Genomic DNA, 72,089 nt, shown 5'->3' on the forward strand with positions numbered 1-72,089 from the left:
TTTCAATATGATACCCTCTCATTCCTACGGTGGCGTGGTAGCTTGCGACCAGCACTGGGGGGTGGTTGTTTGTGCCAGTGTTAAGGTCAAAGTCCAGACTGCTGTCCATACCAAAATAGGTGTCATTTAACCCCAGCCAGCAACTAAGCACCACGCAGCTGCTTCCCCTCCCCCCTCCCCCTCCCCCTCCCAGTGGGGTGAGGAGGAGGAAAGGAAAAAAAAAGTAAAACTCGTGGTTGAGATAAGAACAGTTTAATAACTAAAGTAAAAATAAAAATACACTACTAACTAAATAATAATAATAATTGTAATGAAAAAGAATACAACAACAAAAAAAAAAGAAATAAGAAAAGACAAGTGATGCACAATGCAATTGCTCACACACCCACTGACTGATGCCAGAGCAGCGATCCACCCCCCCGGCCAACTCCCCCCTGTTTACATACTGGGCATGATGTTCTATGATATGGACTATCCCTTGACTAGTTCAGGTCAGCTGCCCCGGCTATGCTCCCTCCCAGCTTCTTGCACACCTGCTTGCTGGCAGAGCATGGGAAACTGAAAAGTCTTAACTTAGGATAAGCGCTACTTAGCAACAACTAAAACATCAGAGTGTTATCAACAGTATTCTCACACTAAAATCCAAAACCCAGCACTGTACCAGCTACTAAGAAGAGAGTTAACTCTGTTCCCAGCCGAAACCAGGACGATAGGGTTCATCTTCCTGTGTATAAATGAGGTTCACAGGGGGTTAATTACAGTCAGTGTGTGTGTAGGTACACATTTAATTTCTCTGTTTTGTAATATTACTCATGCTGTATGTCTCGGTCCATGTGCAAACACTACATACCCCCACCCCCATGTTTTCCCTTTCCCTAAGGGGGTGACAGCCCAAACAGTCATGTTTCCCATCCAATCGTGGCCTGTCACAATTGGAACCTTATCTCCAGCTACTGTTCTGACAGGCTGTGAGCAGGAGGTCCACTGGAATATTAGGCTTCAAAACTAGCTAAGGCCTCTGATGGGAACCAGAGGTGTGATGAAAACTCTTCAAGGGCAGAAGTATGGTGTGAGCACTAACTGGGTTATGTCATTTGCTCTGGTATGCAAAACTGCTTGTGCTTAATTAGGAGTAGGTACGGGGTATCAAGGCTAAAGATAATTCTGTCCAAAAAGCATATAATGGAAATGAAAATATAACCAGCATGGACCATAGAGTCAGAAGGGAGTTGTTGTGGGTTAATGCCGGTAGGCAGCTAAGCACCACATAGCCACTCGCTCACCCCCACACCCCAGTGGGATGGGGGAAGAGGAAAAGAAGAGTAAAAGCAAGAAAACTCATGGGTCGAGATAAAAATTAATAAGCAAAGGAGAAGTGGAAGAAGAGAAGGAAGAAAACAAATCAAAAACAAGTGATGCAAAAGGCAAATCACTCACCACCTCCCATGGGTAGACCAATGCCAGCCAATTCCTGAACAAAAGATGGCTAACCTACTGTCGTGGTTTAACCCTACTCAGCAACTAAGCACCACGCAGACCGTTTCCCCCTCCCCCTCCCCCTCCCGGTGGGGTGAGGAGGAGGAAAGGAAAAAAAAAAAGTAAAACTCGTGGGTTGAGATAAGAACAGTTTAATAACTAAAGTAAAATATAATACTAACAATAATAATAATGAAATAGAATAATAATAGTAATGAAAAGGAATATAACAAAAAAAAGAAGGGGGGGGGAGAAAAAAACCAGTGATGCACAATGCAATTGCTCACCACCCGCTGACCAATGCCCAGTTAGTTCCCGAGCTGCGATCCACGCCTCCCGGCCAACTCCCCCTGTTTAGATACTGGGCATGATGTTCTATGGTAATGGAATACCCCTTTGGCTAGTTTCAGGTCAGCTGCCCTGGCTATGCTCCCTCCCAGCTTCTTGCCCACCTGCTTGCTGGCAGAGCACAGGAAGCTGAAAAGTCCTTGGCTTAAGATAAGCGCTACTTAGCAACAACTAAAACATCAGAGTGTTATCAACATCATTCTCACACTAAATCCAAAACACAGCACTGTACCAGCTACTGAGAAGAGTTAACTCTGTCCCAGCCGAAACCAGGACACAAACTCACCACTATTATTAGTAATATTAGTACACAATTATAACACTGCAAGTGTATTATATTTTACTTTAGTTATTAAACTGTTCTTATCTCAACCCACGAGTTTTACTTTTTTTTTCCTTTGCTTTCCTCCTCCTCACCCCACTGGGAGGGGGAGGGGGAAATGGCTGCGTGGTGCTGAGTTGCTGACTGGGGTTAAAACCACGACAGTTTGTTAACCAACTAAGGTAGTACTAGCTTTTTAAAGGTGTGTCGCTTAATCAGTAAATATAACCATCTCGATCAGCTATGTCTCAAGCCTCCAATCTAAAAGGGGAGAGTCGGACTTAGGAAGGTAACGCAGGTCTAGCCTGGCCTGGGCCTGGTTGGGATGAATCCTCTCCAGTGTTTACAAGCCAAGTGGCTTCTGCCAAATGAACATCCCAATTTCTCATATCCCCTTTTCCTCGGGCTTGTAGCATGGTTTTCAGGAGTCCATTATGCCACTCTACCTTTCCCAAGGCCTGGGGATAATAGGGAATACGATATATCCAGTCAATTCCATGTTCAGCTGTTCCTAACTTTATCATTTCATTTTTGAAATGACAGCCATTGTCAGACTCAATTCTTTCAGGTGTACCATGTCTCCATAAAATTTGTTTTTCGAGACCTACTACTGTGCTTTTAGCAGTGACATGGGTCACTGGGTAAGTCTCCAGCCAGCCTATAGTCATTTCTACCATGACTAGGACCTATCAATGCCCCTAGTAGTCCCGCACAAAGGTCCAATGTAGTCTACTTGCCACGCATCTCCAAATTGGTGGTTTAAATGTCATCTTCCATGCCTCAATATTTTTGTTGTTTAGCTTTTTCACTAATGCACAAATTTTAGTCCTTTGTTATTTGTATAATAGAATCTTTAGACAAGTCCACCCCTTGGTCTCTTGGCCAGCTATAGGTGACATCTCATCTTATATGTCCTGACGTTTCATGAGCCCATCAAGCTACAAAGAGTTCCCCTTTATGTTCCCAGTCCAGGTCTTTGTCGATTGTGGCAATCTGAGCAGCTTGGTCCACCTGATGGTTGCTGATTTGTTCTTCAGTGGCACTTCCCTTTGGGACATGGGCACTGTGGGACATGGGCTCGAACTCCCTTCATATGCTGCTAGTATCTCTTTTTCAGTCGGGGCGTAGCAGGCCTCAGATCCTCTATATCCCCAGCTCCAAAACCCTAGAGGTCGACCTCAAGTCTCTCTGGGTGCTTTCCGCTGGAGGCTCCAGGTGGGGCCATGCTCCCCGGCTGTGCTGTAAAGTACGTTTCTCACAGCTTGTCCTGTCCGGACCGTCCCAAGGGCTACCACATGAACAATTTCCTGTTTAATCTGTTCAAAGGCTTGTCCCTGCTCAGGGCCCCATCCGAAACTGTTCTTCTTTCAGGTCACTCGATAGGGAGGGCTCACAATCTGACTGTAACCTGGAATATGCATTCTCCAGAAACCCACAATGCCTAGGAAAGCTTGTGTTTCTTTTTTTTATCTGGTGGGGACGTAGCTGTTATCTTATTGATCACATCCATTGGGATATGACGACGCCCATCTTGCCATTTTATTCCTAAAAACTGGATCTCCTGTGCAGGTCCTTTGACCTTGCTTTGTTTTACGGAAAAACCAGCTTTCAGAAGGAAACACAAACACTTCCTCTGTTGTGTTGCACCACACGATGATGTCATTGATGTATTGCAAGTGTTGAGTGGCTGCACCCTGTTCCAGTGCAGTCTGGATCAGTCCATGGCAAATGGTAGGGCTGTGCTTCCACCCCTGGGGCAGTCGATTCCAGGTGTACTGGACACCCCTCCATCACGTGAAAGCAAACTGTGGCCTGCACTCTGCTGCCAAAGGGATCGAGAAAAACGCATTGGCAATATCAGTTGAGGCATACCACTTGGCCACCTTTGACTCCAGTTCATATTGGAATTCTAGCATGTCCGGTACAGCAGCACTCAACGACAGCGTGACTTTGTTCAGGCCACTGTAGTCCACTGTCAGCCTTCATCCTCCGTCAGACTTTCGCACTGGCCATATGGGACTATTAAAGGGAGAGCAAGTCTTGCTGATCACTCCTTGGTTCTCCAGTCGATGGCAAAAAAACTCATGGATGGGAACCAGGGAGTCTCGGTTGGTGCGATATTGCTGCTGGTGCGCCGTCCTGGTAGCAATCGACACCTGCTGTTCTTCGACCCACAGCAAGCCCACAATGGAGGGATCCTCCAAGAGGCCAGGCAAGGTAGATACCTGTTTAATCTTCCCTGTACCCACGGCAGCTACACCAAAGGCCCACTGGTAACCTTTTGGGTCTTTGAAGTACCCACTCCTGAGGTAGTCTATGCCAAGGATGCATGGAGACTCCAGGCCGGTCACAATAGGATGCTTCTGCCACTTGTGCCCTGTTAGGCTCACCCCAGCCTCCAATACAGACAACTGTTGGGATCCCCCTGTCACTCCAGAAATCCAGATGGGTTCTGCCCCTTTGTACCCTGATGACATTAGGGTACGCTGTGCACTGGTGTCCATCAGAGCCTTATACTCCCATGGGTCCGATGTGCCAGGCCATCGAATCCATACAGGCCGATATAAACCCGATTGTCCCTTTCCTCCACCTGGCCAGAGGCAGGGCCCTTCTGTTCCTGGTCGGAGTATTCATTACCTGACTCCTGTAACTGCAAACCAGAAGTCCCTTCATTAGGATCAGAAGGAGGATCAGTCCTTCTACTCTGCCTGGGGAATTGCTCAACAGCAACCGGAGCAGTAATCTTCCTGGATGGACCCTTTTTGGCTGCTGTTTTTCCTCGCAAGCCACTTACCTGATCTTCTAGGTTTGAGGTAGGTGCACCGTCCCACTTCCTCATGTCCTCCCTGTGGCCACGCAGATAGAACCACAGAGTGGCATGAGGCGTGCGCCCACAGTACCCTTTCCCTTGAGAAGAGAAAGGCAGGCCAGTCTAGCCACAGTTGGTGCCTCGATGTCTGTCCAATCCATTATCACCAGGGTATTGGCATATGACATTGGTGCACTCCGTACAAACTTCTGCCACATGGACCACATGCACTGGACTTCATCCGGGTCTTTGGATCCCTGGTCGTTGTCCAGGTTGCTGTAGATCACCTCCACCGCTGCTTATTCCCTCAGATACTGGATACTTCCCTCAGTGGTGGTCCACTTGCCTCGGTAGTTTACAAGATCTTCCTTGAGGGGATACCTTGCCTTCACGCTCGACAGGAGCTGCCTCCAGAGGCTGTGGATTGTTGCCCCTCTTCCGATCCCTTTGTCGATACCCCGATCCCTAGCAAAGGATCCCAGCTGCTGGGCTTCCTTGCCCTCTAATTCCTGACTGTTGGCCCCAGTAACCCATCATCGGAGCAGCCAGGTGATAATTTGCTCGCCTGGATGATGGCCGAAATCTTTCTGCATATCTCACAGCTCACTCAGGGATAGGGACCGGGTGGTTTCTGACTCGTTTATGATTTCTGTCTCTTCCCCCTCCTGTTGTTGTGACTGCTCTGCTGCAGAACAGGCTGCCTCTTCTGATTCTTCCTCTCCTGCTCCCTCTTAGGAGAAGCTTCTTCCTCCCTTACCAACCGAGTTGACTTCCCTTTCCATTGTTTCTTCTTGACTATAGGAGCGACAGTTGAGGGTTGGGCTTCTGGTTTAGCCACAGTGTCCGTTTGTATGTCTTCAGATCCAGAGACCCTCTCGCCCCCTTGAGGGTGCTGTACAGTGGCTCGGTAGGCATAGGCCAGGCCCCAGCACAGTGCGAGAAGTTGTGTCTCTGGCATAGCCGGGGCATCCTTTTTTCAAGTGTTCTGTTACTTCATCAGGATTCTGCACTTGTTCGGGAGTGAAGTCCCAGACCATCGGAGCTGAAAACCACTCTAGCTACCTGCCCATATTCTCCCACGCACCTTGCCACCCATGATCAGACTGTGTCAGGGCACATCCCTGTGTGATATTCCTAAATAGTCGGTTAACTTTGCTTTTTCCAGAAAAGCCGGAAACAGATTCTTGACTGTACTGATTTTGGCTGGGATAGAGTTAATTTTCTTCATAATAGCTTGTATGGGGCTGTGCTTTGGATTTGTGCTGGAAACAGTGTTGATAATTCAGGGATGTTTCCGTTACTGCTGAGCAGTGCTTACGCAGAGTCAAGGCCTTTTCTGCCTCTCGCACCGCCCCACCAGTGAGTAGGCTGGGGGTGCACAAGAAGTTGGGAGGGGACACAGCTGGGACAGCTGACCCCAACTGACCAAAGGGATATTCCAGACCATATGACATCATGCTCAGCAATAAAAAGCTGGGGGAAGAAGAAGGAAGGGGGGAATGTTTGGAGTTATGGCATTTGTCTTCCCAAGTAACCGTTATGCATGATGGAGCCCTGCTTTCCTGGAGATGGCCCTAAACACCTGCCTGCCGATGGGAAGTGGTGAATGAATTCCTTATTTTGCTTTGCTTGCACGTGTGGCTTTTGCTTTCCCTATTAAACTGTCTTTATCTCAACCCATGAGTTTTCTTACTTTTACCCTTCTGATTCTCTCCCCCATCCCACTGGAGGGGGAGTGAGCAAGCAGCTGTGTGGTGCTTAGTTGCTGGCTGGGGTTAAACCACGACATTGACACGCACCAATATGAGCATTCTGATTACCCAAGGATGTTCAAGAAACTGAAGAGCCATTGTAACAAGGCAGAAAACATCTACCCCACAGGAGAAGAAGGGGAAGGTGCCATTTTTTTTGTTTCCTCCACAAATTGGCTCTCGGAGAAGAGGAAAAAGGTGTAATTGTTAATTCTCTCCACCAGATGGTTCCCGAAGTACTGGGACAGCAGCAGTGCAGGGCCCAAATACCTGATTAGGCTCAAGGCCAGTGCTTTTATCATAACTCTGCCAGGCAAAACACAACAAAGTGATAAACAGCACAGCAAACTGCAGAAGCCAAAACCAGCCTTTAACAAGCCCTCAAATTTGATGTACAGCAAGAGAGGAAGTATGCCATGGAGCAGGTAAGGGAACAAATAAACCAGTGTCGAGAACAATTAAGTCAACATTGTGACCAGCAACAGCGAGTAACAACTTGTCAAGCAACAGCTAAACAGGTATAACAACTGTAAATTCCATCTAGTGTGCTATGGTCAAATCTATTGTTATCTCAAACCCCTCAAGCCCCACGTTGGGTGCCAAAAAGGACTGTGGTGGGTTGACTCTGGGTGGCAGGTAAGCCCCTACCCAGTTGCTTGCTCACTTCCCCCCCCCTCAAGAGATGGGGGAGATAATTGGAAGGGCCAAAGTGAGAAAACTTGTGGGTTGAGATAAAGATAGTTTAATAAGGGGCGGGGGGAGAAAGTAAAAAAAAAAAAAGTGATGCAAAAGCAATCACTCACCACCAGCAGACCGATGCCCAGCCAGTTCCCAAGCAACAGCTACTTTGGAAAGACTCCCTCCCCCTCCCCCTCCCCCCCGCCTTTTATTGCTGAGCATGTCATTATATGGTATGGAATAACTCTTTCGTCAATTCAGGTCAGCTGTCCCGGCTGTGTCCCCTCCCAGCCTCTTGCCCACCCCCAGCCTACTCCCTGGGGAGGCCAGAGTGAGAAACAGAGAAGGCCTTGACACTGTGTAAGCACTGTTCAGCAATAGCTAAAACATTGGTGTGTTATCAACACTGTTTTGGTCACAAATGTAAAGTACAGCACCATAGGGGCTGCTATGAAGAAAATTAACTCCATCCCAGCCAGACCCAGTACACGCATCGATGTGTCACACTGGCACATGAAGTTTTTCCAAATCCTGTGCGATGTTTTCCCTCAAGTTAGCCATCCAAATAGGTTTTCCTTGTCTCTGCCACTTCCTCTATTTCCGCTGTGTGAACCAGCCCCAGAGGGCATTGGCCACCATCCAGGAGTCAGTATACAGGTATAACCTAGGCTATATTTCCTCTGTAATGCTACATCGATGGCCATTCTTATGGCTTGGACTTCAGCGAACTGACTCAATTGTCCTTCACCTTCATCCGTTTTTATCACCCATTGGACAGGATTCCAAATGGCAGGTTTCTGTCTTCTCTGATTGCCAATAATTCGTCAAGAGCTGTCAGTGAACAGGGCATATTGGCGCTCTTCTTCAGATAGCTTGTCATATCCTGAGGCTTCTTGAGCATGTGGTAATACCCTGGGCAAGACCCCAAAATCACGATTTTTCAGGCCATTCCATCAGCTCTTCTATCAGGCCCGGACATCTCTGAGCCCACTGGGTAATCAGGGCTGTCCATTTACTCCAGATAGCACTTGCCACATGATGAGTCGAGGGCATTTCTCCTTTCAGCATCCAGTGAAATACTGGTAGCCGAGGTGCCAGCAGCAGTTGTGATTCTGTCCCCACCACTTCAGATGCTGCCCACATTCCCTCATAGGCAGCTAATATTTCTTTTTCTGTCAGGATATAGTTTTTGTCAGCAGCTTGGTAGCCTCGGCTCCAGAATCCAAGGGGTCTTCCTCTGGTCTCTCCTAGTGCTTTCTGCCATAAACTCCACTGGCTTGTTTTGTCCCCTGCTGATGTGTATAGTACGTTTTGGACATTTGGACTGGTTCTGATGGGCCCCAGGGCAACCGCGTGTGCTGCTGCTTGTTTTACCTGGTCAAAGGCTTGTTGTTGCTCGGTTCCCCACTCAAATGAGTTCTCTTTTCAGGTGACTTGGTACAGTGGGTTCACAAGCTGACTGTATCTGCGGATGTGCATTTGCCAAAATACTACCATTCCAAGAAACATTTGTGTTTCCTTTTTATTGGTTGATGGTGCCATTGCCACAATCTTGTCAATCAAGTCAATAGGAATGAGATACCACCCATCTTGCCATTTGACACCTGCATTTAGTAAAATTTCAGTGATCTGTTTGCCTTTGCTATACACCTCTTGGGTGGTGTTTCCCCATACTATGATGTCATAAATGTACTGTAATGATCTGGGGCGTTGCCCTCTTTCAAAACCTTTTGTATAAGTCCATGACAGATGGTGGGGTGTATTGGGTTTACATGGCAAGGTTTTGGTAGTGGGGGGGCTGCAGGGGTGGTCTCTGTGAGAAGAGGCAAGGGGCTGCCCTGTGCTGGACACAGCCAGTTCCAGCCAGCTTGGCAACAGATCCACTGCAGGCCAAAGCTGAGCCAATCAGTGAAGCTGGTGGCGCCTCTGTGAAAACACATAAGAAAGGGTAAAACACCATATGGCAGTGTGAGAGTAGTGAGGAAAAAAAAGTGTGAGAAACAACACTGCAAATACCAAGGTCAGTGAAGAAAGAGGGGGAGGAGGTGCTCCGGGCACCAGAGAGGATATTCCCCAGCAGCCCGTGGAAGAGACCACAGTGGAGCAGATATATCCCTGCAGTGCATGGAGAGGACCACACCAGAGCAGGTGGATATATCCTGAAGGAACTGCGGCCCGTGGAGAGCCCACGCTGGAGCGGGTTTTCCTCACAGGACCTGCAGCCCATGGAGGACCCCATGCAGGATCAGGTTCTCCTGGCAGGAACTGTGGCCCATGGAGAATCCATGTCGGAGCAGATTTTTTTCCTGAAGGTCTGCAGCCCGTGGAGAGGACCCATGCTGGAGCAGGGGAAAAGTGTGAGGAGGAAGGAGCGGCAGAGAGGAACTGTTATGAACCTCCTGTTCCCCATCCCCCCTGCGCTGCTATGTGGGGCGGGGGGGGGGGAGGGAAGGGGAGGTAGAGGAGCTAGGAATGAAGGAGTGAAGTTGAGCCTGGGAAAAGGGGGGGAGAGAGGGAGGGAAGGTGTTGTTTTAATTTTTGTGTTTGTTTCTCACCATCCAAATCTATTTTAATTGGCAATAAATTAAATTGATTTTCCCCAAGTTGAGTCTGTTTTGCCCATGGGGGTGATTAGTAAGTGTCTTTGTCTCGATCCACAAGCTTTTTCATCTTGTTTTCTCCCCCCAGTCCTGTTGAGGAGGGGTAGTGAGAGAGCGGCTGGGTGGGCATCTGGCAGCCAGCCAAGGTCAACTTACCACATGGGGCTATGCTTCCATCCTTGTGGCAGACAGTTCCAGGTGTATTGTACTCCTTTCCCAGTATAGGCAAACTGTCATTTACACTCAGGTGTCAGGGAAATTGAGAAAAAACACATTAGCTACGTCAATGGTCTCATGCCAGGCAGCATTCTTCGCTTCGGGTTCATACTGTAGTTCTAGCATATCTGCTACTGCTGCACTCAAGGGTGGTGTTACTTCATTCAAACCTCAGTAGTCTATGGTTGATCTCCCTGTTGGGTTTTCACGCCGGCCAGATGGGGCTGTTGAAGGATGAATGGGTTCAAGTAACCACCCCTTGACTTTCAAGCTCTTTCTTTGATAAGACTGTATATGGGACCGAGCAAATCCCTTTTGGTCCAATATCGCTGTCGGTGTACCATTTGGGTTGCCACTGTGTTGTGGTTTAACCCCAGCCGGCAACTAAGCGCCACACAGCCACTCACTCACTCCCCCCAGTGGGATGGGGGAGAGAATCGGAAGAGTAAAAGTGAGAAAACTCGTGGGTTGAGATAAGAACAATTTAATAATTGAAATATAATAATAATAATAATAATAATAATGAAAACAATGTAATGAAAAGGAAAATAACAAAGAGAGAGAAATAAAACCCAAGAAAGAAAAGTGATGCAAATGAAAGCAATTGCTCACCACCAACCGACCGATGCCCAGCCAGTCCTCGAGCAGTGGCCCCCCCCGCCAACCTTCCCCTTAGTTTTATTGCTGAGCATGATGTCATATGGTATGGAATATCCCTTTGGTCAGTTGGGGTCAGCTGTCCCGACTGTGTCTCCTCCCAACTTTTTGTGCACCCCCAGCCTACTCGCTGGCGGGGCGGTATGAGGAGCAGAAAAGGCCTTGACTCTGTGTAAGCACTGCTCAGCAATAACGAAAACATCCCTGTATTATCAACACTGTTTTCAGCACAAATCCAAAACATAGTCCCATACAAGCTACTATGAAGAAAATTAACTCTATCCCAGCCAAAACCAGCACACACTGGCACCAACTGAGGTGATGCCTGTAGCAGTCCTACTACTGACTCTCCCTCTGAGAGACCAGGTAGTTGAGGTATCAAAGGTGTGTCTATAGGGGTATGTGGAAGGAGAGTGTCTGCTCCTTTAAGGGTATCTGGTCAAAGGAGCCATAAACAAGAATATACAGAGACAAACCTGACCAACTGTCCTGGTTTAACCCCAGCCGGCTAATTCCCTCAGGTACTGGATACCTCTTTCCATGGTGGTCCACTTGCCTGGTTGACATATAACATCTTCCTTGAAGGGATACCTTTCCTTCACACTTGACAGGAGTCGCCTCCAGAGGCTGAGGGCTTGTGTCCCTTTTCCAATCGCCTTGTCAATGCCCCCTTCCCTCGAAAGGGATCCCAGCTGCTTGGCTTCCCTACCCTCTAATTCCAGGCTACTAGCCCCATTGTCCCAGCATCAGAGCAGCCAGGTGATAATGTGCTTGCCTGGACGACGGCTGAAATCTTTTTGCATATCCCGCAGCTCACTCAGGGATAGAGATCGGGTGATTACCTCTGGTTCTGCCTCTTCCTCCTGTTCTCATGATGACCCTGGTTCATCTTCATCCTTTGCTAAGCGAACTGATTTTTTTGTATATTTCTTCTTCTGTATAGGGGCAACTGATACTGGCACAGGTTGGTTCTCTGGTTCAGCCGCAGTGCCTGTCGCAGGGGTTGGAGTAGCCGCCATGTCTGTTGTGGGGGTTGGAGTAGCCGCAGTGTCTGTCGCCAGCGTTGGAGTAGCCGCAGTATCTGTTGCCGGGGTTGCAGTAGCCGCTGTGCCTGTCGCAGGGGTTGGAGTAGCCGCAGTATCTGTCAGTCTCTTTTCCCTCCCTTCCCCCTGAGGGTGCTGCACAGTATCGAGCAGTGTTTGGTAGATACTGGCCAGGGCCCAGCACAGTGCGATAAGTTGTGCCTCTTTGGAATCGCCACAGCATTTTCCTTTCAGATAGTCTATCACTTTATCAGGGTCCTGTAGTTGTTCGGGAGTGAAGTTCCAAACCATTGGAGGTGAGAAGTTCTCTAGATACCTGCCCATATTCTCCCACATGCCATGCCACCCATGACTATTAAGCCTCGGGGCAGATCTCCAAGTGGTATTCTTAAATAGTTGTTTAATCTTAAACAAGACCTGGAACACATTCAGGAGACAAAGCAATAGGAACATGCTGGTTTGAACATCCCAAGGATATTCAAAGTTCTCAAGAGCTACTGTAATTTGCCTGGAGGAGAAGGGGAAGCTGAAGAAATGTGTCTCCCCCGTGGCTTGGCTCTCCGATGAGAAAAGGTACAAGGTGTAATTATTAATAGTTTCTGATAGATGGCTCCCAAAGTACGGAGGTGACGGCAATGCTGAGTACAAATACCAGATTAGTTTCACGACCAGCAATTCTATCGTATCATAAGCCAGTGTTACAAAGTAGAACAACATGATAACTCTGGCCCAGTTCCCACGGGTGATAAACAGCACAACAGGGAGCATATACTGCAAGTAAGGTGTTACATAACACACCTTTAAGAACAAGCGCACCAACTGTGAGAGCAAATACATCAACATTGTGACCAGTGACTATCGAACTAATATAATGAATGTTTATAACAAATTAGTTCTAACACATTCCAGTCAGATCTGTTGTTATCTCAACCCATCGTGCCCCATGTTGGGTGCTAAAAAGGACTGTCGTGGTTTAACCCCAGCCGGCAGCTAAGCACCACGCAGCCGCTCGCTCACTCCCCCCACCCAGTGGGATGGGGGAGAGAATCGGAAAAAAAACCCCAACCTCGTGGGTGGAGATAAAGACAGTTTAATAGGACAGAAAGGAAGGAAAAATAATTATAATGATAATAATAATAATAATATGACAATAGTAATACTAAAAGAATTAGACTATACAAAACAAGTGGTGCACAATGCAATTGCTCACCATTCGCCAACCGATGCCCAGTTAGTTCCCGAGCAGCGATCCGCCCCTCCCAGCCAACTCCCCCCACTTTATATACTGGGCATGACGTTCTATGGTATGGAATTTTCCTTTGGCCCGTTTGGGTCAGCTGTCCTGGCTGTGTCCCCTCCCAACTTCTTGTGCCCCCTCCAGCCTTCTTGCTGGCTGGGCATGAGAAGGTGAAAAATCCTTGACTTAGTATAAACACTACTTAGCAACAACTAAAAACATCAGTGTGTTATCAACATTATTTTCCTACTAAATCCAAAACACAGCACTATACCAGCTACTAGGAAAAAAATTAACTCTATCCTAGCCGAAACCAGGACACCAACACATGATAAGGGAGGTTCTGATAAGAACGAACCTGGTGTCCTGGTCTTTTCTTAACTCCCTCTCTGTGTAATCTCACTCTCTATCCCCTGTGTATGTGTGCTGCAAGGGCAAAGTGCCAGCTACTGGTGAGACCTCTGTGAGTGGATTTAGTGCTAGCTACTGGAGTCAGGCCAAGGGTGTGGACACCCTCCCCGGTCTGTGGTGTCAGCTACTGGAGCAAGTGAGGGTCCTAGCATCAGTAGTTGGAGGGGCCCTAGATCTCTGGATCTAGGGAGGGTCCTACAGACTTTGAGCCCGGAGTGCCAGTGTACTGGGCCTAGCTGGGATGCAGTTAACTTTCTTCATAGCACCCCATGTGGTGCTGTGTTTTGCATTTGTGGCCAAAACAGTGTTGATAACACACCAGTGTTTTGGCTATTGCTGAACAGTGCTTGCACAGCATCAAGGCTGTCTCTCCAAACCCCGCCCCCCCCCCCCCAAAGGCCAGTAGGCTGGAGGATGGGCAAGAGGTTGGGAGGGGACACAGTCAGGACAGCTGACCCCAACTGACCAAAGGGATATTCCATACCATATGACATCATGCTCAGCAATAAAAGCTCAGGGAAAGGGGGAGGATGGGGGGGGCAGTAAATCCTGTTATCCTCTGTAACACCTTCATCATCCCTTTTCCCAACCTGGCTGGGGGCAGGGCTTCCCTATGGGAGGTTTATTGGAGCCAGTTCTTCCAGGAGAAAGGTGTAGGAGGAGTCTTCCACTGGTGGAGCTGATGGCGTGAGGCCATTCTCAGCCTGCTGTGGCAGATGTCCTTTGTTGCTGTTGGAGTTCATGTACCTGGGTGGCCAACTCCCTGGTGCTTCTGCCATGCCACTGGGCCATGTCCTTCCCTTGCTCTTACAGCCGTGCCCACAGAGCTCCGTGGGTCACTCTGGGGCATCTGCTCCTTCAGTCCATCAGCAGGTGGCACCGGGCCCCTTGTTCTCGTATGGCGGCCACCCGTGCCTTCACAGGGGAGGAGGCAGAAACTTCACAGACGGAGCGCATCACCTACTTCCCCCACCAGGGCCAAGGTGTTGGTTCCTAAGATCATCCCAGCCATGGTACTGGCTAACCAAGGGGGCCCCCCACAAACCAATCACTTCCAAATGGCCTGGGTCACCCCCTCTTGGTCCAGATCGATCAAAGGTGGGCTGTCTGTCATGCCATACACCACTTTGACCACCGCTCATTCCCTTAACCTCTGAATCCCTTCTTCAGCCATATGCCACCACTTCTGGATGCACATATCCAGAAGGTCCTCTTTCTGTAAATCACATCCTCTCACCCCAGCAAGCAGTCTATGTCACAGATTAGTTTCACCACAAGATCTGATTGCACTATCCACAGCTCCATCATTGGACAGAGACCTCCAACCATGGTGCCTCCCAGTTATCTAGCTCTAAGCTGCTGGTGCCCACATCCCAGAACCTTAATAGTCAGGTTAGCAGGTTTTCTTATACTCCCCGCTTAAAATCAGCCCTTAGGTCTCTGTGGTGGGTTGAACTTGGCTGGCTGCCAGGTGCCCACCAAGCCATTCTGTCACTCCCCCTCCTCAGCAAGACAGGGGGGAAAATAAGATGAAAAACTGGTGAGTCGAGATAAAGGCGGTTTAATGAAAGAAAGCAAAGGCTGTGCCCGGAAGCAAAGCAAAAAAAAAAAAAAAAAAAAAAAGATTTATTCTCTACTTCCCATCAGCAGGCCATGTCCAGCCACTTCCTGGGAAGCAGGGCCTCAGTATGCATAGTGGTTGCTTCGGAAGACAAATGCCTTAATAACGAATGCCCCCTCCTCCTCCTCCTTTCTCTTAGCTTCTATTGCTGAGCACGACGTCATATGGTATGGAATATCCCTTTGGTCAGTTTGGGTCAGCTGTTCTGGCTATGTCCCCTCCCAACCTCTTTCCCACCCTCCAGCCTACTGGCCTTTGGGGGGAGAGGGGGGGCGGGGTTTGGAGAGACAGCCTTGATGCTGTGCAGCACTGCTCAGCAATAGCCAAAACACTGGTGTGTTATCAACATCTTTCTAGCTACAAATACAAAGCACAGCACTATGAGGGCTGCTATGGGGAAAGTTAACTCCATCCCAGCCAGACCCAATACAGTCTCAGAAATCAGCACTATGTAAAGATAATATGGTTTCATCTTCTTCCTCTTCTTCCAATATACCCCCAGATGGGCCACCATGATCCCTGACACTGTCATTTCCCCGCCGCCCTCCGTTGTCCCAAAAATCAAGATTCTTTCACCCGGTGTGCAAAAAAGCCGATTAACACACAGAGTCGAGATATTTGTTTATTTCATGTCTGCGCAGAGATGGGTGCTAGGTGGTAACTCCACAAAGCTAGCACACCCGGTTAACACCCGGTAAAGCATTTTATACCTTTCGAGCAACAGTTATCAGTATTTTTACAGTTTCGCTGAGTTACCCTCGTTCCTATTGGTTCTCGCAAGCCTCATCTCCACTTAAAGTCGCAGTGTCCTCCTTTTTTACTGCGCATGTTCTGTGAGGAAGGGGCTTCTGTTGGTAGGGGGCTCTCCCTACCCGAGGGCAGGTTTTCTAGTATGTTAATTAGGATAGTTCACTCAAAGTTCAAGTAGCTCTTTGGTTGCCCTTGTGCTTATCTTGGTATTTCTTTACCCGGCTGACTTATGGTGTCATCTTGTTTCTCTTCTCAAGGTTGCGCCTCATTAACTAAGTAGGATCCTTTGTTTTTGTTTCTCCCATATCTCCAACAATTCCCCCCTTTGAGACTTAGATAAATAGCTTGTATTTAAAATAATTCTCACTTAGATCTTGATCTTTTCATTCTAAAATTTCCATCTCTGGGAGGCTTCAGAATTTTCCAAAACTGCTCATAGGTTCCTTCCCATTGCCATATATCTTGTTGGAATTTTTTCCTATCCTTTATAGGGAAGTTTTCAAGTTCGAGGGATTTATCTCCCTCTGTCATGAGCGTGCATACCCTGGGTGATTGCATTAGAGCAATTTGCTTCATCATGAGCCAAACCTTAAAATACATGTGGCGGGTTGACCCTGGCTGGATGCCAGGTGCCCACCAAAGCAGCACTATCACTCCCCCTCCTCAGCTGGACAGGGGAGAGAAAATATAATGAAAGGCTCGTGGGTCGAGATAAGGACAGGGAGATCACTCACCAATTACTGTCACAGGCAAAACAGACTTGACTTGGGGAAAAAAATTAATTTACTTTATTACTAATCAAATCAGAGTAGGATAATGAGAAATAAAACCAAATCTTAAAAACACCTTCCCCTCACCCCTCCCTTCTTCCCGGGCTTAACTTTACTCCCGAATTTTCTACCTCCTCCCCCTGAGCGGCGCAGGGGATGGGGAAGGGGGGTTGCGGTCAGTTCATCACACGTTGTTTCTGCCGCTCCTTCCTCCTCAGGGGGAGGACTCCTCACGCTCTTCCCCTGCTCCAGCGTGGGGTCCCTCCCATGGGAGACAGTCCTCCACAAACTTCTCCAATGTGGGTCCTTCCCACGGGCTGCAGTTCTTCACGAACTGCTCCAGCGTGAGTTCTTTCCACAGAGTGCAGTCCTTCAGGAACAGACTGCTCCAGTGTGGGTCCCCTGCGGGGTCACAAGTCCTGCCAGCAAATCTGCTCCAGCGTGGGCTCCTCTCTCCACAGGTCCACAGGTCCTGCCAGGAGCCTGCTCCAGCACGGGCTTCCCATGGGGTCACAGCCTCCTTTGGGCATCCGCCTGCTCCGGCGTGGGGTCCTCCATGGGCTGCAGGTGGATATCTGCTCCACTGTTCACCTCCAGGGACTGCAGGGGGACAGCCTGCCTCACCATGGTCTTCACCACAGGCTGCAGGGGAATCTCTGCTCCGGCACCTGGAGCACCTCCTCCCCCTCCTTCTTCCCTGACCTTGGTGTCTGCGGAGTTGTTTCTCTCACATATTCTCACTCCTCTCTCTCACTGCAACTGCTACTACTCCCCTGTAACTTCTTTTCCCTTTCTTAAATATGTTATCACAGAGGCGCTACCACTGTTACTGATTGGCTCGGCCTTGGCCAGCGGCGGGTCCGTCTTGGAGCCCGCTGGCATTGGCTCTATCAGACATAGGGGAAGCTTCTAGCAGCTTCTCACAGAAGCAACCCCTATAGCCCCCCCACTACCAAAACCTTGCCACGCAAACCCAATACAATACAATATGATTATAAGCAGTAAACATAAACATGTTAGTGATAACAAGATCACAACGGGATGTAGCATGAGATTAAGAATGCCTGTTGCCTTGGGTGGCCATCCGAGGAGGGCTTCCCACCACCTATGTTCTCCACCTTTCTTCACCCGGTCCAAAACACGATGTATCTCTTCTGTGTCATGGTGAACAGTGATTGAAGTCCTTTGTCCATCTTCTCGGGCACGTTCCAGCAACCGGCGTAGATCATTATGTTGTAACAATTTTTTTCACCAGCGTGAGATTCATCCCAATGGGAGTACGCAATAGATCTTTAACTAAAGTATAATTGGATTGTAACAGCTGACAAGTCGTAACAGGAGCTGAATAGTTGAAATCACATCCTATAATGTTAGTAAAGTTACAAATGCAAGTATTTGAGTGATTATTTATCCCGACAGTAATATGATCTACAACTATAAAATTACATAGAGTTCTTATACACACACATCCTTTCCCAATATATATAAGTACAGTTCCAGGGATTTCTTTTGGATGTATCTCGAAGTGACAAACATTTTGCTCAGTGTCAAGACAAATGTCTTGAGCTCTGATGGTATTACTTTCGCAAATAAATCCCTGTTGTTCCTGTACCACACATGCATCAGCCTCAACAGTCTGCCATCTGTTATTGTTTCGTTGGGCCCATACTCTATGCTCTAATGGATAGAGCACAGTCCCGTTGTGATTTAATCCTAACACAATGATCGGGTAGATGGTTTTTACTGATGCATTCTGTATGGTTACGACAAAGGCCGTGGCTTTGTTATCAATAGGATTGTGAGTGAAATTGACTAGATACCACCATGACTGGAATTCTCTTTCAAATGCAGTTGCATTTTCCCAGATTATTTCCTGAATTTCACTAGGCAAGGTGCCATCTTCACCTTCTCTTACAATTGCTGCTATTGTATATTGCACCCACAGTTGAGCTTGGATACAAACAAGAGCTAGAGAAACATTATTTTGGGCTATACCAAGTGCATCTATGATTAATTGGTGGTCCTTTTCATTAACCCTTTCCCATTGAGGCAATATATCAGATAACAGCCATTGATGAGTTCCTAAAGCTGACAGGGAGGATCGCAATGGATATTCTAATTTGTTTAGATCATGTGTGGCTGTACTGAGTTTGTCTGCAAGTACTTCAGCATCTATGCTGTTTAAGACTCCCAATCCTGTCCCTAGGATACCAGTTACATTTCTTTTTACTCGATTTGGAAGGGTAAGAGACTGCCCATGTAACCGTGCTAACCATCCTGTATAGGACATACTTCTGAACGGTGAACAGGCTGGTTTAACTGCAGAGATATTAATCTGCACTGATAGTTCTACCCGTTTGAGGGACCATGATGGATTAAACAAAAGTCGTTGTTGTCCAACCCTTTTAACGACATATGGTCCAATTCTAGTTATCTGGGGGGTTATTTCCTTTAGTAATATCCTAATTACTTCCCTAGCCCCATTGTTGCGACAAGGGAAAGCCTCAGGCCATCTGGAAAATGTATCCACTAGAACAAGTAGATACTTATGCTGTCCACATTTTGATAATTCAGAGAAATCTATTTGCCAGTATTCCCCAGGGGTTATTCCTCTTTTTACGTCACCTGCTGGCGGCTTTCTTTGTATTTTGGGATTATTTACACAACAAGTTTGACATGTCTTTACTATTATATCTGCATTTGTCTGCATTTTTGGCCCTACAGCGTATCTCTCAACACTGCTTATCATAGCATCGGCTCCCATGTGAGTTTCTTCATGTAGTTTCTTGAGGAGAGCTTCCATCATTTTCTTTTAATTTCATCAAAACTACTCTGACACTCTGGAGTCCATTCTAACAACTCTCCACAAGGCCCTTTGTGGCTGCATATAAGGGTTTGGTTGTAAGTCCAAAATTGGGGATCCATATCCAACAGAATCCGGCTATTCCCAGAAAGTTTAGCAGGCTTACTGTGGCTTCCGTACAAGTCTGTTCTGTATCTGCTCCAATTAAGATATCATCCACATACTGTAAGAGAGTAACATTATCATTATTAGTTTGCCATTGTCCTAATTCTTTGGCCAGTACTTCACCAAACAAAGTGGACTATTTTTAAATCCCTGGGGAAGAACGGTCCAACACAGTTGTCCTTTCCTTCCAGTAGTCGGATTCTCCCATTCAAAAGCAAAGAGTGTTTGATTCTGTGCATCCACTGGAATGCAGAAGAAGGCGCCATTTAGGTCCAACACTGTAAAATAGGCATTGTTTTCGGGTACAGACGCTAACAAAGTATAAGGGTGAGACACCGTAGGATGTATGTCTTTGGTTATCCGATTTATAGCCCTCAAGTCCTGCACTAATTGGTAATCCTGGGAGTGAGGCTTTCTCACCCGTAAATCGGTGTATTGTATTCAGATTGACATTCTCTGAGCAGTCCATATTGTATAAAGGTATATATCAGGGCTTCGAGGCCCTTGCGAGCTTCCAGCCTAATAGGATATTGATGCACCCTTACCGGTTTTGCCCCCTCTTTTAGTTCTACTTTAATCAGACTCACGTTTTTTGCTTTACCTGGGTTTTTAGAAGCCCATACCAGGGGAATTACCACATTTAATACAGCATCCGGAATATTCTCTTTGGATTCTTCCGACATTTCATCTGTCAGCAAGCAGATCTGAGCTCTCCAGGCGGTTTGAGGGGGGGATACGGAGCTGTACAGTATTCTCAGAAAAGGTTACTTGTGCATTTAGTTTGCATAATAAATCTCATCCCTACAAAGGTAGGGGGCATTCTGGCATGTATAGAAACTCATGAATTAATTTAGCTCCCTCAGTTGTGCATTCCATTGGTTGTAAAAATGGCCTTAATGTTCTTTTTCCCTTTGCCCAACAATAGGTATAGTTACTTTACTTAGAGGTCCTTTACAACTGGTGACTACTGAATGAGTAGCCCCACTGTCAGTTAAAAAAAATCTATGGTCTCGTTCCCCAGCTTAACTGGAACCAGGGATCAGCTGGGGAGACTTTAATGTTCTCCCCTGGTCCCCTTCATTCATTGTCTGAATCTTCTAACATAATAAGATTAGCATTTTCTGCATGATCCCGTTCCTTTGGCCCCTTTCGTTTCAGGCATTCACTCTTCCAGTGTCCCTCCTGTTTACAGACCGCACACTGATTTAGCCCTAAAGGGGTTCGGTTTTGCGGACCTCTTCCCTGCATTATTCCACCGCATCCTCCTCTTCCTTTACCTCTTCCTCTACCCTTCCCTCTGACATCATTTCCATTTATTGCCGCTGCCAGCAAAGATGCTTGCAACTTCATTCTGTTCTGTTTTTCTTTTCTTTCTCTCTCATCTCAATTGTTATAAACTCTATATGCTATTTCTATCAATTGTGAGATTGACATTCCCCCAGCTCCATCAACTTTCTGCAACTTTCTCCTTATATCCTGAGTCGACTACCCAATAAACAACATATATTGGACATCCTCTGATTTGCCTCATCGTCCAGATTCAAGTCCATCCATTTTCTAGCTACCTCACATAGCCTTTTGTAAAAGGCTGATGGATTTTCTTCCAAACCCTGCCTTACCTCATAAAGCTTAGACACATTCTTCGGTTTAGGCACTCCATGCTGAACCCCATATAGTATCAGCTGTTGATACTGCTTCAGTTGAACCCTCGTTCCCCCCCTGTTAGGATCCCATTCTGGGTCCCTTTTAGTAGGTAGGAACTCCTCAGAATCTTCTTGCCTGTTTCTCCTTCCCCCTTCTTCCCTGGCCCTTTCAATCACCATTCTCTTTTCCTCTGCCGCAAAGAATGTATTTAGCAGAGCCTGTATATCTCCCCAGTTGGGATTATGTGTTAACATTATAGCTTCTATTAATTGATGTACTCCCTCAGGGTTTCCCCTATAGGATCCAACAGATTGTTTCCAATTTAACAGGTCGGAGGTAGTGAACGGAACATGTACAAAAAACAGCAGTCCTTCCGGTCCCACCGCCTGTCTCAGGGGAGCCTGTACAACTGGTTCAGCGTGCCCTCTAGTCTGGCTGGAAACGGGACTAAAGTTCTCATTGCTTGATTGTAAATTAGGATTGATTGGCAATTGTCTGGCACTATTTTTGTATAGTGGTGGGGCTGTCGGGACTAACAGTTGCACATCTTTCTGCTCTTCTCCCCCTGCAATCTTTCTGTCATCACAGCCTATGCAACAACTGCTCTCCTTTTTCTCAGAAGCTGTATACATCACTAGGTCAGTCTTTAGCTTACATTTTTCCCGAATATCAGGTTTTCCGTACAAAGTCATAAAGGCATCAACATAAGGTACTTCATCCCATTTCCCATCTGACAGCAAAAAAACATCAATTGTAATATAGTATTATAGTTTACCGATCCATTTTCCGGCCAGACCTCATCATCATCCAATTTATAATTCGGCCACCATTGATTACAATATCTTTTCATTTTATCTTTAGTCATCGGATCTCCCCCAAACTTATTCCAATTTTTCAAAATACACCCCAAAGGGCTACAGGGAGGAATCGTGGATTGGCTTGATCCCATTTTAACTGAATTTACCTATTTGCCGGCTTTGACTCCCTTGGTCAGTAATTTCCACTCTGACCCCCCTTAGTCAGTATGCGCACTCAGTTCTGACCCCCCGGTCAATTAAGGCAACCCTTGCCTAGATGGGTGCTAGGTGGTAACTCCACAAAGCTAGCACACCTGGTTAACACACGGTAAAGCATTTTATACATTTTGAGCAACAGGTTTTCGAGGGCGGGTTTTCTATTATGTTAATTAGGAGAGTTCACTCAAAGTTCAAGTAGCTTTTTGGTTGCCCTTGTGCTTATCTTGGTATTTCTTTACCCAGCTGACTTATGGTGTCATCTTGTTTCTCTTCTCAAGGTCGCGCCTCGTTAACTAAGTAGCATCCTTTGTTTTGTTTCTCCCATATCTCCAACACCCTCACGTTTGCATTAATCGTTCTGTTCCCTTCCTTTTCCATTGCCTAGTTTGGACTAAGGGGGCAACTCCAGCTAAGTAAGCCATTACTGCGCTCTAGAGCGGCTGCTCGGCTCTCTACTTCTCACACCCGCAGCTAGCCTTTACAACTCCATTCTAAAAGAGGCCAGCATGCAAAGGCACACCCCCACATCAGTGTGGTGCAGTTTTCATCATTTCCTTGTAGGCATGTGGTGGGTTGACCCCAGCCAGCAGCCAAGCACCCACCAGCTGCTCACTCAGTCCCCCTCCCCCCGAGAGATGGGGAAGAGAATTGGAAGACCAAAACTGAGAAAAAACTTGTCGGTCAAGATAAAGACAGTAGGAGTACTAAACGTACTTCCTGCCAGACTCTTACCCCCGAGCGCCCACCCTCAAGATCTGCAAGATTACACTCGGGCAAACGAATTTGGCAGCTGTAGGTGGTCTCTGTGTTGTGGACATTTGTTGGATGCACTACAGCTGTACAATCCTCTTTTCACAGTCCAAAGCTTCCTTCAGATCCCACTTCTGATAGCAGTTTTAGTAATGTCATTGTTTAGGTCTGGACAGACTAAACGCATGCATTGATTACTATGCAATAATTGGTTCCGTGTGAAGGAGTTTGGATATTTATTGTCCCTGTGAAAGAGTGATTATTAATGCAAAGAACACTACAAAGTTACAGGAAACGTGGCTATCTCTACTTCCCCTTTCCTTGCTGACAGGAGCAGCAGTTGTCAGAGGTTGGGAGGAGTAGGGTGCTGAGGGTGTCCGTTCTGGCCATGCACGAGCATGGTCCCAGGCATCCCAAAGGCAGAGTCATGCTGCCCCCCTTCGGGCTGAGGTGGATGTGTTTTATGAGGTGGAGAGCACCTTCCAGATTATTTCATCTTTAGTTGTTGTTGGACTGCTCTGAACTGTCGCTCGTTGATTGGTGTAGCGAGTTGCCAGGCAAATATTCTTGTATAAGTTTAGTTCTGCTATTTCTGCCAATTATGTGTTTTTTTATAACACCTGCTTCGTTGTGCTTCATCTAACAAAAGTTACAACCCTAACAACTACATAGCAACATACCAAAGGTCAAACAGTGGGCCTCCAAGATCAATTTAGTTATTCGAGTGATGTCAGCTCAGTAGGCCAAGACAACCAGAGGAGGGCAGAGAGCACAGGGGGCAGAGACAGCACAGGGGTTAGAGAGGGGGGCCAGGGGGGCAGAGAGAAAGAGAGAGAGCACAAGTGGGCGGGGGGGGGGAGGTTTGCACGAGAGTGGGAGCAGGGCTGAGGGATTTTACAAGTGTAGCACTTCTCTGTCTCCTTCCTTTCTTGCTTTCAGAAATCTTTACAAGGTTTTTTTTTGAAAACCTAAGTTCTAAACCCTTCAAGTTCATGCCAAGGAAAAGTTCTTAACAGCTTTGATTTAGACATTCCAACAGTTATGGCCCTTATGAATGCCTTAATTTATACAATTTGAACATTAAACTCATACAAAGAAGTTGATTCTTAAAGACTTTAATTTTTTTAAAAAGCATTCAAGACTGTTTTCTAACCAATGTGCATCATCAACAGGTTCAGTGAAAACACCAGATTTCTTCCTAGTATGACATCTATAATACCAAAAGCATACTATGAGAATTCACGCAGCTTAAATTGATACAATTGGTACATAGCATCACTTGGTACAATGTTTTACAAGAACAAAATTAAACTTTAACATTAACCGCTATAAAAACAATGTTTCCAACTCGTACAAAGCACAGTAAAAAGCCATCCTGACACATGTTGAAAAACTACACACTAACAGGTCAGTATGACTGGAAGAGAGTATGTTTTATGCAAATGAAGCGATTAAGCAGTTGAAAAACTATTTACACTCTTTCCTGCTATTAACTGGACAAACATACAGGAGTCAGATTAAAACATACTACAACTCTGTCTCCTGTTTTCTGAATGGGATTTTAAGATGTGTATTGCTTATTAATACTGGATAAAACCATCAGCAAAGCATTTAAATATTTTTCAAATGAAGATTAAAGGGGTTGCTATTCCACAAAATTTAACATTAAAATATTATGCTTATAAAGTTTTTAAAACTTTTGGTCCGTAGATTTCAAACGCAAAACTTAATCACTTTTATTTTGTATTAAAAAAAAAAAAAAGAAAAAAAAGACTCCAGTGGCATAATTTCTTTTCAAAGAGATTCCTTTGGATTTTCAAGCTCTCTCTCTTCACCTGATGTTCTAGGAAAATAATAAAGCAACATTAATAGCCATATAAAGAATTTCAGACATAAGTCTTATTTTAAAATTCATTGACCTGGAATAAGACTAGAATCTCAGTGTGTTGATGCACATTCAGCAGTAGATGAAGTTTGGAAGACTGAAGCAGTTAGTGATGCCAGCTTCTCTCCTTGAGAGGAATGTCCCCCCCTACACACACCCCCACACACCAATTGAGCTCAAGTTAACATGCCAAGCTGTGAACTGCAGTTATTCAGGATCTGTATTGTATTCCATTCAGGCATTCCTGAATAGTAAGCCAAACAGTTTTTTACTGTAGTTCTGACACTGGTACCAGTACCAAACTCAATGCCCTTGTGTCCTGGTTTCGGCTGCGACAGAGTTAACTCTCTTCTTGGTAGTAGCTGGTACAGTGCTGTGTTTTGGATTTAGTGTGAGGATGATGTTGATAACACTCTGATGTTGTAGTTGTTGCTAAGTAGCGCTTATCTTAAGCCAAGGACTTTTCAGTTTCCCATGCTCTGACAGCAAGCAGGTGTGCAAGAAGCTGGGAGGGAGCATAGCCAGGGCAGCTGACCTGAACTAGCCAAAGGGGTATTCCATACCATGGAACGTCATGCCCAGTATCTAAACAGGGGGGAGTTGGCCGGGAGGGGTGGATCGCGGCTCTGGCATCAGTCAGCGGGTGGTGAGCAATTGCATTGTGCATCACTGGTTTTTTCTTGGGTGTTATTCCTTTTTTTTGTTATATTCCTTTTCATTACTATTATTATTATAATATTTCATTATTACTATTGTTAGTATTATATTTTACTTTAGTTATTAAACTGTTCTTATCTCAACCCACGAGTTTTACTTTTTTTTCCTTTCCTCCTCCTCACCCCACTGGGAGGGGGAAGGGGGAAGCAGCTGCGTGGTGCTTAGTTGCTGACTGGGGTTAAACCACGACACCTTGGAAGTGTAGAAGATGGAATCCAATATTCTTTTTGTGCTGGAAAAAGAAAAGGAAGTTTGTGTTGACTGCAGGACCATGCCATCAGCAGCGTGCACATTCAAGCTTGTAGCTTCCTTTCACTCCAACCAGCACTAATGTATTGGTTTGCTAGAAAACTTTTCACATCCTTCTTCTGGATTTTAGCAGTGGGGTTTCTTCCGCAGAGTTATAAAACCTGAATGATTGCAGCATATTGCTCCAGGTTGTTTGCAGTGACCATTGCAACAATCATTTAAGGTTTACTTTCCCCCTTATAAACAGAGTGCTTTGTCCCAAATATTTATGAATTTTTATCCAGAAACTATTGGGCTTTTTATGCATCCTTACTCTACTAAACTAGTTTGTTTATTTTTTAGCAGTTTAGAAATATATTTTATGCAATATTTTAGGAAGCAAGTAAGAAATAGCTGCTTTACGGGGAGAGGGTCTATGGTTTTAATTTGTGAATTGCTTTCTTTAAATTAGGCCGAAAAACAAGCTGAAGCTGCGGAAGCTGCAGTGGTAGCAGCTGCAGTGACTGTGACTCCAAAAGTAAGCCCTAAAAGAGGAAGACCAGCAGGTAACTTTAAACAAAAAGGTATTTTATTTATTTTTCTCCATACAAAATAACTTAATAGAGGTGGTCGGAGGATTTATTGCCCCCAGATCTCCAGAGTATTACAGAATATTTCCTAATATGCAAACTTCCAATTTTTATTTGATATATATATATATATATAAAAATATATATGTATACATCTAAACTATCCTACATGGCAACCTGAGGTATTTAGCAATTTAGCACATAAAGGGCCTTAAAATGTTTATGGTTATGCTGGGTCCTCTGAAATAAGGATCATTGTATCCCCTTGCAAGTATCACCTTTAGGAAAGCCTCCACAGGATTCTGCTAACTTGCAGACTATGCAATAAGACCTCTGTTTCACTGTGGCTTCACAAAGGTTTATATTAATCAAAGATGTATAAAATTGGTACTTAAGTTGTGTTAGAATATCTATAAAACAAGTTTTAAAAAAATGGGAGGAAGGAGACTGTCTATAGGTAGAGCTCAGAGGACAGTAAAAACAAGCGAAGAGCTGGAGAGATTTTGCTGAAAAGTCGTTTAAAGGAAATCTCTGTAGACCGATAGACAACTGAGAAGAAAATATAGCTATTAGAAGCAGCATGTAATTTCAAAGAAAGATTTTGCTAATAGTTCTGCAGTACTTGTTTGTGAAAGTAGCAATGATTTAATTGTAATTCTTATGGCAAGTTTGCAAGTATTCTTGAAGAAACGTTTTAAATTTGTTTACTGCTAACATGGGGGAAGTTATTGGAGCACTTAAATATGCTATATGAGCATTTAGTCTGGGAAACAGATAATTTAATACTTTATACTCACCTGTATCTGGTGGCATTATGAAAATAAATAACTTTCTAAAAGTGCAACCATAGTTAGCTCCCAAGGCAAACTATTTAAGACTAGATGTGAGGAAATGAAGTATTACCTTAGTACTTCACCCACTTTCATTATATTTATTAAATTAACATTTTTAATATTTTAATGTGTGGGGGATTATATTGATCTTTCAAATGAATTGTGTTTATACAAACTATTGTCTGTAAGAGCAGGAAAGGACCTTTACAAGAGATGCTTTGGCACCCTATGGGAAATGTGTTACTAGATGATGTACTGTGCAGCATTCTCTTGCATTAATACAATGCGTGCATCTCTTGTTTAGCAGTGCTCCACACTAACACCAGCAGCACTTCAAACACTGGGCTGTTAGGTTTTTTCCTAACAGAATGTTCACTGGGGATAGCAGATAAGCATGTTCCATAAATTTCAGTCCATAATGGCAGCATACTAAGTATTTTCATTTTACAGAATTCGAAGGGTATAAACGTCGAGAAGGTGGATAAACTATTTAGCTCACTTTAACACTGAAACATGGTGAAATTGAGAAAATGTAGAACTGTGCTGTATACCTCAGTGTGGTGGTAGAATTTCTTGACGCTGATTTACTCTCAGGGAAAGGGATGGAAGCTCCATGAAGCTCTTAAGACTACTACTAATAAATAGGCTCAGTTTAGATTTGCACACTAAATTACTTAAGTTTTTTCCCCCCACTTATTATTGTCTTATTATTCCACTTATTATTCTCTTGTTTCAGGCTTATTTTTTTTATTAGCTGCGCAACATGAGGCAGGGCCATTCTGAGTGCACTGGGTGGAAAAGGCACAGGAATAGATGGTTTAAACCTCTTAGACTGCTATCTTAAAGTACCAAAGCGTTGGTTGAGATTTTAATTTTTCAAAGGGATCTTGATTAAACTTTGATACACAGTTCCAACATTTGAATTTTTTTAAATAGAGTATTTACCCTACTAAGTTTGACTCAAGTGTTGCTTCCATGTGTTGACATGAGAAACAATCCTTTTAGATAAGGAACGGGTGGTGGCTGTAGACTAACCTGTTCTTTTTGTATAATTAGCTACTGAAGTAAAGGTTCCAAAACCAAGAGGGAGACCCAAATTGGTGAAACTACCTTGTCCTTCAGAGACCAACATGTGAGTTGGCTTTTTATATAAAATGCCTGTCTTTATTGTAAACCAAGTGGTTGCATTTGATGAGCTGTCATGACTTACTGAGTTCCTGCCCAGCATTTTCCTTGTAGTACTCAGTATAAGTTGAATGTTGCAGTCAGGATGGGTGGACAACCAGATGGGTAAAAAAGTGGTTGGATGATTGGGCTCGGAGAATAGGGGTTAATAGGTGGTTTTCTACCTGGAGGCTGGTAACAAGTGGAATACTGCAGAGGTCTATCCTGGGACCTGTCCTGCTTATCATCTTTATCAATGACCTGGAGGAGGCGACAGAGTGCACTCTCTTCAAGTTTGCAGATGACAGCAAATCGGGGTTGGGGGGGGGGGAGAGGCAGGCAATACACTTGAGGGCAGAGCTGCCATCCAGAGGAACTAGACAGGTTGGAGGAACAGGCTGACAGGAACCTCATGAAATTCAACCGGCACAGATGCAAAGTCCTGCCCCTGGGAAGGGAGAACCCCTGGCAATGGTACAGGCTGGGGACTGACTGCGGAGCAGCTCTGCTGAAAAGGACCTGGGGATCCTGGTAGACAGAAAGCTGACCATGAGCCAACAGCGTGCCCTGGCAGCAAAGGAGGCCAACAGTATCCTGGGCTGTATGAACAGGAGCGTAGGCAGTTGTATTGGGTCTGGCTGGGATGGAGTTAACTTTCCCATAACAGCCCTCATAGTGCTGTGCTTTGTATTTGTAGCTAGAACGGTGTTGATTGATAGCACACCAATGTTTTGGCTATTGCTGAGCAGTGCTCGCACAGCATCAAGGCTGTCTCTCCACCCCCCCACCTCCCCAAAGGCTGGAGGGTGGGCAAGAGGGGACATAGCCGGGACAGCTGACCCAAACTGACCAAAGGGATATTCCATACCATATGACATCGTGCTCAGCAATAAAAGCTAAGAGAAAGGAGGGGGAGGAGGGGCATTCGTTATTAAGGCGTTTGTCTTCCGAAGCAACCGCTACGCGTACCGAGGCCCTACTTCCCAGGAAGTGGCTGGACATGGCCTGCTGATGGGAAGTAGAGAATAAATCTTTTTTTTTTTTTTTCTTCCCCCTTTTGCTTTGTTTCTGGGCACGGCCTTTGCTTTCTTTCATTAAAACACCTTTATCTCGACCCATGAGTTTTTCATCTTATTTTCTCCCCTGTCCTGCTGAGGAGGGGGAGTGACAGAGCGGCTTGGTGGGCATCTGGCAGCCAGCCAAGGTCAACCCACCACAGCAGTAGATTGAGAGAAGTGATTATCCCCCTCTATTCAGCACTTGTTAGACCACATCTAGAATCCTGGGTCCCCCAATACAAGAAAGATGCCGACTAACTGGAGCGAGTTCAGCAGAGGGCCACCAAGCTAGTCAGAGGGCTGGAACACGTGTCCTATGAGGAGGGGCTGAGGGAACTGGGCTTGTTCAGCCTGGAGAAGAGAAGGCTTTGGGGGAGATCTAATAACAGCCTTCCAATACCTACAAGGAGTTCATCAAGAAGGAGGAGCCAGGCTCGTCACGACAGTGCATGGTGGGAGGATGAGAGGCAACGGGCATAAATTGAAACAAGAGAGGATCAGACTGGATATAGGGAAACACTTTTTCACCCTGAGGACAGTCAAGCAGTGGGGCAGGTTGCCCAGAGAGGTTGTCCAGTCTCCATCCTTGGAGGTTTTCAAGACCAGACTGGAGAAAGCCCTGAGTAACATGGTCTGAACCACCCCCAGCAGGGGGTTGGACAAGAGACTTCCAGAGGCCCCTTCCAACCTGAATTATCCTATGATTCTATGAAATGAAAGATCTAAAAGTGAGCCAACTTTGTGCAGGTAGAGTATTTGATAGTAAAAACTAAAAAGTACATCTTCCTGAATTGAGAGTTAGGTTCTCTTTTAAACTGGGTATAGATAATGAATATGAAGCTTAAATAATTTACTGTGTTTTAGTGTTCATGAAGAGGAGAAGACAAAGAAAAAAGGACTGGAAGAAAAGCCCAAAAAACAAGGGAAAAAAGATGAGGAGAGTCAGAAGGAAGACGACAAATTGAGGAAGGAATTTGATAGAAGAGAAGCAAAGAGGGAGACCGAACCAAAAAGGAGAAATACTTCCCAAGTGGGTTCTGCATCAGCATCTGATTCTGAAGAGGATGAAGGAGAACATGAAGGTGATAAGGTATATTGCTCTTTATTGACTTACTTATTGTAAAGAACAGTAGTTCACTGAAAATATTTCTTAAAGCTAATACTAGGTGTTCAATTTTGTCTATTAAGTGTTGGAGCCTTGTGTCTGGCTAATATAGATGCATGTCTTGGAAATGAGAAGTTGCAAATTCCTTTCTGTCAAATAATCTTTTCAATAACTTTTAGATATTTACGAAGAAAAAAAATTTCTAATACTTTGTTTTTTTAAAAGATGGATTTAAATGTAAGTGATTTATTGTAGCAAAAGTTTGTTGTTTTGGGTTTTGGTGTTTTTTTTTTTTTTAATATGCTTACTTGAATGCATATATTTTTTTGTCCTGAGTGTTGAGAATCTGTGGGGTCTGTGAAATATATTTTTGAAAGATAGGAAGCTGTCTCTAGCTGATCATTTGGGAATGGCTTTGGGTTTTTTCGTGTTTGGGATATTCTTCTTCATATCTGAGAGAAAGCACTAATAAAACTCAGCTTCTTATCTGCATATAAAAGATTTGGATTTAGTTACAGAGGAATGCTAACTCTCATCAGGGTGTTTCATGGACTAGAGCAATAATGTGTAGACATCTAGAGCAGGTAGGTTTAACTATTAATGTTTTTGACGTTCAGTAATCTAAAGACTCCTTCTCTCTTCTCACCCTAAAACCCTAAATAAAAACAGAAGAAAAAAGGAGGGAGAAACTTTCAAGGAGCTCATAGAAGAAACATGTTACAAGGCCAACATGAGAGAGAACCGACAGAAAGAAAGTGTAAGCAAGAGGAGCAAATGGAATCCGAGCCGTGAGTATGTTTTAATACATAGTGTCTGTACATTGTGGTAGTACTTTGTCAGGTTTTGTGCCGCCTCTTAGTTTCAAAATTCCCAATTGGTTTGCGCTGTGTTCTGTGTCCTCCCTCTGCCTTTTTTTTCCCCAAGCATTATTTAACTTTTTAAGTGGAGAATAAAAAAGCTCTTGTAAATCAACATGTAGTATTGTGGGAGGATGGGAAAAATTGAATCCAGAAATTAAGTGATGTCAGTCTTTCAGTGACTTAGATTTCCTAACAGTAGGACAGAGTTGGTGGGTTCTGTTTAGAAGTATCCTGAGAATACCTGAAGGGAGAGCTAACTCTCTTGTTCCAGCAGGGCCATGTATTACATTTTAAGTAAGTCTTGAATACATGAGATTGAGATTTATATCAAAATTCTATAGCCATGAATTAAGTTGCTCAGGTTGTGGAATACATAGGGTTCCCTGGAAAACACTTCCTTCTCTGTCTGGCAGCTGGAGGCTATACTATCAGACAGAACAAGGAAGAAGTTATGATTTATGCTACTCTGGCTCTGCAAAGCCAGTTGAGTAATATCAAGCAGTTTGCAGTCAGAAGATAAATTATCACAAATGAACCAAGCATTAGCATGGAGAGGAGATCCTGCCAGAAACTTAGGGGGTTGGGACAGCAGGAAGAAATCGATCTGACCCATTCTCAAGACCTATTCCACAAGTGGGTGAAGAAGCCACCACCATGAGATCGAGATGTTCCCATCCACACAGTTCTTGGGAAGGAGGAAGAAGGGGGAGAACAAGGTAAAAATTCTGGGAATTAGGAGAAGGAAATGGTCCCCTTCACCTATAACAATAAAATTATAACCTTTCTCTATCCTTTAACAAGAATCTAGATTTATTTACCTCCCCCCCCCAGTGATTTCGTCTCTTCCTTGTCAGTTATTCTTTCTCTAGAAACCTAAACACACTTCTTCCTTGGGGCAAACCTAAACTTTTCCAATGTCCCAAAGACACTAAATTGTTTTTATCGTTTCTGCAATTCTTAATATATTATTATGTAAATCTGACATGCTTTTGATTTCTGCAATAAATTGTCATGTGTTGTTTTGGTTATCATAGAATCATAGAATGGTTTGGGTTGGAAGGGACCTTAAAGATCATCTAGCTCCAACCCCCCTGCCATGGGCAGGGACACCTTCCACTAGACCAGGTTGCTCAAAGCCCCATCCAAGCTGGCCTTGAACACTTCCAGGGATGGGGCATCCACAGCTTCTCTGGGCAACCTGTTCCAGGGTCTCACCACCCTCACAGTAAAGAATTTCTTCCCTATATCTAATCTAAACCTACCCTCTTTCAGTTTAAAACCGTTACCCCTCATCCTATCACTAGACTCCCTGATAAAGAGTCCCCCCCCATCTTTCCTGTAGGCCCCCTTTAAGTACTGGAAGGCTGCTATAAGGTCTCCCCGGAGCCTTCTCTTCTCTAGGCTAAACCACGCCAACTCTCTCAGCCTGTCCTCATAGGGGAGGTGCTCCAGCCCCCTGATCATCTTTGTGGCCCTCCTCTGGACCTGCTCGAGCAGGTCCATGTCTTTCTTGTGCTGGGGGCCCCAGAGCTGAACACAGTACTCCAGGTGGGGTCTCACAAGAGCCGAGTCTTCTTTACTTTTAAATAGATTTCATACTTTATGCATATAGGGAACTATACAGAGCTCCACTTCAGTAAAAGTAAGGAGCAGTAGCTTATCTTAGTGACTGTGCATAGTTTAGATTATACCTGATGCCTAATTATTAAGCACAAAACCTAATATTGATAAAATGTGAAAAGGTTTATTTTTCTTTTTGCTTTCTCGCAACTTCCTCTGTCAGTATAATGGATATAAATTGAATTTTTTGTTTCATTTTTTTAAATCATTATTTTCCATTTTTCTGGTCTAGGTAGCTACCTCATCAATATTTGTTAGGCAAACTCAATTCAGTGCTTTGTACATAAGACACAGCCTTGCTTAAAGAACGTGAGTCTGTGCAGGTACAACTGTGTTGCTCCTCAGTCTACTGCCAAATTTGTGCCAACACCCTCAGCTATTCATCCTCTCAGTTGGTAAAAAGAAACAAAGAAGCTTGTTGAACAACGTTGCAGAAAAGACTTTGACTTTTGCTGATTTAACATGCATTACCAACTACAGCTTTTCTTAGTACCAATGAATAATTCAACATGTCCCAAACTTTAAAAAGATAACTTAAGGGAACAGCATATATGCCTATCAACACAACTGAAAGTAGTTCTTAAGCACGATCACTTGGAATACATTATTTTCTAGAATGCACAGAATCATAGAATAATTCAGGTTGAAAGGGACCTCAGGAGGTCATCTAACTTCAACCTCTGGCTCAAAGCAAGATTAACTATGGGATCAGATTGTTCAAGTACATATTCAAAAAGATATGAAAGCATCTTATCTCTAGTTAACAAATGGAGTAAAGTTACAGCAATATTTAAAATACAGAACTGAAGAGACATTTACAAAGCATTTGCTCAGACTCAATACTCAGTGCTTACGAGTGTTTTGTAAATTCATGTTTTGCTCATGTTTACTCTGCTTAATGGTCTCTTCTTTAAACAATTTAACACTGCATATGAAATTGTAAGCAAGTTTCACATGACAGAAATATAGTTTGCAGTTTGTTCGAGTTTTAACGTGTGTAGCATATGCATTTCTCAGCATGAAAGGTGTACCAGTTTAGTCAGAGTGGTAAGCTTACAAGTGGACTTTTACTGCAAAAACTGTAAACTAACATTGGTTTAAGCAAGATAGGTTTGTGTTATGCACACATTGTTTGATAATGGCTAATCCAAATAAATTGCTCTTAAGTAGCCATACAAGGGTTTATGTAAACAGGTTTGATTTCTTCATTTAGATGAGTCAAACAATGCTAACTGGAGCTTAGAGTTCAAGCCAATGCAAATACACACACGCACACTCCCTCCCTCTTGAATAGAGGGAAATGTATATTGGCAGAACATAACACTACCACTGGCTCGATTCTTGGAAGATATACTTGCAAGTTTTAAAGGACAAAAGCACAATATTGTGCTGGAATATTTAAAGAAATATATGAATTAATTTGCCTATAGTTGCTTGTTTGAGACAACCTGGTCAAGACGTCTTGTGCAAGTATGTGAAGTGTTCGTCTTCAGTTTCTTTTGACCAGTAAAGACCACTGGTGTGTCCTGTCTGCACCCAAATAGCCTTATGCTTTTAACAGGAAATAAAAAGGGCAATCTGACTCAGTTTGTCTCTTGCCACTACAAAAATCCAAGTGTTGTCAGGTTCTGTAGAAACAAGGAAGTGGAACAGGTCATGAAAAATGTACCTTGGAGAGACAGTTATTAAAAGTGGCCATTTGTTTTCAAGTGATTGGCCAAATACGTTCCACTGTCCAACCGCTTCATTTACAATTTCAGTTAACTCAGATGCCACACTGCATTAATGTCATATTGCTTTTTGAACAACTCATTGATTTAAGCACAGTGCTGTGTTGCATAACTTGAGTTCGGAACCTGCACTGGTCTCTTATTTATAAAAGGTACTCCTTTAGTATGCCACTCATCCAGGCAAAACAAACATTTGTAATTATCATTATTTAGCTGAAAACTCCCAAATGACATTTTTTAAAGCTGTCCAATCAGAAACCAATAATTCCAAGACTACCTCTGGAGCAAAATCAAATTCCTGTTCATCTAAAAGAAGAGATAAAACATAACTTAAGTTTACCCTACTGCAATTAATAGTCAACATGTCCCACAGATTTATATACAAAGTTTTAGCTTCCAGGCAGCCAAAAGGAATGCTGGACACCACAAGTCTGAGAGACTCTTTCATGCTTCTAAAACCAAGGAGAACACTGCTGACAGTATAGCTTCCCTCAACGAATACTGCTGGACAAAAACAATCTGTGAGCACTGACTACGGGAGTACTTGAAGAAAACAAACTAGCACTTGAAGAAAATAGTTCAGCTAAAGGTTGATCTTAGAATTTTCCCCCCTCTTTTACAAAATTCTGCAGAATTATATAATAATCTTAAGCTTTTGGAAGTCTGATTCAGTATCTGAATAAAATGTGAAAGGAGTATGGAAACTGATATACATGCAGGATTTTTATTTAATGGATGCTTATTTTTATGACATTTGGAAAAACTCACAGAATGGTGGAATATACCAATTAAAATAAGGCTTTAAAATTCTATGATAAAACAAGACTGAAGATTTGATAAATAGGGTTTGTTTGGGGGGGGTTGTGAATAAAAATATTTTAGGAGTCTTCTTTAAAGATTGTGGTATACTTATTGCTTACTTATTTCTGTACTTTTTTTTAGTAGAGTTGCTGTGGGAGTTATTTTATTTGTCATATAATCAATCTTTTCCCCATAATTCCCTGAGGTAAACTTGAATGTCAGTTTTAAATTTGGGTCCTCTTACAATATTCTCTCTCCATCAATCTGTTTCATACACTGCAGTTTTATCTTAATTTTTACATTTTAATAATACTTTCATTTGCTCCTTCTAGGGGAAACAGTCTGCTAATCTGGAGGATTCCTTATCTGCAGTATCTTAATAAATAAATTAATTTAATTTATTTTGGTCTTTGAAGAAACCAGAGTTTGACTTCTGTATTTTTACACACAGTTTGAATATCTCAAAACATCTCATTTAAAAATAATAATAAAAAAAAGACTCAAGACTTTAGAAGACAGCATTGTAAAAATGCTTTCATGTTTTGATAGGCAAAATAAAGAAGAAGGTAAGAAATCAGAAGTTAAGAGGATGGAGAAGAAGAGAGGTTAGTTTAAAGAATATTAAATATTCCATATATATATACATACACAGAATATATAAATACACAATATTTTTTACTATCTTAATTTTTTTTAAAAGAAATACATGTCTAGACTTACTGCTAAGGGGTTTTGAGATCTCAGTCAAAGATGTTTGATCTGTGATTACTTCCTTCAGATCTTTGAAGCAGTGTATTCTTGTTTTAGGCCTTCTACATTCTTTCCTTCAGCAGTGTGTTAGAACTGGTCTTCAGTATTCTCATCTTATTGTCATCCTCGTTTTTAAACCTTTTACATGTTCTCCATTCGCCAGCATATAAAATCAAAGGTTCTGTTTCTTTGAACTGAATCACTTTAGTTCTTTATCTTCACAACTAATTGTCTGTTCCATCACAGCAGAATAATCAGAGGGGACCCCTTGCAAATAGTCAGATGGTATCCTTTTCCAGGGAAGGGGCTTAGATTTGGGATAGTTACTGAGTTCTTGTCCACCAGACCAGACTTCCAAACCAACCTTTACAATAAGAAGTCATTCCCTTCTTAGTGTTCCTACCCTTCTTAGATATGTCTTAAGGGCAGTTCAAACCACTGCCCTCAGGTTCCACCTATCTTTTGTTATATAGTAGAAATCCAGTGGTTTAAACTGGAACCAATTCCAGTGGTGGCAGGAGGAGAGATTTTTATATAAATGTGTCCAAGACAGATGGGACAAACAAAATAAGCAGTTTGCCTGCAATATTACTTAGTATGTATACCACTTGTATACCGAAGAAAATCCAAATAAATGTTGTGATGGGTTGACCTTGGCTGGCTGCCAGACCCCCAGCCAGCTGCTCTCTCACTCTCCCTCCTCAACAGGATGGGGGAGAAAATAAGATGGAAAAGCTCATGGGTCGAGATAAAGACAGGGAGATCACTTACCAGTCACCATCAGGGGGAAAAACAGACTTGAGTTGGGGAAAATTAATTTAAGTTATTGCCAGTTAAAAATAGAGTAGGATGGTGAAAAACAAAGACAAAAAATAAACCACCTTCCCCCTACCCCCCCCTTCTTCCCAGGCTCAATTTCACTCCTTCATTCCCAACTCTTCTATCCCCCCCTTGCCTCTAGCAGCACAGCAGGGATGGGGAAAGAGGGGTTGTGGTCAGTGGATAACAGTTCATCTCTGCTGCTCTTTCCTCCTCACACTTTTCCCTGCTCCAGCGTGGGTCCTTCCCACAGGCTGCAGTTCCTGTCAGGAGCCTGCTCCAGCATGGGCTCTCCACAGGCTGCAGGGTGGATACTTGCTCTGGCATGGTCCTCTCCACGGGCTGCAGGGGAATCTCTGCTCTGGCACCTGAAGCACCTCCTCCCCCTCTGTACTGGGTTTATGTGGCAAGGTTTTGGTAGCGGGGGTGGGGGCTGCAAGGGTGGATTCTGTGAGAAGAGATCAGGAGCTGCCCCCATGTCAGACAGAGCCAGTTCCAGCTGGGTCCAAGACGGACCCGCCGCTGGCCAAAGCTGAGCCAATCAGCAATGTTGGTAGCAGCTCTGTAAAAACATATTTAAGAAAGGGTAAAAAACACTGCACAGCAGCTGTGAGAGAGAGGAATGAGAAAAATGTGAGAGAAACAACAATGCAGACACCAAGGTCAGAGAAGAAGGAGGGGGAGGAGGCGCTCCAGGCGCCAGAGCAGAGATTCCCCTGCAGCCCGTGGTGAAGACCGTGGTGAGGCAGGCTGTCCCCCTGCAGCCCATGGAGGACCCCATGCCGCCCGAGCAGGTGGATGTGCCCTGAAGGAAGCTGTGACCCCGTGGAGAACCTGCGCTGGAGCAGGTTTTCTGGCAGGACCTGTGGCCCCGTGGAGAGGAGCCCATGCAGGAGCAGACTCCTGGCAGGAACTGCAGCCCATCAGGAAGGACCCACGCTGGAGCAGGTTTTTTTGGCAGGACCTTTGGCCCCACAGGGGACCCACGCTGGAACAGTCCATTCCTGAAGGACTGCACCCTGAAGGACTCATGCTGGAGCAGTTCCTGAAGAACTGCAGCCTGGGGGAAGGACCCACACTGGAGAAGGTTGTGAAGGATTGTCTCCCATGGGAGGGACCCCACGCTGGAGTAGAGGAACAGCGTGTGGAGGAAGGAGCAGCAGAGACAAAGCATTATGAACTGACCGCAACCCCCATTCCCCATCCCCCTGTGCCGCTCAGGGGAGGATGTAAGAAGTCGGGAGTCAAGTTGAGCCTGGGAAGAAGGTGGGGGGAAGGTTTTTTTAGATTTGTTCTTATTTCTCATTATCCTATTGTGATTTGATTGGCAATAAATTAAATTAATTTCCCCAAGTTGAGTCTGTTTTGCCCGTGATGGTAATTGCTGAGTGATCTCCCTGTCCTTATCTCGACCCACAAGTTTTTCATCATATTTTCTTCCCCTGTCCTGTTGAGGGGGAGTGGCAGAGTGGCTTGGTGGGCACCTGGCAGCTAGCCAAGGTCAACCTGCCACACCCTCCTTCTTCACTGACTTTGGTGTTTGTAGGATTGTTTCTCACACTGTTGGGGTTTTTTTCTTTGTTTTTTTTTCTTTGTTTTTTTTTCCCCCTCACTCCTCTCTCTCGCACTCTGTTGCACAGTGTTTTTTACCCTTTCTTAAAGACGTTGAAGAAATGTACATGTACAAATTCAAGCATTCTTATGGATGTTTGACCAGAACAGTTTAATTTGGCAACTTTATACACCTGTCACAGCCAAAGAGTTCTGAAATTTCATAGGCAGAAGTTCTAATGCTAGTTAACTACATTTAGGCAATTCTCTTACATAGTATTTACTTGCCTAGTGAGAAATAAGAGAATTTGCAAAAATTTGATGTCTCATGAGTTTCTGTGCAATACATTTCAAGCTTCCTTTGCTTCCATCTTAATACCACTCTAAAACACAGAAGAAAGAGTATACAGAATTCTGTCCCACCTCAAGCTATCTAGCCCACTAGCAGAACATCCTATAGAAGTTCCTTCTACCTACACTATAGAAATGAGTGAAGCATTTCTTCTAAAAATGTTTGTTCAAAACTAGAGTGGAATTAACACACTATTATATTTCTATAAAGTTGAGGAGAAAACCCGGTAAAGAAAACATTAATTAAACATGATTAGCTACAAATTAGAAATGGTTAGTTCAGTGAACTTACTAACATTAACTCACTTTTTCTTAGTGCCAACTTCATGCTTCTCTTTCTTTTCCTCAGTGTTCTCTCCATTCTGTTGTGATTGGTTGATGTCCTGAGTTTCAGACCCTCCATTTAGTGTCTTCGCACCTTTAAAATGAAGGGGAAAGAATGAGCACTGCAGGAAGCAAGAAAAGCAAAATTCTGTCGTAAGAAGCATCGACTCCAACACTACAAACATTTTTCCTATAATCTTGAAATCTACCAGCTGAAGCTATATATAAAAGCAAGAAGAGATATTATGATGACTTAAGAATTCAGTATACCTCAGTCCCATAAATTGCGTTATCTAAATAAAATGAGCAAGCATATGAAATATTGCTGAAGGCTATGGTTTCAAGGTAATTCACAACACATTTCAAGACAAACTCAAGAACATTTGAAAATTAACTGGAGAAGTATTAAGTGTATGACAGTTAACCTGAAGTGATCAGCATATATTTCAAGAGTGGCTAGGCAGGAGGGAGTCCTGGGCCAGAGCTGCGGGAGGAAGCAACCACTCTTGAATATCCCTTAACAACTTGAACTTGGCTCAGAAAGTAGTGGAGATTGGATATAAACAAGAAACTAACTGAAGGCTAACTGAAAGAACTATTTTATTTAAAACACCACATAAAGTATTAACTATGGAAGCTCATTCAGCTATTATACTCCTAGAAGTATGCCAACGGAATTGACTTCAGTACTAATCTTCTTCCTTCCCTACTCCCATGATGCAACTTGGAAGATAACTGCAGTGTAATTAGTTACTAAATAAATCCTACGATACTATAAAGTTCGTTAAAAATATAGCACAAACATAGCTGGTAACATTTCAGCCTCTCTGCTACTATAGTGAAGTCACCTGGGGAGAGTGGGATGAAGTACACCAACACCTACCTGTTAGTTCTTTTTCCTTTTCTGTTTTTTTAGTTGGACCTTTCTTCCAATGTTCTTTGGGTTTTTTGGTTTCTTCATGCTGCTTCTGCTCAGCAAGTGATTTATTTAGTACCTGTGAGAGAACAGAATCTCCTTCTCCAACTAGAAACATGGTCTTGAACTTGTTATAGAGCATTGTAGATTTTTCCATGATAACTTGGCTAACTTTGAACTTCCGTATCTGAAAATGAAAAGGTAAAACAGTCAACTCCACTTATATATATACATATCTACTTAATCTCAGTGTTATATGAAATTCTTAACTCGTTGTATGTTATGTTTAGACTTGAAGTGAAACATGCTCCAAAGTAGTAAATAAACTTGATGTCAATTAAAAAAAAAAGTTGCCCTTTTGAAGTTATTTTAAATGAAGTTGCAAAACTCACCTTCTTTAGAGTCAAAATCATCTCTGTGTGTTTTTGAGCTTGTTGCATTGTGACCTGAAGGGAAGCAAGCTCATCAAGAGCCTCAATACACCTGTTCACATCCTGTATATAAACAAAAGTTTGATTTGAAGACTTTGTTTAAATGCTAACAATCTTTGGTAGCCACATTAAGAGGAAAAAAATATAAAATTGAAGGCAATGTTGAGTTTTAGTTCCTGTTCTTGGGGGAAAGTAGCAAAAAAGCAAGTCAGACACTGCTTAGATCTCTTTCTAAGGAAGTGAGATCTTCACTCATCAAATTATATACAAAGATGCTCAAGTTGTAGAAACCACCTGGGTACTTGGCAGAGAAAAAGAAGGATTCGGGACTACTCTCAGCAGAATATGGTAGTTGCCACACTTAGTGATAAATACAATAATGAAAGCATCTTTGCTCTAGCTCTACAAACAATCTTATAAAATCTTCTAATCGAGGCAAGAATAAGATTCTATCTCTATGAGCTTTTATTTCAAGTATTTTTACATTTGAATTTAATTTACTATCTGGAGTTCAGCTGACAAAAATATTTAAACTGAACCATTTTTCTGAGGCGAAAATTTTTAAATTTAATATGAATTACTTTGAAGTCAGAAAATTTTTATAGACTTAAGAGTTGGCTGTACTAGAAACAAATGTTTTACTCTTTAGCATGACAGTACAAACTCATAGACTGAGTTGAAACTGCTCACTACTTCTCATGCTGCTAAATGCAGAAGCCACTGCAGCATTTGTTGTGAAAGACTTCTTCACTTAAACTAGTAGTTTCTCATTACACACATAGCCTTCATGAAGTAAAAGTGCCAAGTCAGAGGCCAAATCCCTTTCAACACTTTTCACATGATGGCACTCTGAGAAGACCAGGTGAGTAATCAAGAAAGAAGTTCCCCAAACCAGGTCTTGCAAATTAAATCATTCCTTTACTTCTCAAGACATATTGTTTAATAAATCATACTTCAAACCAGGCATTCAAAAAATATTTCCTACCTGAATTGTACACATACATCAATGAACAAAATATACTTACTAGATTATCAATTTTGAGTGAGTTTTTAATTTCTGCATGTATCCTTTGAAGCCTAGAATCCATTGATGTTTCTAAAGATCAGAAATAGCAGGCATGAATATTTAATAATCTCATGAGATGTTTTTGTAGAAACATTTCTACAAACCTGAACTTGAGATACAGAAGGCAAAAAACTATGAGTAGGCAACTCATATTAAGTTTTCCTAAGGTGCATTAAGGTAGCAAATAATGTAGTTTGTTGTGTTTTTTTAACTGGACACACAACAACAACATGGAGTTACAACTGAACATTTTTCTGCTGTAATATCCAACTGTTGCCTTCTAGAAGTTAACCCAGGTTAAACGAAAGTTTCAATAAATAGTAAGAGCTGGGAAACTATAGAAGCTTTACGATGAGAGGATACCTGAATATTGATGATTTGGATTTCGGAGACTTGGACACAGTCATAGTCCAAAGCCATCCAAATAAAGTAGTTCACAATGCATGTGCCCTAACAAGTGGTAAAGACAAATGAATAAGTTGATCTCTAACTCATAGGTGCTAAAGGTCTGTATTGGGTTTATGTGGCAAGGTTTTGGTAGCAGGGGGGGTTGCAAGGGTAACCTCTGTGAGAAGAGACCAGGGGTTGCGCCTGTGCTGGACAGAGCCGATTCCAGCCGACTGCAATGGACCCACTGCTGGCCAAAGATGAGCCAATCAGCAAAGCTGGTGGTGACTCTGTGAAAACGTCTTTAAGAAAGGGTAAAAAACACTGTGCAACAGAGTGCGAGAGAGAGGAGTGAGGGGGAAAAAAAAAACAAAGAAAAAAAAACAAAGAAAAAAACCCCAACAGTGTGAGAAACAATCCTACAAACACCAAAGTCAGTGAAGAAGGAGGGTGTGGCAGGTTGACCTTGGCTAGCTGCCAGGTGCCCACCAAGCCACTCTGCCACTCCCCCTCAACAGGACAGGGGAAGAAAATATGATGAAAAACTTGTGGGTCGAGATAAGGACAGGGAGATCACTCAGCAATTACCATCACGGGCAAAACAGACTCAACTTGGGGAAATTAATTTAATTTATTGCCAATCAAATCACAATAGGATAATGAGAAATAAGAACAAATCTAAAAAAACCTTCCCCCCACCTTCTTCCCAGGCTCAACTTGACTCCCGACTTCTTACATCCTCCCCTGAGCGGCACAGGGGGATGGGGAATGGGGGTTGCGGTCAGTTCATAATGCTTTGTCTCTGCTGCTCCTTCCTCCACACGCTGTTCCTCTACTCCAGCGTGGGGTCCCTCCCATGGGAGACAATCCTTCACAACCTTCTCCAGTGTGGGTCCTTCCCCAGGCTGCAGTTCTTCAGGAACTGCTCCAGCATGAGTCCTTCAGGGTGCAGTCCTTCAGGAATGGACTGTTCCAGCGTGGGTCCCCTGTGGGGCCAAAGGTCCTGCCAAAAAAACCTGCTCCAGCGTGGGTCCTTCCTGATGGGCTGCAGTTCCTGCCAGGAGTCTGCTCCTGCATGGGCTCCTCTCCACGGGGCCACAGGTCCTGCCAGAAAACCTGCTCCAGCGCAGGTTCTCCACGGGGTCACAGCTTCCTTCAGGGCACATCCACCTGCTCGGGCGGCATGGGGTCCTCCATGGGCTGCAGGGGGACAGCCTGCCTCACCACGGTCTTCACCACGGGCTGCAGGGGAATCTCTGCTCTGGCGCCTGGAGCGCCTCCTCCCCCTCCTTCTTCTCTGACCTTGGTGTCTGCATTGTTGTTTCTCTCACATTTTTCTCATTCCTCTCTCTCACAGCTGCTGTGCAGTGTTTTTTACCCTTTCTTAAATATGTTTTTACAGAGCTGCTACCAACATTGCTGATTGGCTCAGCTTTGGCCAGCGGCGGGTCCGTCTTGGACCCAGCTGGAACTGGCTCTGTCTGACATGGGGGCAGCTCCTGATCTCTTCTCACAGAATCCACCCTTGCAGCCCCCACCCCCGCTACCAAAACCTTGCCACATAAACCCAGTACAGAGGGGGAGGAGGTGCTTCAGGTGCCAGAGCAGAGATTCCCCTGCAGCCCGTGGAGAGGACCATGCCAGAGCAAGTATCCACCCTGCAGCCTGTGGAGAGCCCATGCTGGAGCAGGCTCCTGACAGGAACTGCAGCCTGTGGGAAGGACCCACGCTGGAGCAGGGAAAAGTGTGAGGAGGAAAGAGCAGCAGAGATGAACTGTTATCCACTGACCACAACCCCTCTTTCCCCATCCCTGCTGTGCTGCTAGAGGCAAGGGGGGGATAGAAGAGTTGGGAATGAAGGAGTGAAATTGAGCCTGGGAAGAAGGGGGGGGTAGGGGGAAGGTGGTTTATTTTTTGTCTTTGTTTTTCACCATCCTACTCTATTTTTAACTGGCAATAACTTAAATTAATTTTCCCCAACTCAAGTCTGTTTTTCCCCCTGATGGTGACTGGTAAGTGATCTCCCTGTCTTTATCTCGACCCATGAGCTTTTCCATCTTATTTTCTCCCCCATCCTGTTGAGGAGGGAGAGTGAGAGAGCAGCTGGCTGGGGGTCTGGCAGCCAGCCAAGGTCAACCCATCACAACATTTATTTGGATTTTCTTCGGTATACAAGTGGTATACATACTAAGTAATATTGCAGGCAAACTGCTTATTTTGTTTGTCCCATCTGTCTTGGACACATTTATATAAAAATCTCTCCTCCTGCCACCACTGGAATTGGTTCCAGTTTAAACCACTGGATTTCTACTATATAACAAAAGATAGGTGGAACCTGAGGGCAGTGGTTTGAACTGCCCTTAAGACATATCTAAGAAGGGTAGGAACACTAAGAAGGGAATGACTTCTTATTGTAAAGGTTGGTTTGGAAGTCTGGTCTGGTGGACAAGAACTCAGTAACTATCCCAAATCTAAGCCCCTTCCCTGGAAAAGGATACCATCTGACTATTTGCAAGGGGTCCCCTCTGATTATTCTGCTGTGATGGAACAGACAATTAGTTGTGAAGATAAAGAACTAAAGTGATTCAGTTCAAAGAAACAGAACCTTTGATTTTATATGCTGGCGAATGGAGAACATGTAAAAGGTTTAAAAACGAGGATGACAATAAGATGAGAATACTGAAGACCAGTTCTAACACACTGCTGAAGGAAAGAATGTAGAAGGCCTAAAACAAGAATACACTGCTTCAAAGATCTGAAGGAAGTAATCACAGATCAAACATCTTTGACTGAGATCTCAAAACCCCCTTAGCAGTAAGTCTAGACATGTATTTCTTTTAAAAAAAATTAAGATAGTAAAAAATATTGTGTATTTATATATTCTGTGTATGTATATATATATGGAATATTTAATATTCTTTAAACTAACCTCTCTTCTTCTCCATCCTCTTAACTTCTGATTTCTTACCTTCTTCTTTATTTTGCCTATCAAAACATGAAAGCATTTTTACAATGCTGTCTTCTAAAGTCTTGAGTCTTTTTTTTATTATTATTTTTAAATGAGATGTTTTGAGATATTCAAACTGTGTGTAAAAATACAGAAGTCAAACTCTGGTTTCTTCAAAGACCAAAATAAATTAAATTAATTTATTTATTAAGATACTGCAGATAAGGAATCCTCCAGATTAGCAGACTGTTTCCCCTAGAAGGAGCAAATGAAAGTATTATTAAAATGTAAAAATTAAGATAAAACTGCAGTGTATGAAACAGATTGATGGAGAGAGAATATTGTAAGAGGACCCAAATTTAAAACTGACATTCAAGTTTACCTCAGGGAATTATGGGGAAAAGATTGATTATATGACAAATAAAATAACTCCCACAGCAACTCTACTAAAAAAAGTACAGAAATAAGTAAGCAATAAGTATACCACAATCTTTAAAGAAGACTCCTAAAATATTTTTATTCACAACCCCCCCCCAAACAAACCCTATTTATCAAATCTTCAGTCTTGTTTTATCATAGAATTTTAAAGCCTTATTTTAATTGGTATATTCCACCATTCTGTGAGTTTTTCCAAATGTCATAAAAATAAGCATCCATTAAATAAAAATCCTGCATGTATATCAGTTTCCATACTCCTTTCACATTTTATTCAGATACTGAATCAGACTTCCAAAAGCTTAAGATTATTATATAATTCTGCAGAATTTTGTAAAAGAGGGGGGAAAATTCTAAGATCAACCTTTAGCTGAACTATTTTCTTCAAGTGCTAGTTTGTTTTCTTCAAGTACTCCCGTAGTCAGTGCTCACAGATTGTTTTTGTCCAGCAGTATTCGTTGAGGGAAGCTATACTGTCAGCAGTGTTCTCCTTGGTTTTAGAAGCATGAAAGAGTCTCTCAGACTTGTGGTGTCCAGCATTCCTTTTGGCTGCCTGGAAGCTAAAACTTTGTATATAAATCTGTGGGACATGTTGACTATTAATTGCAGTAGGGTAAACTTAAGTTATGTTTTATCTCTTCTTTTAGATGAACAGGAATTTGATTTTGCTCCAGAGGTAGTCTTGGAATTATTGGTTTCTGATTGGACAGCTTTAAAAAATGTCATTTGGGAGTTTTCAGCTAAATAATGATAATTACAAATGTTTGTTTTGCCTGGATGAGTGGCATACTAAAGGAGTACCTTTTATAAATAAGAGACCAGTGCAGGTTCCGAACTCAAGTTATGCAACACAGCACTGTGCTTAAATCAATGAGTTGTTCAAAAAGCAATATGACATTAATGCAGTGTGGCATCTGAGTTAACTGAAATTGTAAATGAAGCGGTTGGACAGTGGAACGTATTTGGCCAATCACTTGAAAACAAATGGCCACTTTTAATAACTGTCTCTCCAAGGTACATTTTTCATGACCTGTTCCACTTCCTTGTTTCTACAGAACCTGACAACACTTGGATTTTTGTAGTGGCAAGAGACAAACTGAGTCAGATTGCCCTTTTTATTTCCTGTTAAAAGCATAAGGCTATTTGGGTGCAGACAGGACACACCAGTGGTCTTTACTGGTCAAAAGAAACTGAAGACGAACACTTCACATACTTGCACAAGACGTCTTGACCAGGTTGTCTCAAACAAGCAACTATAGGCAAATTAATTCATATATTTCTTTAAATATTCCAGCACAATATTGTGCTTTTGTCCTTTAAAACTTGCAAGTATATCTTCCAAGAATCGAGCCAGTGGTAGTGTTATGTTCTGCCAATATACATTTCCCTCTATTCAAGAGGGAGGGAGTGTGCGTGTGTGTATTTGCATTGGCTTGAACTCTAAGCTCCAGTTAGCATTGTTTGACTCATCTAAATGAAGAAATCAAACCTGTTTACATAAACCCTTGTATGGCTACTTAAGAGCAATTTATTTGGATTAGCCATTATCAAACAATGTGTGCATAACACAAACCTATCTTGCTTAAACCAATGTTAGTTTACAGTTTTTGCAGTAAAAGTCCACTTGTAAGCTTACCACTCTGACTAAACTGGTACACCTTTCATGCTGAGAAATGCATATGCTACACACGTTAAAACTCGAACAAACTGCAAACTATATTTCTGTCATGTGAAACTTGCTTACAATTTCATATGCAGTGTTAAATTGTTTAAAGAAGAGACCATTAAGCAGAGTAAACATGAGCAAAACATGAATTTACAAAACACTCGTAAGCACTGAGTATTGAGTCTGAGCAAATGCTTTGTAAATGTCTCTTCAGTTCTGTATTTTAAATATTGCTGTAACTTTACTCCATTTGTTAACTAGAGATAAGATGCTTTCATATCTTTTTGAATATGTACTTGAACAATCTGATCCCATAGTTAATCTTGCTTTGAGCCAGAGGTTGAAGTTAGATGACCTCCTGAGGTCCCTTTCAACCTGAATTATTCTATGATTCTGTGCATTCTAGAAAATAATGTATTCCAAGTGATCGTGCTTAAGAACTACTTTCAGTTGTGTTGATAGGCATATATGCTGTTCCCTTAAGTTATCTTTTTAAAGTTTGGGACATGTTGAATTATTCATTGGTACTAAGAAAAGCTGTAGTTGGTAATGCATGTTAAATCAGCAAAAGTCAAAGTCTTTTCTGCAACGTTGTTCAACAAGCTTCTTTGTTTCTTTTTACCAACTGAGAGGATGAATAGCTGAGGGTGTTGGCACAAATTTGGCAGTAGACTGAGGAGCAACACAGTTGTACCTGCACAGACTCACGTTCTTTAAGCAAGGCTGTGTCTTATGTACAAAGCACTGAATTGAGTTTGCCTAACAAATATTGATGAGGTAGCTACCTAGACCAGAAAAATGGAAAATAATGATTTAAAAAAATGAAACAAAAAATTCAATTTATATCCATTATACTGACAGAGGAAGTTGCGAGAAAGCAAAAAGAAAAATAAACCTTTTCACATTTTATCAATATTAGGTTTTGTGCTTAATAATTAGGCATCAGGTATAATCTAAACTATGCACAGTCACTAAGATAAGCTACTGCTCCTTACTTTTACTGAAGTGGAGCTCTGTATAGTTCCCTATATGCATAAAGTATGAAATCTATTTAAAAGTAAAGAAGACTCGGCTCTTGTGAGACCCCACCTGGAGTACTGTGTTCAGCTCTGGGGCCCCCAGCACAAGAAAGACATGGACCTGCTCGAGCAGGTCCAGAGGAGGGCCACAAAGATGATCAGGGGGCTGGAGCACCTCCCCTATGAGGACAGGCTGAGAGAGTTGGCGTGGTTTAGCCTAGAGAAGAGAAGGCTCCGGGGAGACCTTATAGCAGCCTTCCAGTACTTAAAGGGGGCCTACAGGAAAGATGGGGGGGACTCTTTATCAGGGAGTCTAGTGATAGGATGAGGGGTAACGGTTTTAAACTGAAAGAGGGTAGGTTTAGATTAGATATAGGGAAGAAATTCTTTACTGTGAGGGTGGTGAGACCCTGGAACAGGTTGCCCAGAGAAGCTGTGGATGCCCCATCCCTGGAAGTGTTCAAGGCCAGCTTGGATGGGGCTTTGAGCAACCTGGTCTAGTGGAAGGTGTCCCTGCCCATGGCAGGGGGGTTGGAGCTAGATGATCTTTAAGGTCCCTTCCAACCCAAACCATTCTATGATTCTATGATAACCAAAACAACACATGACAATTTATTGCAGAAATCAAAAAGCATGTCAGATTTACATAATAATATATTAAGAATTGCAGAAACGATAAAAACAATTTAGTGTCTTTGGGACATTGGAAAAGTTTAGGTTTGCCCCAAGGAAGAAGTGTGTTTAGGTTTCTAGAGAAAGAATAACTGACAAGGAAGAGACGAAATCACTGGGGGGGGGAGGTAAATAAATCTAGATTCTTGTTAAAGGATAGAGAAAGGTTATAATTTTATTGTTATAGGTGAAGGGGACCATTTCCTTCTCCTAATTCCCAGAATTTTTACCTTGTTCTCCCCCTTCTTCCTCCTTCCCAAGAACTGTGTGGATGGGAACATCTCGATCTCATGGTGGTGGCTTCTTCACCCACTTGTGGAATAGGTCTTGAGAATGGGTCAGATCGATTTCTTCCTGCTGTCCCAACCCCCTAAGTTTCTGGCAGGATCTCCTCTCCATGCTAATGCTTGGTTCATTTGTGATAATTTATCTTCTGACTGCAAACTGCTTGATATTACTCAACTGGCTTTGCAGAGCCAGAGTAGCATAAATCATAACTTCTTCCTTGTTCTGTCTGATAGTATAGCCTCCAGCTGCCAGACAGAGAAGGAAGTGTTTTCCAGGGAACCCTATGTATTCCACAACCTGAGCAACTTAATTCATGGCTATAGAATTTTGATATAAATCTCAATCTCATGTATTCAAGACTTACTTAAAATGTAATACATGGCCCTGCTGGAACAAGAGAGTTAGCTCTCCCTTCAGGTATTCTCAGGATACTTCTAAACAGAACCCACCAACTCTGTCCTACTGTTAGGAAATCTAAGTCACTGAAAGACTGACATCACTTAATTTCTGGATTCAATTTTTCCCATCCTCCCACAATACTACATGTTGATTTACAAGAGCTTTTTTATTCTCCACTTAAAAAGTTAAATAATGCTTGGGGAAAAAAAAGGCAGAGGGAGGACACAGAACACAGCGCAAACCAATTGGGAATTTTGAAACTAAGAGGCGGCACAAAACCTGACAAAGTACTACCACAATGTACAGACACTATGTATTAAAACATACTCACGGCTCGGATTCCATTTGCTCCTCTTGCTTACACTTTCTTTCTGTCGGTTCTCTCTCATGTTGGCCTTGTAACATGTTTCTTCTATGAGCTCCTTGAAAGTTTCTCCCTCCTTTTTTCTTCTGTTTTTATTTAGGGTTTTAGGGTGAGAAGAGAGAAGGAGTCTTTAGATTACTGAACGTCAAAAACATTAATAGTTAAACCTACCTGCTCTAGATGTCTACACATTATTGCTCTAGTCCATGAAACACCCTGATGAGAGTTAGCATTCCTCTGTAACTAAATCCAAATCTTTTATATGCAGATAAGAAGCTGAGTTTTATTAGTGCTTTCTCTCAGATATGAAGAAGAATATCCCAAACACGAAAAAACCCAAAGCCATTCCCAAATGATCAGCTAGAGACAGCTTCCTATCTTTCAAAAATATATTTCACAGACCCCACAGATTCTCAACACTCAGGACAAAAAAATATATGCATTCAAGTAAGCATATTAAAAAAAAAAAAAAACACCAAAACCCAAAACAACAAACTTTTGCTACAATAAATCACTTACATTTAAATCCATCTTTTAAAAAAACAAAGTATTAGAAATTTTTTTTCTTCGTAAATATCTAAAAGTTATTGAAAAGATTATTTGACAGAAAGGAATTTGCAACTTCTCATTTCCAAGACATGCATCTATATTAGCCAGACACAAGGCTCCAACACTTAATAGACAAAATTGAACACCTAGTATTAGCTTTAAGAAATATTTTCAGTGAACTACTGTTCTTTACAATAAGTAAGTCAATAAAGAGCAATATACCTTATCACCTTCATGTTCTCCTTCATCCTCTTCAGAATCAGATGCTGATGCAGAACCCACTTGGGAAGTATTTCTCCTTTTTGGTTCGGTCTCCCTCTTTGCTTCTCTTCTATCAAATTCCTTCCTCAATTTGTCGTCTTCCTTCTGACTCTCCTCATCTTTTTTCCCTTGTTTTTTGGGCTTTTCTTCCAGTCCTTTTTTCTTTGTCTTCTCCTCTTCATGAACACTAAAACACAGTAAATTATTTAAGCTTCATATTCATTATCTATACCCAGTTTAAAAGAGAACCTAACTCTCAATTCAGGAAGATGTACTTTTTAGTTTTTACTATCAAATACTCTACCTGCACAAAGTTGGCTCACTTTTAGATCTTTCATTTCATAGAATCATAGGATAATTCAGGTTGGAAGGGGCCTCTGGAAGTCTCTTGTCCAACCCCCTGCTGGGGGTGGTTCAGACCATGTTACTCAGGGCTTTCTCCAGTCTGGTCTTGAAAACCTCCAAGGATGGAGACTGGACAACCTCTCTGGGCAACCTGCCCCACTGCTTGACTGTCCTCAGGGTGAAAAAGTGTTTCCCTATATCCAGTCTGATCCTCTCTTGTTTCAATTTATGCCCGTTGCCTCTCATCCTCCCACCATGCACTGTCGTGACGAGCCTGGCTCCTCCTTCTTGATGAACTCCTTGTAGGTATTGGAAGGCTGTTATTAGATCTCCCCCAAAGCCTTCTCTTCTCCAGGCTGAACAAGCCCAGTTCCCTCAGCCCCTCCTCATAGGACACGTGTTCCAGCCCTCTGACTAGCTTGGTGGCCCTCTGCTGAACTCGCTCCAGTTAGTCGGCATCTTTCTTGTATTGGGGGACCCAGGATTCTAGATGTGGTCTAACAAGTGCTGAATAGAGGGGGATAATCACTTCTCTCAATCTACTGCTGTGGTGGGTTGACCTTGGCTGGCTGCCAGATGCCCACCAAGCCGCTCTGTCACTCCCCCTCCTCAGCAGGACAGGGGGAGAAAATAAGATGAAAAACTCATGGGTCGAGATAAAGGTGTTTTAATGAAAGAAAGCAAAGGCCGTGCCCAGAAACAAAGCAAAAGGGGGAAGAAAAAAAAAAAAAAAAGATTTATTCTCTACTTCCCATCAGCAGGCCATGTCCAGCCACTTCCTGGGAAGTAGGGCCTCGGTACGCGTAGCGGTTGCTTCGGAAGACAAACGCCTTAATAACGAATGCCCCTCCTCCCCTCCTTTCTCTTAGCTTTTATTGCTGAGCACGATGTCATATGGTATGGAATATCCCTTTGGTCAGTTTGGGTCAGCTGTCCCGGCTATGTCCCCTCTTGCCCACCCTCCAGCCTTTGGGGAGGTGGGGGGGTGGAGAGACAGCCTTGATGCTGTGCGAGCACTGCTCAGCAATAGCCAAAACATTGGTGTGCTATCAATCAACACCGTTCTAGCTACAAATACAAAGCACAGCACTATGAGGGCTGTTATGGGGAAAGTTAACTCCATCCCAGCCAGACCCAATACAACTGCCTACGCTCCTGTTCATACAGCCCAGGATACTGTTGGCCTCCTTTGCTGCCAGGGCACGCTGTTGGCTCATGGTCAGCTTTCTGTCTACCAGGATCCCCAGGTCCTTTTCAGCAGAGCTGCTCCGCAGTCAGTCCCCAGCCTGTACCATTGCCAGGGGTTCTCCCTTCCCAGGGGCAGGACTTTGCATCTGTGCCGGTTGAATTTCATGAGGTTCCTGTCAGCCTGTTCCTCCAACCTGTCTAGTTCCCTCTGGATGGCAGCTCTGCCCTCAAGTGTATTGCCTGCCTCTCCCCCCCCCCCAACCCCGATTTGCTGTCATCTGCAAACTTGAAGAGAGTGCACTCTGTCGCCTCCTCCAGGTCATTGATAAAGATGATAAGCAGGACAGGTCCCAGGATAGACCTCTGCAGTATTCCACTTGTTACCAGCCTCCAGGTAGAAAACCACCTATTAACCCCTATTCTCCGAGCCCAATCATCCAACCACTTTTTTACCCATCTGGTTGTCCACCCATCCTGACTGCAACATTCAACTTATACTGAGTACTACAAGGAAAATGCTGGGCAGGAACTCAGTAAGTCATGACAGCTCATCAAATGCAACCACTTGGTTTACAATAAAGACAGGCATTTTATATAAAAAGCCAACTCACATGTTGGTCTCTGAAGGACAAGGTAGTTTCACCAATTTGGGTCTCCCTCTTGGTTTTGGAACCTTTACTTCAGTAGCTAATTATACAAAAAGAACAGGTTAGTCTACAGCCACCACCCGTTCCTTATCTAAAAGGATTGTTTCTCATGTCAACACATGGAAGCAACACTTGAGTCAAACTTAGTAGGGTAAATACTCTATTTAAAAAAATTCAAATGTTGGAACTGTGTATCAAAGTTTAATCAAGATCCCTTTGAAAAATTAAAATCTCAACCAACGCTTTGGTACTTTAAGATAGCAGTCTAAGAGGTTTAAACCATCTATTCCTGTGCCTTTTCCACCCAGTGCACTCAGAATGGCCCTGCCTCATGTTGCGCAGCTAATAAAAAAAATAAGCCTGAAACAAGAGAATAATAAGTGGAATAATAAGACAATAATAAGTGGGGGGAAAAAACTTAAGTAATTTAGTGTGCAAATCTAAACTGAGCCTATTTATTAGTAGTAGTCTTAAGAGCTTCATGGAGCTTCCATCCCTTTCCCTGAGAGTAAATCAGCGTCAAGAAATTCTACCACCACACTGAGGTATACAGCACAGTTCTACATTTTCTCAATTTCACCATGTTTCAGTGTTAAAGTGAGCTAAATAGTTTATCCACCTTCTCGACGTTTATACCCTTCGAATTCTGTAAAATGAAAATACTTAGTATGCTGCCATTATGGACTGAAATTTATGGAACATGCTTATCTGCTATCCCCAGTGAACATTCTGTTAGGAAAAAACCTAACAGCCCAGTGTTTGAAGTGCTGCTGGTGTTAGTGTGGAGCACTGCTAAACAAGAGATGCACGCATTGTATTAATGCAAGAGAATGCTGCACAGTACATCATCTAGTAACACATTTCCCATAGGGTGCCAAAGCATCTCTTGTAAAGGTCCTTTCCTGCTCTTACAGACAATAGTTTGTATAAACACAATTCATTTGAAAGATCAATATAATCCCCCACACATTAAAATATTAAAAATGTTAATTTAATAAATATAATGAAAGTGGGTGAAGTACTAAGGTAATACTTCATTTCCTCACATCTAGTCTTAAATAGTTTGCCTTGGGAGCTAACTATGGTTGCACTTTTAGAAAGTTATTTATTTTCATAATGCCACCAGATACAGGTGAGTATAAAGTATTAAATTATCTGTTTCCCAGACTAAATGCTCATATAGCATATTTAAGTGCTCCAATAACTTCCCCCATGTTAGCAGTAAACAAATTTAAAACGTTTCTTCAAGAATACTTGCAAACTTGCCATAAGAATTACAATTAAATCATTGCTACTTTCACAAACAAGTACTGCAGAACTATTAGCAAAATCTTTCTTTGAAATTACATGCTGCTTCTAATAGCTATATTTTCTTCTCAGTTGTCTATCGGTCTACAGAGATTTCCTTTAAACGACTTTTCAGCAAAATCTCTCCAGCTCTTCGCTTGTTTTTACTGTCCTCTGAGCTCTACCTATAGACAGTCTCCTTCCTCCCATTTTTTTAAAACTTGTTTTATAGATATTCTAACACAACTTAAGTACCAATTTTATACATCTTTGATTAATATAAACCTTTGTGAAGCCACAGTGAAACAGAGGTCTTATTGCATAGTCTGCAAGTTAGCAGAATCCTGTGGAGGCTTTCCTAAAGGTGATACTTGCAAGGGGATACAATGATCCTTATTTCAGAGGACCCAGCATAACCATAAACATTTTAAGGCCCTTTATGTGCTAAATTGCTAAATACCTCAGGTTGCCATGTAGGATAGTTTAGATGTATACATATATATTTTTATATATATATATATATATCAAATAAAAATTGGAAGTTTGCATATTAGGAAATATTCTGTAATACTCTGGAGATCTGGGGGCAATAAATCCTCCGACCACCTCTATTAAGTTATTTTGTATGGAGAAAAATAAATAAAATACCTTTTTGTTTAAAGTTACCTGCTGGTCTTCCTCTTTTAGGGCTTACTTTTGGAGTCACAGTCACTGCAGCTGCTACCACTGCAGCTTCCGCAGCTTCAGCTTGTTTTTCGGCCTAATTTAAAGAAAGCAATTCACAAATTAAAACCATAGACCCTCTCCCCGTAAAGCAGCTATTTCTTACTTGCTTCCTAAAATATTGCATAAAATATATTTCTAAACTGCTAAAAAATAAACAAACTAGTTTAGTAGAGTAAGGATGCATAAAAAGCCCAATAGTTTCTGGATAAAAATTCATAAATATTTGGGACAAAGCACTCTGTTTATAAGGGGGAAAGTAAACCTTAAATGATTGTTGCAATGGTCACTGCAAACAACCTGGAGCAATATGCTGCAATCATTCAGGTTTTATAACTCTGCGGAAGAAACCCCACTGCTAAAATCCAGAAGAAGGATGTGAAAAGTTTTCTAGCAAACCAATACATTAGTGCTGGTTGGAGTGAAAGGAAGCTACAAGCTTGAATGTGCACGCTGCTGATGGCATGGTCCTGCAGTCAACACAAACTTCCTTTTCTTTTTCCAGCACAAAAAGAATATTGGATTCCATCTTCTACACTTCCAAGGTGTCGTGGTTTAACCCCAGTCAGCAACTAAGCACCACGCAGCTGCTTCCCCCTTCCCCTCCCAGTGGGGTGAGGAGGAGGAAAGGAAAAAAAAGTAAAACTCGTGGGTTGAGATAAGAACAGTTTAATAACTAAAGTAAAATATAATACTAACAATAGTAATAATGAAATATTATAATAATAATAGTAATGAAAAGGAATATAACAAAAAAAAGGAATAACACCCAAGAAAAAACCAGTGATGCACAATGCAATTGCTCACCACCCGCTGACTGATGCCAGAGCCGCGATCCACCCCTCCCGGCCAACTCCCCCCTGTTTAGATACTGGGCATGACGTTCCATGGTATGGAATACCCCTTTGGCTAGTTCAGGTCAGCTGCCCTGGCTATTCTCCCTTCCAGCTTCTTGCACACCTGCTTGCTGTCAGAGCATGGGAAACTGAAAAGTCCTTGGCTTAAGATAAGCGCTACTTAGCAACAACTACAACATCAGAGTGTTATCAACATCATCCTCACACTAAATCCAAAACACAGCACTGTACCAGCTACTACCAAGAAGAGAGTTAACTCTGTCGCAGCCGAAACCAGGACACAAGGGCATTGAGTTTGGTACTGGTACCAGTGTCAGAACTACAGTAAAAAACTGTTTGGCTTACTATTCAGGAATGCCTGAATGGAATACAATACAGATCCTGAATAACTGCAGTTCACAGCTTGGCATGTTAACTTGAGCTCAATTGGTGTGTGGGGGTGTGTGTAGGGGGGGACATTCCTCTCAAGGAGAGAAGCTGGCATCACTAACTGCTTCAGTCTTCCAAACTTCATCTACTGCTGAATGTGCATCAACACACTGAGATTCTAGTCTTATTCCAGGTCAATGAATTTTAAAATAAGACTTATGTCTGAAATTCTTTATATGGCTATTAATGTTGCTTTATTATTTTCCTAGAACATCAGGTGAAGAGAGAGAGCTTGAAAATCCAAAGGAATCTCTTTGAAAAGAAATTATGCCACTGGAGTCTTTTTTTTCTTTTTTTTTTTTTTAATACAAAATAAAAGTGATTAAGTTTTGCGTTTGAAATCTACGGACCAAAAGTTTTAAAAACTTTATAAGCATAATATTTTAATGTTAAATTTTGTGGAATAGCAACCCCTTTAATCTTCATTTGAAAAATATTTAAATGCTTTGCTGATGGTTTTATCCAGTATTAATAAGCAATACACATCTTAAAATCCCATTCAGAAAACAGGAGACAGAGTTGTAGTATGTTTTAATCTGACTCCTGTATGTTTGTCCAGTTAATAGCAGGAAAGAGTGTAAATAGTTTTTCAACTGCTTAATCGCTTCATTTGCATAAAACATACTCTCTTCCAGTCATACTGACCTGTTAGTGTGTAGTTTTTCAACATGTGTCAGGATGGCTTTTTACTGTGCTTTGTACGAGTTGGAAACATTGTTTTTATAGTGGTTAATGTTAAAGTTTAATTTTGTTCTTGTAAAACATTGTACCAAGTGATGCTATGTACCAATTGTATCAATTTAAGCTGCGTGAATTCTCATAGTATGCTTTTGGTATTATAGATGTCATACTAGGAAGAAATCTGGTGTTTTCACTGAACCTGTTGATGATGCACATTGGTTAGAAAACAGTCTTGAATGCTTTTTTAAAAAAATTAAAGTCTTTAAGAATCAACTTCTTTGTATGAGTTTAATGTTCAAATTGTATAAATTAAGGCATTCATAAGGGCCATAACTGTTGGAATGTCTAAATCAAAGCTGTTAAGAACTTTTCCTTGGCATGAACTTGAAGGGTTTAGAACTTAGGTTTTCAAAAAAAAACCTTGTAAAGATTTCTGAAAGCAAGAAAGGAAGGAGACAGAGAAGTGCTACACTTGTAAAATCCCTCAGCCCTGCTCCCACTCTCGTGCAAACCTCCCCCCCCCCCGCCCACTTGTGCTCTCTCTCTTTCTCTCTGCCCCCCTGGCCCCCTCTCTAACCCCTGTGCTGTCTCTGCCCCCTGTGCTCTCTGCCCTCCTCTGGTTGTCTTGGCCTACTGAGCTGACATCACTCGAATAACTAAATTGATCTTGGAGGCCCACTGTTTGACCTTTGGTATGTTGCTATGTAGTTGTTAGGGTTGTAACTTTTGTTAGATGAAGCACAACGAAGCAGGTGTTATAAAAAAACACATAATTGGCAGAAATAGCAGAACTAAACTTATACAAGAATATTTGCCTGGCAACTCGCTACACCAATCAACGAGCGACAGTTCAGAGCAGTCCAACAACAACTAAAGATGAAATAATCTGGAAGGTGCTCTCCACCTCATAAAACACATCCACCTCAGCCCGAAGGGGGGCAGCATGACTCTGCCTTTGGGGATGCCTGGGACCATGCTCGTGCATGGCCAGAACGGACACCCTCAGCACCCTACTCCTCCCAACCTCTGACAACTGCTGCTCCTGTCAGCAAGGAAAGGGGAAGTAGAGATAGCCACGTTTCCTGTAACTTTGTAGTGTTCTTTGCATTAATAATCACTCTTTCACAGGGACAATAAATATCCAAACTCCTTCACACGGAACCAATTATTGCATAGTAATCAATGCATGCGTTTAGTCTGTCCAGACCTAAACAATGACATTACTAAAACTGCTATCAGAAGTGGGATCTGAAGGAAGCTTTGGACTGTGAAAAGAGGATTGTACAGCTGTAGTGCATCCAACAAATGTCCACAACACAGAGACCACCTACAGCTGCCAAATTCGTTTGCCCGAGTGTAATCTTGCAGATCTTGAGGGTGGGCGCTCGGGGGTAAGAGTCTGGCAGGAAGTACGTTTAGTACTCCTACTGTCTTTATCTTGACCGACAAGTTTTTTCTCAGTTTTGGTCTTCCAATTCTCTTCCCCATCTCTCGGGGGGAGGGGGACTGAGTGAGCAGCTGGTGGGTGCTTGGCTGCTGGCTGGGGTCAACCCACCACATGCCTACAAGGAAATGATGAAAACTGCACCACACTGATGTGGGGGTGTGCCTTTGCATGCTGGCCTCTTTTAGAATGGAGTTGTAAAGGCTAGCTGCGGGTGTGAGAAGTAGAGAGCCGAGCAGCCGCTCTAGAGCGCAGTAATGGCTTACTTAGCTGGAGTTGCCCCTTAGTCCAAACTAGGCAATGGAAAAGGAAGGGAACAGAACGATTAATGCAAACGTGAGGGTGTTGGAGATATGGGAGAAACAAAACAAAGGATGCTACTTAGTTAACGAGGCGCGACCTTGAGAAGAGAAACAAGATGACACCATAAGTCAGCTGGGTAAAGAAATACCAAGATAAGCACAAGGGCAACCAAAAAGCTACTTGAACTTTGAGTGAACTCTCCTAATTAACATAATAGAAAACCCGCCCTCGAAAACCTGTTGCTCAAAATGTATAAAATGCTTTACCGTGTGTTAACCAGGTGTGCTAGCTTTGTGGAGTTACCACCTAGCACCCATCTAGGCAAGGGTTGCCTTAATTGACCGGGGGGTCAGAACTGAGTGCGCATACTGACTAAGGGGGGTCAGAGTGGAAATTACTGACCAAGGGAGTCAAAGCCGGCAAATAGGTAAATTCAGTTAAAATGGGATCAAGCCAATCCACGATTCCTCCCTGTAGCCCTTTGGGGTGTATTTTGAAAAATTGGAATAAGTTTGGGGGAGATCCGATGACTAAAGATAAAATGAAAAGATATTGTAATCAATGGTGGCCGAATTATAAATTGGATGATGATGAGGTCTGGCCGGAAAATGGATCGGTAAACTATAATACTATATTACAATTGATGTTTTTTTGCTGTCAGATGGGAAATGGGATGAAGTACCTTATGTTGATGCCTTTATGACTTTGTACGGAAAACCTGATATTCGGGAAAAATGTAAGCTAAAGACTGACCTAGTGATGTATACAGCTTCTGAGAAAAAGGAGAGCAGTTGTTGCATAGGCTGTGATGACAGAAAGATTGCAGGGGGAGAAGAGCAGAAAGATGTGCAACTGTTAGTCCCGACAGCCCCACCACTATACAAAAATAGTGCCAGACAATTGCCAATCAATCCTAATTTACAATCAAGCAATGAGAACTTTAGTCCCGTTTCCAGCCAGACTAGAGGGCACGCTGAACCAGTTGTACAGGCTCCCCTGAGACAGGCGGTGGGACCGGAAGGACTGCTGTTTTTTGTACATGTTCCGTTCACTACCTCCGACCTGTTAAATTGGAAACAATCTGTTGGATCCTATAGGGGAAACCCTGAGGGAGTACATCAATTAATAGAAGCTATAATGTTAACACATAATCCCAACTGGGGAGATATACAGGCTCTGCTAAATACGTTCTTTGCGGCAGAGGAAAAGAGAATGGTGATTGAAAGGGCCGGGGAAGAAGGGGGAAGGAGAAACAGGCAAGAAGATTCTGAGGAGTTCCTACCTACTAAAAGGGACCCAGAATGGGATCCTAACAGGGGGGGGAACGAGGGTTCAACTGAAGCAGTATCAACAGCTGATACTATATGGGGTTCAGCATGGAGTGCCTAAACCGAAGAATGTGTCTAAGCTTTATGAGGTAAGGCAGGGTTCGGAAGAAAATCCATCAGCCTTTTACAAAAGGCTATGTGAGGTAGCTAGAAAATGGATGGACTTGAATCTGGACGATGAGGCAAATCAGAGGATGTCCAATATATGTTGTTTATTGGGTAGTCGACTCAGGATATAAGGAGAAAGTTGCAGAAAGTTGATGGAGCTGGGGGAATGTCAATCTCACAATTGATAGAAATAGCATATAGAGTTTATAACAATTGAGATGAGAGAGAAAGAAAAGAAAAACAGAACAGAATGAAGTTGCAAGCATCTTTGCTGGCAGCGGCAATAAATGGAAATGATGTCAGAGGGAAGGGTAGAGGAAGAGGTAAAGGAAGAGGAGGATGCGGTGGAATAATGCAGGGAAGAGGTCCGCAAAACCGAACCCCTTTAGGGCTAAATCAGTGTGCGGTCTGTAAACAGGAGGGACACTGGAAGAGTGAATGCCTGAAACGAAAGGGGCCAAAGGAACGGGATCATGCAGAAAATGCTAATCTTATTATGTTAGAAGATTCAGACAATGAATGAAGGGGACCAGGGGAGAACATTAAAGTCTCCCCAGCTGATCCCCTGGTTCCAGTTAAGCTGGGGAACGAGACCATAGATTTTTTTTAACTGACAGTGGGGCTACTCATTCAGTAGTCACCAGTTGTAAAGGACCTCTAAGTAAAGTAACTATACCTATTGTTGGGGCAAAGGGAAAAAGAACATTAAGGCCATTTTTACAACCAATGGAATGCACAACTGAGGGAGCTAAATTAATTCATGAGTTTCTATACATGCCAGAATGCCCCCTACCTTTGTAGGGATGAGATTTATTATGCAAACTAAATGCACAAGTAACCTTTTCTGAGAATACTGTACAGCTCCGTATCCCCCCCTCAAACCGCCTGGAGAGCTCAGATCTGCTTGCTGACAGATGAAATGTCGGAAGAATCCAAAGAGAATATTCCGGATGCTGTATTAAATGTGGTAATTCCCCTGGTATGGGCTTCTAAAAACCCAGGTAAAGCAAAAAACGTGAGTCTGATTAAAGTAGAACTAAAAGAGGGGGCAAAACCGGTAAGGGTGCATCAATATCCTATTAGGCTGGAAGCTCGCAAGGGCCTCGAAGCCCTGATATATACCTTTATACAATATGGACTGCTCAGAGAATGTCAATCTGAATACAATACACCGATTTTACGGGTGAGAAAGCCTCACTCCCAGGATTACCAATTAGTGCAGGACTTGAGGGCTATAAATCGGATAACCAAAGACATACATCCTACGGTGTCTCACCCTTATACTTTGTTAGCGTCTGTACCCGAAAACAATGCCTATTTTACAGTGTTGGACCTAAATGGCGCCTTCTTCTGCATTCCAGTGGATGCACAGAATCAAACACTCTTTGCTTTTGAATGGGAGAATCCGACTACTGGAAGGAAAGGACAACTGTGTTGGACCGTTCTTCCCCAGGGATTTAAAAATAGTCCCACTTTGTTTGGTGAAGTACTGGCCAAAGAATTAGGACAATGGCAAACTAATAATGATAATGTTACTCTCTTACAGTATGTGGATGATATCTTAATTGGAGCAGATACAGAACAGACTTGTATGGAAGCCACAGTAAGCCTGCTAAACTTTCTGGGAATAGCCGGATTCTGTTGGATATGGATCCCCAATTTTGGACTTACAACCAAACCCTTATATGCAGCCACAAAGGGCCTTGTGGAGAGTTGTTAGAATGGACTCCAGAGTGTCAGAGTAGTTTTGATGAAATTAAAAGAAAATGATGGAAGCTCTCCTCAAGAAACTACATGAAGAAACTCACATGGGAGCCGATGCTATGATAAGCAGTGTTGAGAGATACGCTGTAGGGCCAAAAATGCAGACAAATGCAGATATAATAGTAAAGACATGTCAAACTTGTTGTGTAAATAATCCCAAAATACAAAGAAAGCCGCCAGCAGGTGACGTAAAAAGAGGAATAACCCCTGGGGAATACTGGCAAATAGATTTCTCTGAATTATCAAAATGTGGACAGCATAAGTATCTACTTGTTCTAGTGGATACATTTTCCAGATGGCCTGAGGCTTTCCCTTGTCGCAACAATGGGGCTAGGGAAGTAATTAGGATATTACTAAAGGAAATAACCCCCCAGATAACTAGAATTGGACCATATGTCGTTAAAAGGGTTGGACAACAACGACTTTTGTTTAATCCATCATGGTCCCTCAAACGGGTAGAACTATCAGTGCAGATTAATATCTCTGCAGTTAAACCACCCTGTTCACCGTTCATAAGTATGTCCTATACAGGATGGTTAGCACGGTTACATGGGCAGTCTCTTACCCCTAGTAACTGTACCAGCTACTACCAAGAAGAGAGTTAACTCTGTCCCAGCTGAAACCAGGACAATATCCACCCCTTATTCTATACCATTTACATCATGCCCAGATCCCACACTTTCTGATACATTTCCAATTAATCACCACCACCTTTCCTGTCTTTTAATATATACATACAGATATCATTCCCACAGTCTATGGGCCATCTCTACCAAATGTCTGTTGAGTTCATTCAGTCCATGACTTTGGGCTCCATCTGTCGTAACAGTCTGTCTGGGCAGGAGGGATGGCGCAAAGTCCGCTCAGTCGGCAGAGCAGGATTGGGCTTCTGTGTGGTGTGGCGGGCAGGTGACATTGGGCGCAGCAGGAGGATGGTGAGCGGTGTCGGATTGTTGCATGCTGAAGTCAGTCCTGGTTCCATCACTACTGCACTTCACTCAGTTTTGTCAAAGTTCATTCTTCATTAATCTAAGTAATTCTTACTGTAATACCATTAATATAGCATATAACAATTATAATGATGATGACATACAGTGGCAGGATTATATAGCAATTACTATCATACAATTTAATCTATTGGCTGTTCTCACCTAAAATCAAATCCCCTTGAGGCACACATCGGACTTCCCCATCCTTCCGCATCACCCACCAAGGGCACCCAGGTCCTTGAGCAAAAGCAGTCCCACGAATGGGTTTGCCTTTGCCTGAGGCAGGAGTAACCCAGACTGTCTTTCCCTAGCATATTTTTTATGTGCACTACAGGGGCTTTATCCCCTTATACAGTATGTAAAAGTTCTGATTGGGCAGGGCCAGCTTGATTGAGAGATCCTCTAGTGTTGACTAACCAGGTGGCCTTTGCTAGATGTGTATCCCAATGTTTGAAGGTCCCACCACCCATTGCTCTCAATGTAGTCTTTAACAACCCATTGTATCCATTAATCCATTTTCCCAGAGGCTGGTGCATGACAGAGGATATGATACACCCACTCAATGCCATGCTCTTTGGCCCAGGTGTCTATAAGATTGTTCCAGAAATGAGTCCCGTTGTCTGACTCAATTCTTTCTGGGGTGCCATGTCGCCATAAGACTTGCTTCTCAAGGCCCAGGATAGTGTTCCGTGCAGTGGCATGGGGCACGGGATATGTTTCCAGCCATCCGGTGGTTGCTTCCACCATTGTGAGCACATGGCGCTTGCCTTGGCGGGTTTGTGGGAGTGTGATATAGTCAATCTGCCAGGCCTCCCCATATTTATATTTCAGCCATCGTCCTCCAAACCAAAGAGGCTTTAACCGCTTGGCTTGCTTGATTGCAGCGCATGTTTCACATTCATGGATGACCTGTGCGATAGTGTCCATGGTCAGGTCCACCCCTCGATCGCGAGCCCATCTATATGTTGCATCTCTTCCCTGATGGCCTGAGGTGTCGTGGGCCCACCGAGCCAGAAATAATTCACCCTTATGCTGCCAGTCCAGATCCACCTGAGCCACTTCAATCCTAGCAGCCTTGTCTGCCTGTTGATTGTTTTGATGTTCTTCAGTGGCCCGACTCTTGGGTACGTGGGCATCTACATGACGTACTTTCACAACCAGGTTCTCTAGCCGGGCAGCAATATCTTGCCACAATGCAGCAGCCCAGATGGGTTTACCTCTGCGTTGCCAGTTGCTCCGCTTCCATTGCTGCAACCACCCCCACAGGGCATTTGCCGCCATCCATGAGTCAGTATAGAGATAGAGCACTGGCCATTTTTCTCGTTCAGCAATGTCTAAAGCCAGCTGGATGGCTTTCACCTCTGCAAACTGACTTGATTCACCCTCTCCTTCAGCAGTTTCTGCACCTTGTCGTACAGGACTCCATACAGCCGCCTTCCACCTCCGATGCTTTCCTACAATGCGACAGGACCCATCAGTGAACAGGGCATATTGCCTCTCCTTTTCTGGCAGTTTATTATACAGTGGGGCCTCTTCAGCACGCGTTACCTCCTCCTCTGGCGATATTCCAAAATCTTTGCCTTCTGGCCAGTCCATGATCACCTCCAAAATTCCTGGGCGACTGGGGTTTCCTATTCGACTTTGTTGTGTGATCAGTGCAACCCACTTACTCCATGTAGCATCACTTGCATGATGTGTAGAAGGGACCTTCCCTTTGAACATCCAGCCCAGCACCGGCAGTCGGGGTGCCAACAGGAGCTGTGTTTCAGTACCAACCACTTCTGAAGCAGCTCAAACTCCTTCATATGCTGCTAATATCTCCTTTTCATTTGGAGTATAGCGGGCCTTGGATCCTCGATATCCCCGACTCCAAAACCCTAGGGGTCGACCTCAGGTCTCCCCTGGTGGTGCTTTCTGCCAGAGACTCCAGGTAGGGCCATTCTCCCCGGCTGCGGTGTAGAGCACATTTTTAACATCTGGTCCTGCCCGGACTGGCCCAAGGGCTACTGCATGAACTATCTCCCATTTAATCTGTTCAAAGGCTTATTGTTGCTCAGGGCCCCATTTAAAATCATTCCTCTTCCAGGTCACTTGATAGAGAGGGCTTACAATCAGACTATAATTTGGAATATGCATTCTCCAAAAACCCACAACACCTAAGAAAGCTTGCGTTTCCTGTTTACTAGTTGGTGGAGACATAGCTGCTATTTTGTTGATCACATCCATTGGGATCTGATGACATACGTCTTGCCATTTTATTCCTAAAAACTGAATCTCCTCTGCGGGTCCCTTCACCTTACTCTGTTTTATAGCAAAACCAGCCTTCAGAAGGATTTGGATTATTTTCTCCCCTTTCTCAAAAACTTCTTCTGCTGTGTTGCCCCATACGATGATGTCATCAATGTACTGCAGGTGTTCTGGAGCTTCACCCTGTTCCAGTGCAGTCTGGATTAGTCCATGGCAAATGGTGGGGCTGTGTTTCCACCCCTGGGGCAGTCGATTCCAGGTGTACTGGACGCCCCTCCAAGTGAAAGCAAACTGTGGCCGGCACTCTGCTGCCAAAGGGATTGAGAAAAATACATTAGCGATATCACTTGTGGCGTACCACTTGGCTGCCTTTGACTCCAGTTCATATTGAAGTTCTAGCATGTCTGGCACAGCAGCACTCAGCAGCGGCGTGACTTCATTCAGGCCACGATAGTCTACTGTTAGTCTCCATTCTCCATTAGACTTTCGCACTGGCCAAATGGGGCTGTTAAAGGGTGAGCGAGTCCTGCTGATTACTCCTTGGCTCTCCTGTTGATGAATCAGCATATGGATGGGAATCAGGGAGTCTCGGTTGGTGTGATGTTGCCTCTGGTGCACCCTTGTGGTAGCGATTGGCACCTGTTGCTCTTTGACCCTCAGCAACCCCACAACCGAAGGGTCCTCCGAGAGACCGGGCAAGGTGGACAACTGTTCAATTCCCTCCATCTCCAAGGCAGCTATACCAAAGGCCCACCAGTACCCTTTTGGGTCCTTGAAATACCCTCTCCTGAGATAATCTATGCCAAGGATGCATGGGGCCTCTGGGCCAGTCACAATGGGGTGTTTTTGCCACTCATTCCCAGTTAGGCTTATTTCAGCCTCCAATACAGTTAGCTGTTGAGATCCCCCTGTCACTCCAGAAATACAAATAGGTTCTACCCCTTTATAGCTTGATGGCACTAGAGTACACTGTGCACCGGTGTCTACTAGAGCCTTGTACCCCTGTGGATCTGATGTGCCAGGCCATTGAATCCACACAGTCCAGTAAACCCGGTTGTCCCTCTCCTCCGCCTGGCTGGAGGCAGGGCCCCTCTAGTCCTGGTCATAGGATTCTCCACTCACTCTTTGTAAAGATGGATTAGAATTCCTTCTCATAGAATCAGGAGTAAGATCTGCCCTTCCACTCTGTCTGCCGCACTGCTCGCAGGGCTCACTGGAGGCTGAAGCAACCATTTTCCTGGAAGAACCCTCATTTGTGGTTGTTTTTCCTTGCAATTCACGTACCCGTGCATCTAGGACCAAGGTAGGTTTTCCATCCCACTTCATCATATCCTCTCCGGGGTCAAGCAGGTAAAACCACAGGATACCACGTGGTATATACCTTCTCTCTCCTCTCTCTTGCCCAGAGGAATACCTTCTCCTAATGGCTGAGATATTGGTCCATGCAGGTGGGAGGCAGAACTTATCCTCAAATCGCTGGAACTCTTGGGACCATTTCTCGGCTAGTATGTCTGGCAGTTTCTCCACAGCCGCGACGAGGGAGGAAGTGAGACTTTCTTCATATTGCCAAAGTCGGCGAGCCAATTCATCTACTGTTGGTCCCTCCTCGTCTTTCCAGTCCATTACTGCCAATGCATTGGCACATGATGATGGTGCGCTCCTTACAATCTTCTGCCACATGGGTCGTGCACATTGGACTTCATCTGGATCTGTGGGTAACTGCCCATCATCTGGGTCATAATAAACCATCTCCCGCACAGCTAATTCCCTCAGGTACTGGATACCTCTCTCCATGGTGGTCCACTTGCCTGGGTGACATATAACATCTTCCTTGAAGGGGTACCTTTCCCTCACACTTGACAGGAGTTGCCTCCAGAGGCTGAGGGCTTGTGTCTTTTTTCCAATTGCCTTGTCAATGCCACCTTCCCTAGAAAGGGAACCCAATTGCTTGGCTTCCTTACCCTCTAATTCCAAGCTACTTGCCCCATTATCCCAGCATCGGAGCAGCCAGGTGATAATGTGCTCGCCTGGATGACGGCTGAAGTCTTTTCGCATATCTCGCAGCTCACTCGGGAATAGGGATCGGGTGATTATCTCCAGTTCTGCCTCTTCCTCCTGTTCTCGTGATGACCCTGGTTCACCTTCATCCTTCTCTAAGTGAGCTGGGTTTTTTTGTATATTTCCTCTTCTGTATAGGGGCGATTGATATTGGCACCGGTTGATTCTCTAGTTCAGCTGCATCATCCATCGCCAAGGTTTGAATAGCCACAGTGCCTGTCGCTGGGGTTTGAGTAGCCACAGTGCTTGTCATAGGGATTAGAGTAGCTGCAGTAGCTGTCGCCAGAGTTTGAGTAGCCGCACTGCTTGTCGCTGGGGTTTGAGTAGCCGCAGTGCTTGTCGCCAGAGTTTGAGTAGCCGCACTGCTTGTTGCTGGGGTTTGAGTAGCCACAGTGCTTGTTGCCAGAGTTTGAGTAGCCGCACTGCTTGTCGCTGGGGTTTGAGTAGCCGCAGTGCCTGTCGCCAGAGTTTGACTAGCTGCAGTGCCTGTCACCAGGGTTGGAGTAGCCGCAGTCGTGGGAGCTGATCTCTGGGTGGCATTTTTAAATAGTTGTTTAACCCTAGACAAGATCTGAATCACATTCAGGAACAGGCTGATTCCTAGCAATAGGACCATGCTGAGTTCAACATCCCAAGGATATTCAAAATTTACAATCATCTCCTCCAATGCTATTGTAATTAACCTGGCAGAGAAAGGGAAAATGTGGGGAGATGTCTCCCCAATAGGTTGGCTCCCCGAGGAGAAAAAGTAGAAAGTGCAGTTATTAATATTCTCCAGGAGATAGCACCCGAAGTACGGAGATGTCTCCTCCATAGATTGGCTCCCAGAGGAGAAAAGGTAAAAGGTACAATTATTAATAGTCTCCCATAGGCAGCTCCCGAAGTACAGAGGTGACAACAATGCCGAGTACAAACACCCGATTAGTTTCACAGCTTGCACTTCTATCATATCATAAGCCAGTGTTACAAACAACAACAACGTGATAACTCTAGTCTGGTTCCCACAGGTGATAAACAGCACAACAGGGAGTATATACTGCAAGTAGGGCATTACATAACACAATTTCAAGAACCACAACACCAACTTTGAGAGCAAACGAACCCACATTGTAACCAGTAACTATCAAACCAATACAATGAATGCTTATAACAAGTTTGTTTTAACGCACTCTGATCAGATCCATTGTTATCTCAACCCTTCCTGCCCCACGTTGGATGCCAAAAAGGCTGTCGTGGTTTAACCCCAGCCAGCAACTAAGCACCACGCAGCTGCTTCCCCCTCCCCCTCCCAGTGGGGTGGGGAGGAGGAAAGGAAAAAAAAAGTAAAACTCGTGGGTTGAGATAAGAACAGTTTAATAACTAAAGTAAAATATAATACTAACAATAGTAATAATGAAATATAATAATAATAATAATAATAGTAATGAAAAAGAATATAACAAAAAAAGGCGGGGGGAACGGGAAGGAAAAAAAACAGTGATGCACAATGCAATTGCTCACCACCCGCTGACTGATGCCAGAGCCGCGATCCACCCCTCCCGGCCAACTCCCCCCTGTTTAGATACTGGGCATGACGTTCCATGGTATGGAATACCCCTTTGGCTAGTTCAGGTCAGCTGCCCTGGCTATGCTCCCTCCCAGCTTCTTGCACACCTGCTTGCTGTCAGAGCATGGGAAACTGAAAAGTCCTTGGCTTAAGATAAGTGCTACTTAGCAACAACTACAACATCAGAGTGTTATCAACATCATTCTCACACTAAATCCAAAACACAGCACTGTACCAGCTACTAAAAAGAAAGTTAACTCTGTCGCAGCCAAAACCAGGACAGCAGTTAAACCAGCCTGTTCACCGTTCAGAAGTATGTCCTATACAGGATGGTTAGCACGGTTACATGGGCAGTCTCTTACCCTTCCAAATCGAGTAAAAAGAAATGTAACTGGTATCCTAGGGACAGGATTGGGAGTCTTAAACAGCATAGATGCTGAAGTACTTGCAAACAAACTTAGTACAGCCACACATGATCTAAACAAATTAGAATATCCATTGCGATCCTCCCTGTCAGCTTTAGGAACTCATCAATGGCTGTTATCTGATATATTGCCTCAATGGGAAAGGGTTAATGAAAAGGACCACCAATTAATCATAGATGCACTTGGTATAGCCCAAAATAATGTTTCTCTAGCTCTTGTTTGTATCCAAGCTCAACTGTGGGTGCAATATACAATAGCAGCAATTGTAAGAGAAGGTGAAGATGGCACCTTGCCTAGTGAAATTCAGGAAATAATCTGGGAAAATGCAACTGCATTTGAAAGAGAATTCCAGTCATGGTGGTATCTAGTCAATTTCACTCACAATCCTATTGATAACAAAGCCACGGCCTTTGTCGTAACCATACAGAATGCATCAGTAAAAACCATCTACCCGATCATTGTGTTAGGATTAAATCACAACGGGACTGTGCTCTATCCATTAGAGCATAGAGTATGGGCCCAACGAAACAATAACAGATGGCAGACTGTTGAGGCTGATGCATGTGTGGTACAGGAACAACAGGGATTTATTTGCGAAAGTAATACCATCAGAGCTCAAGACATTTGTCTTGACACTGAGCAAAATGTTTGTCACTTCGAGATACATCCAAAAGAAATCCCTGGAACTGTACTTATATATATTGGGAAAGGATGTGTGTGTATAAGAACTCTATGTAATTTTATAGTTGTAGATCATATTACTGTCGGGATAAATAATCACTCAAATACTTGCATTTGTAACTTTACTAACATTATAGGATGTGATTTCAACTATTCAGCTCCTGTTACGACTTGTCAGCTGTTACAATCCAATTATACTTTAGTTAAAGATCTATTGCGTACTCCCATTGGGATGAATCTCACGCTGGTGAAAAAATTGTTACAACATAATGATCTACGCCGGTTGCTGGAACGTGCCCGAGAAGATGGACAAAGGACTTCAATCACTGTTCACCATGACACAGAAGAGATACATCGTGTTTTGGACCGGGTGAAGAAAGGTGGAGAACATAGGTGGTGGGAAGCCCTCCTCGGATGGCCACCCAAGGCAACAGGCATTCTTAATCTCATGCTACATCCCGTTGTGATCTTGTTATTACTAACATGTTTATGTTTACTGCTTATAATCATATTGTATTGTATTGGGTTTGCGTGGCAAGGTTTTGGTAGTGGGGGGGCTATAGGGGTTGCTTCTGTGAGAAGCTGCTAGAAGCTTCCCCTATGTCTGATAGAGCCAATGCCAGCGGGCTCCAAGACGGACCCGCCGCTGGCCAAGGCCGAGCCAATCAGTAACAGTGGTAGCGCCTCTGTGATAACATATTTAAGAAAGGGAAAAGAAGTTACAGGGGAGTAGTAGCAGTTGCAGTGAGAGAGAGGAGTGAGAATATGTGAGAGAAACAACTCCGCAGACACCAAGGTCAGGGAAGAAGGAGGGGGAGGAGGTGCTCCAGGTGCCGGAGCAGAGATTCCCCTGCAGCCTGTGGTGAAGACCATGGTGAGGCAGGCTGTCCCCCTGCAGTCCCTGGAGGTGAACAGTGGAGCAGATATCCACCTGCAGCCCGTGGAGGACCCCACGCCGGAGCAGGCGGATGCCCAAAGGAGGCTGTGACCCCATGGGAAGCCCGTGCTGGAGCAGGCTCCTGGCAGGACCTGTGGACCTGTGGAGAGAGGAGCCCACGCTGGAGCAGATTTGCTGGCAGGACTTGTGACCCCGCAGGGGACCCACACTGGAGCAGTCTGTTCCTGAAGGACTGCACTCTGTGGAAAGAACTCACGCTGGAGCAGTTCGTGAAGAACTGCAGCCCGTGGGAAGGACCCACATTGGAGAAGTTTGTGGAGGACTGTCTCCCATGGGAGGGACCCCACGCTGGAGCAGGGGAAGAGCGTGAGGAGTCCTCCCCCTGAGGAGGAAGGAGCGGCAGAAACAACGTGTGATGAACTGACCGCAACCCCCTTCCCCATCCCCCTGCGCCGCTCAGGGGGAGGAGGTAGAAAATTCGGGAGTAAAGTTAAGCCCGGGAAGAAGGGAGGGGTGAGGGGAAGGTGTTTTTAAGATTTGGTTTTATTTCTCATTATCCTACTCTGATTTGATTAGTAATAAAGTAAATTAATTTTTTTCCCCAAGTCAAGTCTGTTTTGCCTGTGACAGTAATTGGTGAGTGATCTCCCTGTCCTTATCTCGACCCACGAGCCTTTCATTATATTTTCTCTCCCCTGTCCAGCTGAGGAGGGGAGTGATAGTGCTGCTTTGGTGGGCACCTGGCATCCAGCCAGGGTCAACCCGCCACATGTATTTTAAGGTTTGGCTCATGATGAAGCAAATTGCTCTAATGCAATCACCCAGGGTATGCACGCTCATGACAGAGGGAGATAAATCCCTCGAACTTGAAAACTTCCCTATAAAGGATAGGAAAAAATTCCAACAAGATATATGGCAATGGGAAGGAACCTATGAGCAGTTTTGGAAAATTCTGAAGCCTCCCAGAGATGGAAATTTTAGAATGAAAAGATCAAGATCTAAGTGAGAATTATTTTAAATACAAGCTATTTATCTAAGTCTCAAAGGGGGGAATTGTTGGAGATATGGGAGAAACAAAAACAAAGGATCCTACTTAGTTAATGAGGCGCAACCTTGAGAAGAGAAACAAGATGACACCATAAGTCAGCCGGGTAAAGAAATACCAAGATAAGCACAAGGGCAACCAAAGAGCTACTTGAACTTTGAGTGAACTATCCTAATTAACATACTAGAAAACCTGCCCTCGGGTAGGGAGAGCCCCCTACCAACAGAAGCCCCTTCCTCACAG

The 72,089-nt window shown here is 43.6% G+C and overlaps 1 protein-coding gene across 1 annotated transcript; it reads right to left on the reverse strand.

Moving 5' to 3' along the window:
* Nucleotides 1–24,777: 24,777 nt before the first annotated feature.
* LOC127028082 (lens epithelium-derived growth factor-like) lies at nucleotides 24,778–55,080 on the reverse strand (the record flags this gene model as incomplete). Its single annotated transcript, XM_050913903.1, has 10 exons — nucleotides 24,778–24,910; nucleotides 39,436–39,547; nucleotides 40,337–40,556; nucleotides 40,762–40,863; nucleotides 41,826–41,896; nucleotides 45,183–45,238; nucleotides 50,011–50,129; nucleotides 50,815–51,040; nucleotides 52,998–53,073; nucleotides 54,987–55,080. Coding segments are annotated over 10 exons (1,125 nt in total), but the record flags the coding sequence as incomplete, so codon positions are not given.
* Between the last annotated feature and the right edge of the window lie 17,009 nt (nucleotides 55,081–72,089).

Source organism: Gymnogyps californianus, unplaced genomic scaffold (assembly GCF_018139145.2).
Source record: "Gymnogyps californianus isolate 813 unplaced genomic scaffold, ASM1813914v2 HiC_scaffold_175, whole genome shotgun sequence".
Lineage (NCBI taxonomy): Eukaryota > Metazoa > Chordata > Aves > Accipitriformes > Cathartidae > Gymnogyps > Gymnogyps californianus.